Source organism: Numenius arquata, chromosome 12, assembly GCF_964106895.1.
Source record: "Numenius arquata chromosome 12, bNumArq3.hap1.1, whole genome shotgun sequence".
NCBI lineage: Eukaryota > Metazoa > Chordata > Aves > Charadriiformes > Scolopacidae > Numenius > Numenius arquata.
In genome coordinates this window covers 28,764,929-28,836,667 of record NC_133587.1, presented here as the reverse complement: position 1 = coordinate 28,836,667, position 71,739 = coordinate 28,764,929, and the positions used below count along the sequence as shown (strand labels likewise).

Genomic DNA, 71,739 nt, shown 5'->3' with positions numbered 1-71,739 from the left:
CTTTTTTTTTTTTTTTCCCCCCCCAAAGGAGGTCAATGCCATGTCCAACCGCTTAAACGCAAACATAATAACTATGCAGAGATTCCAACATATATCCTCTGTGAGGCTGTAGTACAGCTGGCATAATGCATTTAAGTTTAGTACAGTTTGGTTTACTTTTAATTTATTTTCTTACTGTTTTCAACAGGAGTGAGATATCACTTTGACAAGGGAAGATTTAGAGCAATTCTTGACACTCATAAAACACACTGATAGGAGAGATCTGCAGATATCCTGCAATTTTTTTTGTGCTGATGTTTTTTTGCTTTGTATCTGTAGATGGTCCCCCTGGCTGCAGTACCACAAGTCTAAGCAAATGTAGCCTTCCTTGAAGATAGCTTTCCCAAGGTTTCTGCTAGGATGCATAACTTCATCCATTCCCCAAGTTTTGGATCCGAGTTTGGGACTTCTGCCAGAAAATGTAGTGTATTTGCATTCAAGCTATCCGTTTTAGTGTGCATACAAGCTGTCCTCTGCTGTCAGGGACTTCAGCAAGAATCGTTGCTTAACAGTGTCTTTGGAAATATCAAGTCATACATAAGCTATGAAATAGATTGTTATTGTTATATGGATATTTTTAACACATTTGAGCATTGAGCAATTAATACAAGCACATTTTGATTCCTATTAGCTAAATCCCTTGGTTTCTAGTATGCTTCCTCTCTGGCTTTTGTACTCCAGCAGGAGATATTTGTACCAACCCACCCAGGGCAAGGCAGCAAGAAATAAGCGCTATGTTGTGTGTCTTTTTTTGCTGCCTCACACATTTATGGTGACCTTTCTCCCTGCTGTGAAACTTCATGTCCAAATTTCCTCCCTAATACCACAGGATGCTGCAAGTACTAACTAAAAGAAATGCAGGGAAAAAAAAAATGAAGAGAAAGAGAGCAGTTAAATGGCAATTAGCAAGGATAACAAGACAAATAGGAATAGCTGTTACAACAGTGGTTCTAACCCCAGCAAGACCACTATGAGAGAATATTAAATCCAGTAATGTTCCTTGTCAAACCTAATGGATTATAAGTACCTCGGCTGCTCCTTCCTTATATAGATACTTTAAATTCACTTTGTAAAACCACGAGACAGATACACTAAACACCTACCTCTGGCTCATCATCACTGCAGCTCGTGACTCGCCTTGTGTACAGCTGTGGTCCAATATGTCCGTGCTCAGCCCTTCCTTTCTGGTCAAGAACGTGGAGGCATGGAAACTCTCCTAACCATGGGGTATCTTCAGATATGGGGGTATTTCCTCTGGACCAGTGAAGGAACCTGTTGGTTTTGTTACTACAGGTGGCCAACACTTTTCCAGGCAGTCTGATTCCTCCAAGGAATATTGTATTTTTAATGCCACTCAGTTTTCACAGTGTTGGCTTTATATGGAACAAGTCAACTCCTAGAAACTACAAGAAACTGGAATCTTCAAAGTTTTGCCATTCCTAAAGTGCTGTTAGATTGATCCCTGTGCTTCTGTCCCCCTGGGTCCCCCCCAGCTCGATGAGCCCCTTGGGCTTTGGAGGCAGTGATGCCTGGGGCAGTGTGCCAGGCTTAGCCCAGCACGGGAGTTACACCCTGCAGTGGAACAGGCATGAGACATGTGAGCCACAGCACCTATCACTTACTACAGTAGTATACAGTTACTCAAATGCCTGGTTTTCAGTAAAACTAAGGATAAATTTTGGTTAGCTTTTTGTGTTTTTTTTTTTTCTCATGTAAAATATTCATTTTTAAATTATTATTTACTTCTCTCCCTGCTCACCGGATATCAGCATTTCAAATCTCACCACCACAGTAGCTGGAGAGCATTACCACTAGTACAAGAACACAACACCATGCTCAGAAAAACAATCTTTAAAGCAAGGGTTGCCCCACTGAATATTTTATGCTTTTTGTTTTGCTTTTTGCTTAGCAATTAGAAAGTGCCCTTTGTTTGTGCTGCAACAGAATTATTGTAGTAGCACACTCTACCAAAAAAGGCAAGAAAAGAGCTTTCATGCCAGTCAAGAGTTCTCTTTTTATTTTTCTAGCAATGACAGAGTCACAGAATAGGAATATTTCATATGTGGGCAATTTGGAGTTTGGTTAAACAGGAATGAAACAAAATCTACAAGTGAAAACTTGCTTTTGTAACAAAGATTACCTCAAACCCAGGAAATGTTACACAGAAAACCTCTCCTTGTTTGCATTTCAAAATAGTTGCTAAAATACCGCTTCTCGGTACTGGAAAATACCCCATGCGTGTATCCCTCTCGTGCCCTCCTCAGCAGGGCTTCAGGAGTGGATCTGCCCCGCGGACTTCTCAGCCCTGAGCTGCCATGCGAGTTTGTTGGTGGTTTCTCCTCCTTTTGGCGTGGGTCTGGAAAGAAAAGGTGGGGCAGTCGGGTGAAGGCAGCTCCATCCCACCCCCAGCCACAGCCAGCCTAGCCCTCGGCACAGGCTATTTTCTCATCCTCGCATGACTAATATAACCACAGGCACTTCAAGTGCATGGGAATTTTTCCAGCCAGTATTCAAAGGGCAGCATCAACCTTTCTGCTGAGGAGGGTCTTACGGCATATTTCCTATTTTTTTTCCTTTCAGTAGAGTTTTCTGGCACCATCGGTGCAGCAAGACAGACCCAAACCTGGCACTACTGGAAAATGACTCTTCTTGAATCCTTCATATACCTTGAATTTCACGCCACCCCAGGCCACACTGGTGACAGTGACAATCTGTGCGTTTTCTCAGGCATGTTCCCTAGTTAAGCTCTGCCAAAAATGGCTGAACTCATCATTTCATGGTTACTGCACAAGAGCTCACAAGACAGACAGTGGAGCCTTGCTAGGCTGTGGGACAAGTTCCACAGCAGCGTGTGGTAGCGGCTCAAAGGGTTGGTAAGACCCATTTTAACTCTTGCATGTGCTGACACCGCCTTTTCGGATTCTTCTCCGGTTCACCTGGAGCCTGCAAACCCCTGAGCAGTGTTAACTAGCTCCCTGCCAGGGCTCTCATTAGGAGCAGCCGAGGCATTGCTGTGTCTTCTGTGCCTCTTTTTACATCTGTTTCTATGTTTCTGAGAAGCCTTGCCAAGAATACCCCAATTTATTTAGCTCTCACATCTGATTTAATTTGAAGCTTCTCAGCCCCCTCACCCTTGGGTCTGGCCAAATCATTGGAGCAGAAGTCACAAGATTTCTTAAAAAGAAAACAACAATAAAAAAGCTGATTAGACAAAACTGTTGAAAATCTCCAAGCATTAATTTACAGACTAGATGTGGTAGCTTCACAGGATGGCATCTTTCCAACTGCAGCGTCCCTATCACTCCAGTCAATGATGGGACAGATTAGGCACTGGATTCCTGCCAGCTGATACACTGGAGCATTTTTATTTATGAGAAATGTTGCAATTTGGTAGGCTTTGACCACTACTTTGAACTTTGGATGTTCACATTGCCTGATTTTGCCGAGTTTGCACCTTGGTGAGTAGCTGTGTGCTGTTCAAAATCTACATGACCACAGCAGTGATACCTTTCATTTATAAATGTCACCCACACATACTTTGGCTACATGAGATTTGGTAAATGGAAAGTGCAATTACACTTCAGCATGAGAAGAAACACAGAGCTGGACTAGACCAGGAGGGTTAGAAGATGTTTTGCATGTTTCAATTACAATGCTGTCTGACTAAAAGCTTGATAAAAATCCTATCTCAACCACAAAAAGACTGAACAGCCAATTAATTACTAACATTGTCTCAAATGACTTTGAAAGGAGAATGTGGCTGTCTTCAAGGCTGACATTTTAGGTATGAAGCCCCAGAGATCCTCCACTCTGCTCTGCGATGAACCCTCGGCGGGGCCAGCCCGGCTGCTGGCACTCCGCCTTGCCAGCCCAGTGGGAATTCAGTTCTGCAAAAAACTCGGAATGATGCTACCAGCATCAGCCCACTGCTGATGCCTGCAAGCCAGGAGCATCACGAGTTAGTCCGTAAGAGAAACATGTCAGTGGGCCTTACAGAAACACGGAAAAGTCTTCACGGAAAAGAGAGCTGAAGCTGTGAATTCTCTATTGCAGTGACAGTGTGTGGCTAAAGTCCCAGCTACCAGTGGCTAAAAGGCACAGGCCAAAATCAGATCTTTGTACTTGTAAAATACGGGGGAATTCATATTTAAGTCTTCAGGCCTGAGTCCTGTAGACTGAAATTGCTAACTAGCTCCACAGTCTCTAGCCTACAATAAAGAAAAAAGTCTTTGCTGAACAAGGAGAAAATTTCCTGTGAGTGGCTCTCCAATTTTTGCAGAACAACTTCGGAAAATTACAGTCCTTTCCCTTGGTTTAGTTTATAACTGGATCCCTGGGATAAAAATATAGATTTGGGACCAAACTCTGCTTCTTGCAATAGAAGAGATTGTTTTGTTTGACTTGTTTCCTACAGAGGTCGAAGGAGGGCAGTTATTTTTTTCACAAATCCAAATGGGTATCGAGTGATGGTTAAAATAGGAAAATACCCCAGGAGCTATGGCCTCTCTGCTTAGGTGCAAATCTGTAATTCAGCTGAATTCATTCCAGAGCTACATTAACCTGAGTGCAGGTCATCAGCTGGCAGACAGGACACAAGGGCAGAGTGGGGCAGGAGAGGAGACTTGTTAAACCCTGAACCTGCAACCGGATCTCTGCCAGCGGCTGTTCAAAGCCTGCGGAGGCTGCAGGCAGGCTGGGGGCTGGCAGGGCTCCGCGCCGGCACAGGCGGCCGCTGAATCAGGGCCTTGTGTATTGATTTATTTCAGAAAGTCCGGGACGCAGTTACTGGACAGCCTAAATATAGCTCTATAAAAATGGAAAAACAATCTGGAATCAGCCGCGTACAATCAACAAACCTCCTCACACCTCAGGCGCCAGGACATGCCGTACAACCTGCAAAAGTCAGGTCTTTGTGGGGCAGAAGGGGAAGAAAAGTGTCAGGGGAGGGAGGATGGAGCCCGAGTGGGATCTGAGCCTCCCCTGCAGCAGGGGACATGCAAGGGGACTTCAGTCAGCGGAGCAAGCTGGCTTCTACCAGAGCAAGAAACAGCAATGCCCCAGCAGCAAAAAAAAAAAAAAAAAAAAAAAAAAAAAATCATATCTGTAGAGAAAGCAAATGGTAATTACATGTTGATAGAGCTCTGGTTCTCTAAAAACTTATCTGAAGCAAGATGTGGAGGAAATCTGGTTTTCACTTGTGCAAGCAGTCTTGGCCAAATGTCTTCTCTTCCCTCCCCCTTCACCACTTCGCTAGAAATCCCCTTCATTGCTCACACACAAACAAGGCTGTTGCCATAGAAGTCTTCTTGACTTGGTTAAAAAGTGATTCAAGAGGATCACCCGGTGGCTGAACCGGCTTATGCCGAGAGTAAGACAGCAGAAACCAGGCCCTCTCTGGTGGCTGGGGCTGCGGGGAGAGCCCCGACTCTCCTGTCAGAGCTTGCCAATCTTCATCTCTGGTTTTGCTCAGAAAGTGAAGCTGAACAGGAAATTATTGTGCTGCGTGACACAGAGCAGCGTATTATGCAGTATTAGGAGGATCATGTTTATGAAATGTTATTTTTCCACTTTAACAGTTAAACCTTTGTACTTGTTTTCTTAACATAATTTTCATTTTCTGCAGTTATTTATGTTTTAGTGCTCTCCTCCTCCAAAGGATAGGATCCCCTCCTCTTGCACTAATGCATAAACTCTGTGTCTCCACAGCAGCCCTGGGGCGAGGGAAGGGAAGGTGAGTCCTGACACATGCCAAGCGTCTGGTGGAAATCATCCCCATGTGCCTCTTTACTACCGACCGATGCCAGAACCACAAGCCAGGATGCTGGGGACACGTGTGGCTTTGGGGACAGTGAGAGGTGCAGGGGGGGGAGGCAAAAGGAAGGGGCTAAGTGAGCCCTTCCTCCAGTGGGTGGTGATGTGGTCTCACCTCCTTTATCTTTCATAAACGGTCCATAGCAAAGTGCTGGCATTGCAAGGGGCCCTGTAACCTGGAGAGTGCAGGATAAAATAATTCATCCATTTCCAAGAGTAAGGCTAAAACAAAATGTACACTGCTCAGCTCACTGTAAACATTAACAATGTTCCTTGTAGCCTTTCTGATGAGCATCCTCTAGCTCCTGCTATGTGCTGGAGCAGCAGTGTGCCATTGCCATTGCAGATATACACCCTCCCCAGAACATTCCCCAAGCTGAGGGTCCCTCTTGACTCAGAGAACTTGTACTTCTCACGTGCTTTGCTAGAGACAGAAGCTCCAGAGGCACCACAGCAGTGAGCCTGTCCCACTGCCCCAGACCTGTGCCACCGCAGTGGCCACGCTGCCACTGCAGTCACCGAGCACCACGGGCTGCCTCACGATCCCTCTGTGCCTGAGCACACGCTCCCTCCTGGGCTCCCAAATGTCCTTTGTCAACAGAGTGGCAAGATGTGGGACACGGCATCCTGCCTTTCATGGGAAGTGAAGGACGGAGAGAAACAATTAGGGTCTGCCCACAGGAAGGAGGGAAGGATGACACAAAAGAAGAAGCCAGGTTTTTTGGGGCACATGGAGGTACCTGGAGAAGGCAGGAGGACAGCCACATCCTTACCAGCTCCCTTCAGTGATGCCAACCTGCAGCTGAGCTCCAGCTGCAGGGTCTGCGAGCTGACCCTGCCCTAGGCTGGGCAGGCTGCAGTACCCAAGGCACTGGGTTACCCTCTGAGCAACAGGATGAAACCAATCTCTTGATTAGCTCTTGATTAATTAACAGTAGCCTGCTGTACCCTGGGTGAGACCAAGGTCCTAGGGGAGATGTAGCATCTGGCGGTGCAACCAGAGGCTCTGCTACTGTGCAGGACGTGAAACAAGGAGGCACAGGAGGGCAGTGGTCTCTCTTAGCTCAGAGGCTTTGTTTGGTAGCTTCAAGATTTAGTAGACATAGTTTTGTGTTATTTTATATTTCAAAATACACCCTGAAGTTCAACATAAACCACTGTCACAGGCCTGAAGTTGAAAAGCAAGACAGGGCTTATGGTGTATTGTGTGTGCATGTGGATCTAATTATCGGGGGAGCATTAACAAAATAATCTCTTTCTGCTGAGGCTTACTAGGGCTCACAAGACATCGTCTGAGAGAAGTACCTGACATCTTCAGAGCATTAAGGCTAAGGATTTTTCACATTTTTTTTAGAGCTAAACATGTGGGACGCATACAATATATTTTTACATTCTAATTAGCATTTTCATTGACTATACTGTGTCTGACCCTGATACTTCTAAGAGATGTACTGATTCCACACGCCACGAGGGCTGCCGAGGAAAACAGATACGCAAAACCAGTGTAATTATGCAGGATTTTAAGCAGCTTCCACTTAACCAGTGAGTGGTGTAATACAAGTCTAAAAGCTTCAGCTAGCCTTTGGTGTAAAATTTAACTACTGAAACAGAGAGACAGAGGAAGAGGTAGAAAGAGAAAAGAAAAAATCCCTGAACAGGCTTTGCAGTCTGGAGCTGCATAAAAACGGCTGATCAAATACTGTTTCATCAGCTGCCTGCCATGATTTGAACAGGGGAAGAGGAGAGCTGAAATCTCGGCTTGAAAGTTGTTTCCTTCCCAGATGCAAACTCAAAAGATCACCTAACCGCTTGGCATTTAATTTGCAATATTGATGTGCTAAGCTGCTCACACACACAGTAAATCAAGGAGCAAGGAGCAGAAGATAAGTGCCCATATGGACAGTGACTCGCTTCATTTATTACCCAGGGAAGTGTGTCCATTTTGCAAAGAGAAGTGGCATTTTCCTCGCTCGGCGGCACTAAGTGTCTTATTACAGCAGGACTGCCAGGGCAAGAGACTTATTGACAGCTCGGGTTAAAAGTGCCAAGTGTCCCGTGACTCTAGCTCAGCGAAAGCCAGCCTGATGCAGATGTGGCCACTCGTATCTCTTTAAAGGACACAAATACAATGCAGTAATGCCAGAAGTTCTCAGGAGTTTTTTACCTGGGAAATTATGCGCCTGAAAGGGAAAATAAAAGGATTTTGACAAGCTGCCCACGCCAAATGTGAAGTGCTTTTCTCTCTCCTGGAAGCAAGCAGGGTAAGCCTGAGGAGGTGCACCTTCCCAGGCCTGCTGAGAAGCAGCTGGGCTGTCAAACCCAGCCTTCACCTCTGTTAAAACATGCCAGAAGCTGAAGAGCTCAAGAGACGAAAAGCGAGAGATAACCTGTTCCATCACCCACAACCGTACTTCTCCACTAGCAGCTTTCAAACAGCTAATCAAAAAAGCAAGCACAGACTGGTCCAACGCTTGAAACACGCCGTTGCCTTTGCATGTCGCTGTCATCCATCCTCACGTGCTCCAAAGCCAGAGCTCTGGTTTTGAGGTGAGGCACTGAAAAACTATTGCCCGTGAGGCTGAGCAGAGCACGGGGCAGTGAAGTAGCCCTGCAGGAGAGCGCTGCCTCTCGCAGGAGCAGGCCAGAAGCTGTGCACTGAATTTGTAAGGCCTCAGAACTGAGGCTTTTGGGCTGTTCTTGGTCTGAACTTTTCCTGACCTGCTTCTAGCTTCGTTACACTTTCTTTTGCTTCGTTTGGCTGTGGCAGCAAGTTCTCTAAGTGACCATGTGTGCAAAGCTGATTTCTTTTATTTTTGCATATCTTTGCATGGTACAAGCATGCTTTTATAGAGATAGCAGTAATTCTCTGCAGAATGAGATATCTATGACTAATATAATCATGTAGTGTAGAGGAGGACAGCTCTGCTACAACAGCCATCAAGAAGTGGAGACACAGGATGAGGCGCAGAGGAGCACAGGCATGGGATGGTGGCACATGATGGGATGATACGGAGCACAGGCTGGCACTGGTGATCCCACAGCTATAAACAGCTCTCCCACAGTCACTGAAGTAAAAGTGGAGCTGGACAAAACTGCGTGTAGGGTAAAAAACAGAACAAAGAAATAGTACCCAATATATGTAAAAGGCACCACATAGAGCAAATTCCAATGAAATGTGGAGCTGCAGACCAGTGGAGAAAGAGAAAGGTGTAAAAGACCACATTAGCAAACTTAGGAAAATGATTCCAAGTGGATCCTAGATCGAGGAAAGAGACACCATCAACCTGAACATCATACTCCTCCCCGCAAAGCAGTCTGGATGCCCCCAGCTCACTGCAACGCCCCCAGCCCCACCAGAGTGAGACCATCCACCTCAGGGCTCGGAGGAGCAAGGCACAGGAAAAGGGGTAAAAATTAATTGTGTATGAAATGATTTTAAATGCATTGTTATTCTTTCTTTTTCTGTAACAATTAGGTCTAGACTAGCAGTGACTTGATTTACTGTTAAGGTTTCAGTTAGCATAAAGTGAGCTTCCTCTTCACCTGTAAGCAAGATTTTTAACATAAAAATTGCTGGAATTAATGAAATGTGGTGACATCAAATTGACGGAGAGGTCACGGATAGGAAAGTGTCTAGTGGTTCTTCTGTGGGTTTGCTCTGGCTGTCACAATTCCCATGACTGAGCCGTGGTATGGGGTGACTTCTGGAGGTCAGATGAGGCACGGCTGGGAGCTGCACAGCACAGCCTGTTCCTGGGCAAGGGACAGCTATTTCGGCAGAGAGCAGCCGCGGTGGCAAACTTTCCCCCACCACAAGGAAATTGCTGCTTCTCCCAGCAAAGGGAACACAGATGGATACCACCAAGGAAATGAGAATCCTGGGACAGATGAGCTGCAACACACATTATTTATGTTAAAATACTAAAGATCAGGCCAGAAAATGTTATAGCCAAATTGATTTGGAAAGGCCAAGCTGGATTCATGAGAAGGAGGCGAGCAGAGGACGGTATGTGTATAATCTGTAACTTAACCCAGGCTGCAGTGATATGGAGACACCAGCTGTCATACCCTTCCATGGACACATCGAAAACATTTAACATGATTTAATGGGACTATTTGGATCAAGTGATGTCGAAGTTTGTTTTTCACAAGACCTTTGCTGATAGTGTTTTCTTTATGGATATTCCCCTGCCAAACCGTGGCCAAAACTCAGCAGAATGCAATTTCTTCTCCATTTTCCCTGGGAAAAGAAAAGCACTGCAGTTCAGTGGGGCTAGACATACTAGCAGGTATTAAGTTTTCAAGAGTCTTTAATCAAGACTTTTTTTTTTTCTTCACAGATGGAGAAAGGAGTATTTGCAACTGTTATGTTAAAGCACCTGGGAAACACCAACCGCAAAAAACCCCAGAGGCTTGAGAGGCCTGGGAGGGCCAGTGTCCAACGTGCTATTGTGCAAACTGCACCACGTAGAGCACCGACTACTAGTTCTGTAATCGCAGCTTTAATGAACTCCAGGAGCTACAATGTGCTTTGAAAACCTAGTTTTTGGATGGACATATCTGGTGCCAGATCCAAGTCAGCCTAACCAGCTCAGTGGAATGAAACTTACGGATATCATCAAGCTTTGGATCAATAGAAGCTCAAGGCTCTGGCAGCTCTTCAGATGGGCCATCATTTTCAAGGGCATTGCCAATTTTGCAATACCAGATTTTTAGTCTAATTCTCAGACCTATGCCACCTGCTTTACAGATACACAGAAAAGCTGGTCTTTGCTCCAAAGACTTTACTTTCGAAACACATGGATCCCATACAGGCAAGGCTGCTAGAATTAATTGTCTACTAATCATGTTAGCTTTTACTTTTTAGCATATGCTGATGCCATATTTCTGCAGCCAAGTTATCTATAACGTGATGGATAGTTTTGTCTGCTTCTAATTTTCAAATAATAGTGGGAAAATTTTAGATTTAATCAGAAGAACCTGACATTATTCTATGGTTTTGTTCTTGGCGTTGCTTTTACAATTCAAAAACACTCCAGTGATGTGCTTTCAAACTCTTAACAGAGACGGGGGTGGGTATACCCAAAATTTCCTGTCTCCATCATTATGAGTGGGACTCACTCAAGAGGTGACGTGGTTTCCTGTTACTTGCTGCAAAGCCAGGACCACAGGCTCCAGCCCAGCAGCCATCCCATGCCTTGCCCAAGGGCCACAGGGCAGGAGAGAGGATGCTGCTGGGGAATATCCCTCCTTGAGCCTTTCTGGAAAGCAGTCAAACCACAGGACCGGCTGGTCTGCCCTACTGCCTTCCAAAGCAGCTGGTGGTGGGGAGGGCGGGCATGGTAGTTCTCCTGTACAAGCGGATGGAGGGGTCCAGAGGGTGTAGTACCCTGTGGCGCTGCCACATTCCTTGCCTGAGTTGGACCGTGGGCTGACAAAGGAAAGTGCTGGGGAATGTTTTGCTGTGGTGCGTTCCTTTTCCCATCCTGGCAAGATAGATCATAGAGCAGGGCGAGTTCATTATGTTCCATGTTTGTTGATCTAAGTGAGACAGAATGAACTAAGACTGATTTTATTTGGCTGGAAACGGCTGAACAGCAGCTAATATTAAACACCTCTCATGAAGCAGGGACATCGGTACTGAAAGAATTATAATGACTTAATGTGAACATTAATAAAGTGTTCATGAATAATACATTATAAATTATTACCTAGATATTGGCTGGCTGGAGCTCCAACCTTGGCCCATATTTCTCTGGCACTATTTAACCTCATCACTAATTTAGGGAATTAGAGGTCCTAGAAATCCTAGCTCTGGGGGAATATGGATAGACTTAATAGTATGATCCATGTCCCATTCATGTACTCCTTCTCTTTTGCTCCTATAAAAAAGGGGTAACAGATAAAATGAAGTCTATAAATGAAGTCCATAAAATGAAGTCTACGTTGAGTCTATGGCCTCTCCATACAATGAGATGGGGCTTCCACGAACCCAGGCTGTGCAGTGTCCGTAGGAGCTCATCAGAAGCGCGGGAGCTGTTTTCCTGTGAGGCAAGTATCTCTAGCAGGTCCCTGCTAGTTCCATGTGCTGTTAAGGTGGCCAATTACCGAGTTGTGTCTGATGGAGCAGACAGCAAATTCAGCCCATCTCCTTTTGATTGCGACAGTCAAGATTAGGATTCATTTGGAAAACATTCCACTAGCAAGAATTTCCCAAGCAATGGATGGAGGTGGCTTGTAAAGTGACACTTACACCGGACTTCTCTTTCCCTGTTGGTTGCTCAAGCAGCTGTATCCATTCCCAATACCCAGCACCGCACCATGTACCTCCTGCACGGCTGCTTCTCGCAGCCATGAAACCCCACCTCTAGCAAGTGTACTGGTAACACAGGGTACAGCTACTTAAATGGGTTACTCTGAATGAAGTGGAGGTGTGGATTTACAGCGTCAGTGTAGCAGCTAGTGGTAACTTCTCACAGGCAGCCTCTTGCCTCGGAGCAAATTTGCCTTTATGTTTAGGCAACTTTTCACTTACCACAGGCTGCGAATGGGACCTTGCTGTGGAAAACATGATGTGATGTAAACGCACATCCCCACAGTCACTTGTTTGCATAGCTGTACCTTTAGAAATAAGGGTTGCAACCAGAGTAGAGCTTGAAAAGAGCCCTGCTGCTGGCCAAACAATGCTTTCAAAGGACTTTCAAACACTGTTTCATGTGGGATTTGTAAATTGTTTTGCTGTACGAATCACTGCGGCACCCGAGCCCCAGCCTGGGTCTGAAGCATGGTTTATAGTTAAAAACACCATGCAGCTGTAACGCAATAACAAAGCAGTTCCTCTGACTAAAACTGGCTGCAGTCCTAGGGGCTTTTCTCTTGCTTTCTCAGTCACACCCTTCCCTTAAATCCCCTCCTGGGTCATGCAGCTGACCCCAAGTCCAGGGCCTTTAATGGTTAGTCTAAACGAGCAAAATGATTTTCCAGACCAGAACATTTAGGGTTTGATATATAGATAAAGGCTGAGCTTTAGTACTGTCTCATTTTTGACTCATGAGCAATGCCTGACCTTACTGATGTGCCCCCAGCTGGTTTTCAGAAACTGAGCTATCAGGGGAAATATTCATCCTCTAATTCCCAAGCATCATAGCTGTCATGTGGATGCCACCAGAAGGCCATGCTGAACGTACACCTACACGCCTCTCCTCTGCCAGGCCCCAAGCCCTTGTGGCCCTTGAGGAGCTTAAACATCTTCAGCCTTTCCACCACTCTTAGGTAGGTACGTAGGTGACAGCTCTTGGCTTTCCTCCAGTGGTGTGAGCACCTGGAGAAGGCAGCCAGCATGGACCTGTGCATGGCCAGGCACGGCCACCCCTCCAGCCAAGCAATGCTGTGTAGGACTATGCTTTAATTCGGGACTGAGGTAGGGCTAAGCAGTAGGGTCATTTTCTGCAGAACGTTCCTGTTTTCACCAGAATTTTTTTGAAGATTGAATTAAAGTGAGGGAATGCATAGAAATACATCTTTGTAGTAACCCAATTTGAAATTTTGAATTTTTGAATGTGGTCCTTAAAAAAAAACCCACAACCTTACAATGTTATTTGTTGTAGTAACAACCTCAAAAACCTCAAAATCTGCAGACAAATATTCCCGAAATTTCTCCAAATTTTCCTCAAAATGAATCTCCTGTCCAAGCCAGGCAGTTTCACAGGAACAAAAGCAGTAACAAGGCTGGATAATTAACATGTGTAGAAGCCCAGTTTCAGCTGATTTTGTTGGAAATGTTCATACTTTCAATACCTTTTACTCTTTACCAGTTCTAATAAACCACATAACTTAGGGAAAGGTGATACCACAACACACAAAAACCTTAGCAGTTCTCCTCAGTGCCCACCGACCTCTTTAGCAAGGTAGGTGTCTGGTTTTGACATCAATCCAGACATCACCCCACACTGCAGCCCACCTTGCAGCACACAAAAGTGCCTACGTGCTGCACAAGCTCTACTTAGACCAGCATCCACTTTCAGTGATGAAAGTCCACAGGACCAGGTGTCTCCAGGCCAAGTGTTCCAGTAAGGGAAATTTATTGTTTTAATATTCCTTTCTCCCATTTCTCCATCAAGGGAACTCCAATCACTAAATCAGCAGGACTCAGCCTACTGCTGGAAGAAAGAAAACAGGACAAGCGCAGGCTGCCTAAAAATAAAATGGAGCCAAAGAGGTCCTCTGCAGTACTGAGTTTTACCACAGCATCAAGATGACTCAAGAGAGCTGCTCTGTGAGGCCAACGGAAGAAGCAAGTAGCAACAAAAGCTTGTAATTGGTGTCAGTATGACAAGAATGGGTGAAAATCACCCTAGTCTCCACATTAAACATGGAAATCTGAGATCCTGAAGAGCAGAAGCAGGCGACCAAGTCCCTCCAGCCCAGTGCCTTTTCCATCACATTGGTCGCAGCAGAGGGCAGGAAGGTCTGAGGGTGAGCATTTGCTTTGTTGCTTTGCCCCTTTCTCTGTGCCCAAGGTCAGAAGAATAAAAGCATCTCCTATCTCAGTGCCCACTGGCAATTTCTCACTGCCAAAGAAGGGAAAATTGGGCTCCGCAACACCCTGTCTTATGGATGGCCCAAATGTACCACCCAAGGGAGAGGAGAAATAGCATCTTCAGCCTTCCCACATCAGCTGTCCAGGTGGGAGCCACCAGATATGTCCCTCCCCATAAGGGGCCCATCCAGTTCCTACAGCATACCTGGAAGTGCTCTATTTCTAATAATGCTGAAGGGGAGTAGTCTCTGATGGTACGTAGTGCACAAAACCAGGGTGAAAATATGATCCAGAGGGTTTACAATCTAATTAAAGAGTTTAATTCTTTATACACACTGTAAAACTGAAAATCCAGGGTAGGTCCTTTTGAAAACAAAGCAAACCAGATAAATGTGAGCTGTTTCACACTGGGCTATGGGTATATTTATGTGGAAGACTGAACAAATAAATTAGTGGGGTTTTTTTCCGATAATGTAAATACTCCCAAGAACACTGGAGATCCCAGCGAAGTCATCTGGACGGGGATATAATGCAGTGCAGATGTGAAAGTGCTTGAAGTGAAAGAGGGAGCGTCCAAGCCTTTCCCGAGACTCTCCTAACACCCTTCTGACAGTGATCTGCCCCAGTGTTGTTGTTGGCATGGCTCGCTCGGCAGCCGTCACAGCCCAGCTTCATAATTGAAGCTACAGGCCCAATTCATTAAAAGAAGATTTACTGGTGTTAAGAGGGTTTCGTTATAGATCTTGTTTTCATAAATGGGGCTCTATAGTGCATTATGCGTGTGATTTACAGAGGAAAGAAAAAACTTTGAATTACGGGGAGAAGTGCATGTGAGCAAGGTTCCTGGAGTGAGAATAGTTTAGTATAGAAATGAGAGACGGATCTCGGGGAGAAGGAATTCGGTCTCCTCCTATCTGCTGCTGTCCCAGGAGATGTCACAGCAAGATCCGATTGCACTGGGGCTGTTGCGGTGCTCTGTGCACCACTCTGCTCCTGCTCCCGTTCTGTATGCTCCAGAAGCTCCACGGGAGGTGGCAAAGGCATGCTAGACATCTGGGTACGGCATAATAAATAACATTTAGCAAATAGAGACCTAGTCAATATGAGCAGTGGAGTCTTGAGCATGTCACATCTCATCCTAAAACGGATGCCTAAAAAAACCATGCTCCCCAATTGCACCCCTCTATCCATCGACTACAAAGGGAACCAGGCCCCAGTCGAGGTGAAGTCCCTCCACGGGTCCTGATTTAAGCCTAATTGCAACATTCGTATCCCAGTTGCCCATGTGGCAGAATGCAAACAGCATGGCTACAGACAGTGCCATCTACAAGGCGGGAGCAACACAACGGCTGGTTCCAGATGGGGAAATCCTGAGGACAGACCAAAACTCTTCTAGTGTCCTTCCCCCTCCCCTTAAAACAGTTTATGCCTCTTAGTCTTTGTCTAGAGTGCAAAAAAATCGAGTAAAATATCCTGTTCCTTTACTGAACCCCTTAGATTTCTGTTACTAAAAGAGCAACTAAATTATTCTATCAAAAAACTGTGGCTTTTAATTTTTATGGGTTTTGTCTCTCAAAATCCATAAAAGGCAATCATGTAATCAAAAAACCTAATGAGTTATACACAGCTTAGTATCATCCCTGTAGGAGCTGCTCAAAATCCACAACACCCAGGAGTTAACAGACTTAATAGTAGTCAACAAGGGAAATTGCTGTGTGTTTTGATTTATGATATTATGTTATAGCTATTTTGCTCTTGCAATATCTGATGTGCTATAGTGACCTACAAGTGACACTCAGCTCTTCCACAGGGTGTCCTGTTCACAACCAAGCATTTCTCTGGCCAGACCTTGCACACACAAACTATTTTCTGGAAACATTCATTCACATCTTCACAAGTGATTCACGCACTATAGGGATATTATAAAGGCCAAAAAAAGTTTGTAGGCATTTTAATAAAAAGGAAGTGTGAGGTGAAGCATTTACTGCCTTTAATTTGTTCATGTTTCCCCAGCAATCAGGAGCTAGTTTCCAGAGGCCCTGCAGGTGTTCGAGTGCACATTGGATTTGACAGGGTCTATTGTTTGTGCCAAGCAGGAGTTTTTTAAGCAACATTTGGAAAAGTTCACAGAAAAAGGCAATTTTGGACTTGGACAATGGGAGTCATCATGAAAAAAACCTGAAGCTAAGTTTCACTTGCCCAATGGGAGAACAAGGAACAAAACCATCCTTGTGAGTCATGAATTCAGTCAACGCAGTAAGTGTCCAAATACTGCATGCTAGATATAGTCTGCTCCCAAATTGCTTTTGAGCAGGGAGTTATCCACTGAGTAATTCTGATTAGGAAGAAATGTTCTAAATGGTCATAACCTGCTCGTGGCCAATTCACAAAAGGAAAAAAAAAAAAAGGAGAAATCATCCAAATGCAATCTTTATTCCAAGAAGTTTATTCTGTTCTAATCACATGGCAACACTCAGGTATATGCATCCAGTAACACCCCACTGGCAAGCCATCAGCAACAGGACACCAGGAAAATCAGCCTTGATGCTTCAAACCTGGTTTTCATTTAGAAACCTCTAAAGAACCATGTAGTGGGAGAGGAAGATCCTGCATTTCAAATGCAAGCTGGCTGACAACAAGTGCTTAACTTGGACAATCCCCCCAGGGGTCCACAGATGACAGCTTAAAACCATAGTTTTAGACCAATCATATCTGACAACCTAATTTCAGGGCTGGGATTTTTCCATGTTGGAACTGTAAAGTTAGAAAGAGATTAAGAAGCCTGCCTAATAATTGGCATTCCAGCCTGTCAGAGTCATATTATCACAAATAAAACTTCTATTAGATGAACAATACAAAGGCTGCCAAGACAAGTATTCATAAGCTAGGCAATACCAGAAATAAGGTCATTACAATCTGTTTTAGCACTTTGAATGACAGCCATGTTATCCTTGTGTGGCAGTTATCACTGTAGTGTCTGTCCTCCACAGAAAATAATTATTATTTTCAAGACAGTCCGTGAGATTAGCATTTCTGTGAGTGAAGATCCCATTCCTACACCCCCCCATATAAATCCTGATAGCCAAAGTCTGCCAGAAAATTGATCGTTCTCTTTGAAGCGTCTCTCACTTGATTTTTCAGGAATTTTAAGCACGGCACCTCATCTGCCCAAAGCACAGCTCTCACTGGCCTTCAATGGCATTACCTGACTATTTGAATGGTGTGTCCTGTGTTGCCCGGGGGCAGAGGGACAGGTAGGATCCAGCTTTCTGTGGTGGTGCTGCCCTTCCTACCCTCGTGCTTCCTTGCTGCAACGTGCGCTCGCCTTCCGTCTGTGCTCAGAGAGGATGGACGGTGGGAGGTACTAAAACCAGTCTGTAAATATATCTTGAAGACTGCCCTAGTGCTTCAAAAGCTGTTCTTTTGGTCCATGCTCTGCACTATTGCCACTTCTTCAGCCCTTTCTGGAGAGCGAAATAACTGTCACCCGTCTCACCCTCACTCCTCACCCAAAAAAGGGCTCTTAAGAATTTCAGGCTATGTCAAAAAAAACATTTTTCATCCTTAACTTGGATCTTGGAAGTAGCTCAAGCTGCATATTTGGCACAGAAAATCTCCTGCCCAAACATTTTTAAGTTTGGCAAAATCACGAACAAGGCAGACTGGGGACTTATAGCAGGGAAAACTGTTCAACCCAAATAATAAGTAGAGGTTCTAGATGTCTCCAAAATAGCACTTGATATAAGAGTTTCTCCACATAGGGTTCAAAACTAATAAGCTGAGGACTGTGTTTTATAAAGACCTAGAAGGACTGCAGAAAATCCTCCTGTAGGCATTCCCTGAGATTAGACTGACACCAAGAGTTGTACTGAACTAAATCTGCAGCCAAAAAGTGATAGTGTCTCTTGGTTAATGTGAGCAGCCAATCTGCTCAGACTGAATCACTAGATTTCTAGCTTACACTAAAAATCTGTAGGACTAATTAATGGATTATAATTGATCACTTATTAAAACAAGGTGACAACAAATATTCACATAAACCAGCTTCTCTTCTCCTACAAAGGGCTTCTTCAAACACGTTATGGTTCATTTGCAGAAAGCCCTGTTCGGAAGAGAAAGGAAAAGCATTTGTTTGACGCCAGCTCTCCCTGTGTGAGCATTCATTGCCTCTCTTTACTTGCTTTTCTCTTTCTAAGGGCTAAAATGTGGGAACCAAAACATTGACTCAGAAGAGGTTCTGATTTAGAGACCTAACATGAGCTAGTTATGCTTGAATATTTATCATCCCAGGTGCTGTTTTGGGTTCTCTGCTTTATGCTCAGCTCTATTCTTTTGGATTCCGTTTTCACTGATACGTGTTTTCCCAAAAGCCTCTTGCACTGCAGGACAGAAGGGCTCCCTGAAGAGGTTTTGTGTTGATCTTTAAAATAATACCGGCTTACACATTAAAAGACAGACACAGCTGCAGTGAAGGGCACTAGGCTTTTGATCTTAAAAAAAGAAGAACCTGGGTTTAAAGAACATTCATTTTACATAAATAAATCTGTGCAGAAAAGCAGTGAAAGAGAAATGTGTGCCCTTTAGAGACCGGAGAAAGCAGCTGGCCTGGCTCAGGCAGGAGGGAGCCTGCAGGTGCTGGGATCTGGCCAGAGGGTGAGATTCTCAGCTGCCGGGCTCAAACCTGGCCTTTGCCGCAGCGGGAGCAGGAGGACATGCTTGAAGAAGCTGGGTTCTTGTGGTAGCTGTCCCCTGGAAAGATGTTCACCCCCTCCTGGCTCCAAGTGCTTGAAGGGAGTTGCTTGGCTCTTTGCATCTATCAAATGCAGGTGTCTATCAGGCTGGATGTTGTGTTTGTGTTTTCTTGTGAAATAAGATTCAATTTGAGAAATGTTCGTTCAGAGGTGGTGGCTGGCAGGCATTTCCCTGTAGGGCAGCCTGTGCTCTGACTTGGGTCGGCTCAGAAAAAAGTCAGATAAATGCTTCTAGAGAGCTGCAGAGGAGAGTCTGGTCTACTACTTACTTGAAAGAAGAAGATTTTCAAATTGCAGGACTTGAAATCTTTTCTGTTTATTTCTCATTATTTTGTCCTTCTGTCATGACTATGGGTTTTCTCCCTCTTCAGTGTCTTTGAGTGCACCCTCAGTAAGTATGCCCTATGTTCAGTTCTGGGCCCCTCACTACAGGAAGGATGTTGAGCTGTTGGAGCGTGTCCAGAGGAGAGCCACCAAGCTGGTGAGGGGTCTAGAGAATAAGTCATATGAGGAGAGGCTGAGGGAACTGGGTATGTTTAGTTTGGAGAAGAGGAGGCTGAGGGGGGACCTCATTGCCCTCTACAACTACCTGAAAGAGGTTGTAGAGAGGTGGGTGTTGGCCTCTTCTCCCAAGGGAATAATGACAGGACCAGAGGAAATGGTCTGAAGTTGTGGCAGGGGAGGATTAGATCAGATATTAGGAAGAATTACTTTACTGAGAGAGTGGTCAGGCACTGGAACAGCCTGCCCAGGGAGGTGGTGGCGTTGCCATCCCTGGAGGTATTTAAGAAACATGTAGACGTGGCACTTGAGGGCATGCTCTAGTGCCCGAGATTGTTGGTTTGTGTCTGTTTGTTTGGTGTGTGGGTTTTGGTTTTTTTTGTGGTTGGACTTGATGATCTCAAAGGTCCCTTCCAACCATGAAGATTCTGTGATTCTGTTTCATATGAGAATCCTGCCCTATCGTAGGCAGTATTAGAAGGTGATGGGAGAAAGGGAGACAAAAGGAGTGCAATTGCCATGTGTTTCTTCCCACACAGGCAGATCTGAAGTGCTTCACCTTCTCCCTCCTATAGTCTGTAACACCAAAGGGATCAGTATAGGTAAAAAATGTTATGCTGTGCTGTGTAACTTGCAAAGGGCTGGCAATTCCAAGGACTGTGTAATGAGCCGAGGTTGACACAGCACAGGGAATGTGATGGCACTGCCTGCCTTTTCTGTCACCTCAGAGGAGGACCAAGGCATTTGCCCATTTCCCAGCTAAGATGGGAAAAAGAAGATGTGTAGAGAGCTGGGAAAACAAACATTTTAAGAAAAAAAAAACAGAGGAGAAAGAATGGAAAACAAACTCATAAAGATGTAGAGCTAGCACAACCTTTTCCTACCTTTGGATCTCAAAATGCTTTACCATTTTGTAGGATGGAAAGCACACAAAGCCCAATTCAAGTTCACCAAACCTGTTTACATCAGAATCAAGGGTGAAAAATTAACTTCATGCTCCTGCACTCTTGAAATGTTCCTCTTTCTTTGTTCCAACTCACCCTGTGACATGGTTCAATATAAATGTCCCATTCCCCACAACAGAGGTTCACTGAGGTTGAAGGCTGGAGGAAATCTAAAGTAAACTTGGGACTGAGATGGATTTTGGGAAAAATGGGGTTTATTTGGCAGCACCTCTTTCAAACTTTGAGAAAAATGTATAAGGAATGTGTGAGGTTATAGAGCAGCTGAACAACTGATTGTTCAGTTCAGTGGGTGTTCCCAGTCATCCTGAGACCCCAGCTCCCCATGAAAGAAATGCCAAGACACAGCTTTCCTCCTCCAGCATCCAGCTGACATGCCTAATCCCTTCCCATCTTGGCACAATCAACAATGAAAAACAAAGCCAACCTCCACAGACTTTCATTTTACTCACTACCCTCAAGCTATTTTCCATACAAGTGTGAAATGTCAAATTTGCCTATGCTGGGTCTGAAACCACAGGGCTGGGATTGGACAATTCAACTGTGGTATCCAAGTCAGATGGTATTATGGATTACATATTTGGGACTGGAGTATAGGATGGCTGGCTTGAAAAGAGCTGTGGAGCTCTGGCTGCTCTGGGTTTGGCAAGTAGGAAGAAACTGTGGTTAATCCAATTTTGAAAACAGCCTCTTATTGCTTTTCCTCCATGAGAACCATCAGTGGAATAAACCCCAGGTCTTTTGAAATATTCAATAAAAATAAAAGATTATCCCTTGTCAGAAGAGTCCAGCAGCCTGGAGTATGTAAACCCAACCTCATAATTTGGGTGTGTATCAGGCAGAGCAGAGAGTCTGGCTGCTGTACGTTGGCTTTTATTCTTTTTTGACATTCTAGGTTACGTTTTTCCTTCTAAAAGTATCCTGGTTTGTATAAATAATTTGATATACAGTAAGAGTAGGAGAAATTGTGTCTGTATAGGCCATTAGTTGGAGTAAACTGATTACTAATTACTGGCATCCCAGTCTAGAAAGAGGAATTAAAAACAGATGGTTTTGGCCAGAGTGCAAGGTGTTAATAGGAACAAGCCAGACATGACACCAAGGGCAGAGAGGAAGGATGGCTACAGGAGGAAAGCAGGATACTCTGAAGGGCTTTACTGAAGAGTCAAATGTTGATGATGACGTTTTGGCTAAAGTGGAACTAGAGGTGGCGTGTTCAGAACCAAGAGCAGATGTCAGCGAAGTAGAGAAAGATGTTTTAAAAGGTCAGTGGTAATCAGTGAATGTGGTGACACTACTGAGTAATTTCACATATGTTTTGTTGATCACTTCCTAGTCCTGGGAAATCCTCTCATAGTGCAGTTGTGGGTCCCCACACCCTTGGGGAAGTTGCTAAAGCAGAACCCACGTGTCTCAGGGGTGCTAGAAGGGCAAACTTGTTGATGGTAGTAGATGGACTGACCACCTATGAAGAGCAATGCTGAGCCATGTGCTGTAACAGGTGCCTCTACAGACATGAAAGGAGCTGCTGAGGTTAGGCATGCTCCCAGGTCACAGTGAAAGTGGTTTCAGGACAGATGTACATTGATAAATGTCTCATAGGTAAATCCACGGAAATGTGAGCTCCAGTGGAAGGTTTTCTGAATTTTTTGCCTCTTTTCGGGTCTGCCGAACAATGCCTCTAACAGTGTGTCATAGCCCCAGCTAGAGCAGCAAGCCACCACACCTAATCTACCTGGCCTCCCCACCCTCATTCACCACTGGCTCTTTCTGCCCCTTGTCCAGGCTCCAGTTTAACAGGACTTGGAGCCCACCAGCTCCCACCTATCCCATCTGCCTCCTACCCAACCCCAACCTGTCCCTGAAAGCTCCCGCTAAATCCTATTGCCCTACCACAGCCTGTTTGCATTTCAGCTGTCTCACAAGCCCCTTTAAGGTGCCTGCCCAGCACACAACGCCCTCCCTGCTGCCGTCTTCCCCCACACTGCTCAATAACCCCAGGGCTGGGGTGAAGATGAGTGGGGTGGTGAATGGCCTCCCCCTTCCAGTCCGGCCTGAGATCACTTGGGCAGGCTGGTCATGATGGGGCTGGCAGCAGCTTTTCAAGGACCACCCTTTGCCACCAAAGGAGGGCCAAGGTCTCTCCTCCGCCTGGTACCAGGTCAGCTCCCAAGGGGCCCCCAGGACTACCAGCCTTCCTGTGCCCTCTCCCTCAGCTCACTGGTGTGCCTGGGGGGGGGGAATGATCCCCAGCACCACGGTGTCCTCGCCGTCCCCAAGACCCTCGCCTGGAGCCTGCTGGCACCTCGGTGGCTGGGCACTTCTCCTTGCCCTGCCCGGGCGCCCCGGCTCGCTGTGGCCCCGCAGCCCAGAGCCGCCCCGGCTCCCGGCCCGGCCCGGCAGGTGGCGGTGTTGCAATGTCTGCCGGCAGCCCGCCCGGAGAGCCGACGGGAGGGGGGCAGCGAGCTCGGTCGGCCCGCCGCCGGCCTGGGGACGACGGGGTTCAGCGGCTCTGCCCGGCTGGGCCGCGGCGCGGTGTTTCGCACGGGTGCGAGGAAGGCCTGAATTCGCCCGTGTAAATTCCCGCTCACTGATGAAGCCCCGTGGTCTGAGGGACGCAGGGGGATCCCTGAGAGGGCTGTGCAGGGTCGGGTGCCACAGGATGGGCAGTAACCTCAAAGACTGTACAAACTATGACCTCTTTTCGTCATGCTTTCCCTTACATAAAGAACATCAATAATACAAACAACCCCCCCAAAAAACAGAGTAATTTTTCACTGACGGACTTACTCTTGTGGAAAACAACCAACAACATGGCAGCAAGCCTGAGGGCGGCCATCTCCTCAAATGTGAGACCTGCAGCCGGTGGCCACAGCCTCAGCACAAAATGGCAGCTGCCCCAGCAGCAGCTCCGGGGGTGGGAAACCCTGGTGTTTCCCCACAGATTTTGGCTGAGGGTCAGGGCACGTCTCAGTAGGGATTGGGACAGTGTTGCAGCTCTGCGCAGGGCAGTCATGGCTGCCAGCTCTGCGGGTTGCGGTGGCATGGCGGCTGCGGCCCAGCAGCTGTGGCCCAGCAGCTGTGCCTCTGAGGGGATTTGTGAGGAAGGGGCCACAGTGTCTCCTGGTCTCCGCTTGGCTTCTCTGTGTGAGGGAGAAATGGAGAAGCGAGATCTGAGTCCTGCTGAAGGGGTGCTGCGAGCTGGCTGGACAGGTGGGAAAAGGATCAACTCCCTGAGGTCCCATTGAGGCCCATGAGCAGTTGTCATGCCCTTCTGTGTAAAAACAGGGTGCACATTAAAAGAGGGAACAAGTGCTTGACACATATGACCCAAAATTAAGGGAGAGACACATCACAGCCATATTTCTTGTCTCTGCTAGTGTCTTTACTCTCTTCACTCTCATGCATGAAGAGTCCTTCAGGAGGATGTTGGGGAAGGAGGTCTGCCACTGCTTTCCCAGGCGTTTCCACTGATGAGCACAGTCAAACCCTCGTCAGAGCAAGAACTGTGGTTACTAACTGCCTGTAAAGGAGACGTGCAAGCCAGCAACCACTCCAGTGAGGTTCGTGGGCTGACAGGAGATCAGAGGTCAGCTGTAGCAGTTTTAAACAAGTGGCTCTCCTGAAAGGAGCTTGGCTTTTTTACTGCCCTGCCTGCTTGTAATTGAGTTTTTTGTTTCCCTTCTCAGCTTGATTTCTTTGCTTCGCTGCTCCAGAGCTATTATGAACTCCTTCAACTATTTATGTGGTTCAGATGTACCGACACTGCCTAAAAAAATCCTTAAGGCCGAGTTTTAGGAAATTGGTCAGAAGTCTTAGAAACTGAGTCATTGGGGATGGGTTGAACTTTGTATTTTTCTTCCAGCTGCCTGCTGTGTGTTTGTCAGATAGGGATTGAACTGAGAAAGGGTTTTGGAGTTCAAACGCCTTCCCTGCTGCAGCAAGGTGGAGCATGGCACAGGATGCAGCTTATCACAGATAACAGCTGTGTGTATCAGGGGTCTCCGCTTCCCTCTCCCATGCTGCTTGCTCGGCTCCCTGCCTCTCCCGCGCACACTGCGTGGAGGGAGGCTGTGGTAGGATATGGTTTTCAGACCCATTCACAGCTCTTCAGCCAGCTAAAGTCTGTGTCACAGGGCATACCCTGCTGATTCAGCAGTAGAAGGCAGTTCCTATCTCAGGGGAAAGGAGAATATAAGAGATAAATAAATCTCTTTCGCCTTAGGAGGCATGAGTTACACCTTTCAACCCTGTCTAGGGAAATGTGGACCCATATCACGAAACTCTACTGCTTCACTCAAATAGTTAAAGCAGTATAATTTCTCAGCAGTCAAAAAAATTGTACTGACATAAATGTAGACATCAACATCTACTGTAACTTCAGCTGGAACAGATATTCTGCTCGATAGAGCTGTGTGCATACCAGGCTTTGGTGGTTGTGGTGTGAAAGGTTGGGGGTGGGGGAAACTTGGAGGTGTAAGCAGATAAAAAAAATAATACATTACTTCGGGGGGGGGGGGGAGGGGGGAAGGGGGTTTTCAAAGAGCATTTTAGAATGTTTGAAATGTATCCACAATTGTTTCATTATTCCCACTTCCCCCAAATCCTCTTTCTAAATCTATTATCAAAAACATTATCCAGGGGTTATTAAAACACCAACACTGTAGCCAATAATCATTTTATAATGAAAATGCAAAGTACACAGCAATAAAAAGCACAATGTTCTCCATGAACTTCCCCTTAATATGAGCTGACAAGTCCATGAATTTTGTTTTTCAGTTCTTCGGGGGAATAAAGGATGATTTTTACATCAGGAATGTTTCTGTTTAAGATCTGGCCCAGGAGCTTGGTGGCCTCTGTTTGACTGTCCTGACCCATCTCCCCGCAGTGACTGTGGTTCCTGGGGGCAGGAGAAAGGGCCCTGTATTTTTGGCACGGTGCTGATATCCTTCAGGGGACCTTTGGCTGGACTGGCCAATTTGTATGAGAGCTGCTTAGGGTAAGGAAGGTGTTGCAGGAACACGGAGGTGTGTCTGCACTGAGCAAGGGAAGGAGGTGAAAAGTAATGCAGAAGGAACAAAAAAAGTTTTGTGGATACTTTTGGCACTCAAGAAGAGGCTGAGAAGGGAAGGAAATAAGAAAAGCAGCATATCACAAAGTAAAGAGCAGTGACATTTTACAGCAGCTGAAGATCTCCTCCACAGTGTTTGTACTCCTTTCATGTGGTGTTATCAGGGTTCTTTGCGAGAGTTTATTATCGTGTTCTCCCAGACAGAAAGCAGACAGCCATCCTGTGACCCACATCCTGAGTTTTACAGCCCTCCCTGTCCTCTGCCATCTGGGGTATTAATAGTGTGACCCACCACTGGGAGAGCAGAGCACTTCCTTTATACTCTAAACATTAATAATAATGAGAAACTGGGACAAACGACAAGCCTTCCTGCCCACAGAATGTCATAACCCTGCTGCTTCAAATGACGCGAGCTGGCGGGGTCACCGTGCTGTTTGCTCAGCGGGTTTCGGGTTGCTGCTGTTGTTGGTACTCCACTGAAACGGAGGCTAGTGGCTGTACCTGGGGCAGTGCACAGAAAGTAGGTCTAAGTATTCTGCAGGCTAAATGGGGTAGGGAAGGGATAAAAGGAGAAGCTGAAGCTCCCTGCTTAGGGCAGCATCTTTCCAACCAGCACTTCCCAAGGACTGGCTGTTCATTCAAGGGCAAAGCAAGATACAGCTAGCCCTTGAAGCCCACTGCTGCAGAGCAGTAGAATAACCCCTCAAAGAGATTTAAGGGCTTTTTTCTTTTTTTTTTTTTTTTTTTTTTGCAAACATTTGCCTTCATCTTGCTTATCATTTCAACAGATTTTCTTATTTTAAGGGCTAAAAGGAGGGAGTTGGCTTCCTTTCTGCATCACCCCCTGAGGTGTGACATTTCTGCAGGATGATGTTAGCACCTCACTGCATAAATGGTGCAAAGAGGCTCCCAGGGGGCTGCTTTTCTTTCCCCCAAGAGAGGGAAAATTCAAAGCAGAACGGAGAGAGATAATATAGGTTTAATTGAACCTGGACATGCATACCATTGTTACCCCGGAAAGGTCAAACATGCTGTGGGGCTGTAAGAGGTCAGTGGGAGAGATAAAGGAGATGAGGTGTGTGTAGAGTAAGATAAGAACTAAAGATCTTATACAATTAGCCAAGGGTCAGGCGTGTGCGGGCTAGTGTAGCAAAGAGTGAGTGAGCTGGTGGCCCTCCCAACTCATGCTGGAGAGGAGGTGAAGGAAAGCCCTGCAGCTGGCAGGGTTTCTGGTTGGCTTTGCAAGAAACCTGCTGAGTGAGGGCTGAGCCGCATCCACTCATCCTTAGCTGCCCCCATTTTTCACACCGACTGGCTTCGCAGGCCAGGGTGAGCCTGAGCATCTACATATTTGTCTGGAAGGAGCATAGGCTACGCTCGCCAACCCCATCCTTGTGTGATGGCAGACAGCAGAACATCTGACTGCCTGAAGCAAGTCATGGGCATACTGGCCAGGTAACATCCAAGAGCAAAAGCGAGAGATGGCTCCCTGCTGGTGTCCGCCAGCATCAGCCTTGACACAACTGCCCACCTCTTTGCAGAGAGGGTGGGTGCAAGTGGGTGGGAACAAGCACAGAGTGGTCTCTGCCCTCATGCCTTCACCTTTCCTTCTTGGCTGTGTGTGTAGGCTCCCCAAGACATGTCCAGCCCCTCACTGTGAAGCATTAGGTCTTGGGGTAACAGGACAATTTGATCTCTAGGCACTCTGGGGACTTCCTCCTGGTGTAGTTGATAGCAAACATGCCAATTCCATAGCCATTTATATGGCTCCTTCTGAAAAAAAGTAATGAACAGTATGCATGCAATGACGTAGGAATCAAAACTAAGGTGAAGAGTAGGAATTAAAAAACCCCACCCATTAGCAACTGGGAAGAACTGAATGCCTGCCTTCTCCTTCCAAATAGGAAAATTTGTTTATACATTTAAATTGGGTGGAAAATGGGATTATGCTGGACTAGAGATTTTTGTACTTCAAGAAGGTGGGGAAGGAGAGTGAGTACTGAGATCAGATTGACTGGAAGATGGAAAGAAAAAGAGAGCAAAACTGTGATTTCCATGTGCAACCTCCCCAGATCTGTCTGGTCTCTTATTGCACGGTTTTGTTGGTGACAGGTAAGGAGTACCAGGATGAATCCATTGCTTCTCCATAGCAATGCATGTGAGCATGACAGTAAGGTCTAACCTGCTTGTGAGCCAGTGAAAAAAGACAGAGCTACACATTTTAGCCATGAGCAGCCTACGTTTTTGCCTGAAAAAAAAAAAAAAAAAAAGTGTGGGTTTTTTTTATATTAACTTGATAACTTAGCTCTCTTGAAGTTCTATCAGCACAGATACAGAACATGCCTTTCTTTACTGCAACGTAGCCAAAGTAAACTCTCCCAGTGCCATATCAACTTGTGCAAAGGGAGTGGAAAGTACTCACATAGAGTGGAAAATGCTCTGAGACCGTAGGTTTACCCAGTGCAGATGGCTGGTTGCCAGGCAGTAAAGGAGGAATCGACTCTCGCACAGAGGCAGAACCTACCCTAATGGTAGTTAGCAAACAGAACACAACTTGGAAATGAGTGACATGCAGCCTCTGCTGATCTGAGAAAGTGCGGATGGGGAAAGTAATTCTTTCAAGTAAACATGATTTCTGTACCTGATGGTGTAACAGACCAATCGCAACGTCAGGTTTTGAAGCAGCAGGAGAATACTGCAGCCTTTTAACACTTCACCAATACATTTATCTTTCTGGAAGGCAATGCAAACATCAAAGTACATGGTCCATTTCTCCCCACGATAACAACATCAACACCATCCCAGAGGAGCATATCCATGCAAAATCTTTATTTGGAGAACATCTTCTCTTGAATAACAGCACCCCTCCAGTTTACATGTAAGCCCAGAAACATAGTATTTGCATTGTGCAGAAAAAAAATACAAATAAAACTCTTAAAACACATTCATCTTCTGATATCATATAAATAGTATTGTAATCGCTTACCTTTATTTCCTCTCCTTGTATCCCCTAAATTTGCCTTTGGGCTAATTAGAGCAGAGAACCATGGCAATGACATAGTATTAGTTTTGGAGCTAGGCCACAGTATCTTGAAAGTCAGCGTGTAGAATTATCTGCATTGTATAAGGACAAAGACACAAGGATGATACTGATATACTGGCTAGCACATATATATCCTTGTTTTCCTTCCAGGTTAGGAAGGGCTTTTGGAATGGTTCTGATTATTTTCTCTGCTGGTCCAGAGCTCAGAAGAAGGCTGAGATTGCTGCTGTTGAGGGTGGAAAGTTCCTCCTTCATTTTATAATCTGTATGTTATTGTGGTTTTTCTTGGCTGGGAAATGTCATTTTTATTTCTAATCTCAGCCATGTGTCGGTCAATTCTGACTTAAGTTCCCTTCACCCTCTCCCTGCTGCACGGCTCTGCAAGCCCATATTGCAAACATATTTTTCAGCATGGGTGGGAGGTAGCATTGCAGCTTTGGGCTTTGCTATTGATATCAGGATTTCCCTTTTTCTTTGAAACATTTTTTTCCTTTAAAAATAGTGTTGATGGTAAACAGCTTTCATTTAGTCCCCAGGGGGAGGTGCAGTGAACATTTTCGTACAAGTTTTAATAAGAATTAAATCACAATTTCCCAACTTTCCTAATGAATTCAATGATACAGTCATCATCTCATGAAATCTTCAGCTTGATCCTTTGTTGAGATTATGCAGAAGAATAGAAGTTTAAAATTTGTAGACTCCACTTGTAATTAAATCTCACTCCAGTAAATTAGGACGGCAGCCTCGTGGCTTATTGCCAGTGAAGGGAAATTAGGGGATCGTTTGATCCTCAACCGAGAAAATACCAATGTCCTCCAAAAGGACAGTGTTACAGAAAGCATTCAAAAGGCTGACAAGCTGTCAATCCTTTCCATTCCTTTTAACACTATTTTGTCTCTCTCTTCTTTGAGCTGATGGCTCCTGCCCAGTGAAGATTCAATTCTCACATACACTTGCCTCTACCACATCTTGAACCTGAACAAAAGTGCCCACTTTGCAATTGCAAGAAATTCTGCCATTTAAAAGGCAAGAACATTTCACATCTACTTTTCTCCCAAACGCTCCACTAGTTTTTCCTTTGAAAAGGGACAGTGAAAAAAATATCAACATTTTAAACCAAAGAGAAGGTCGAGTACTATAAAACTAACGTTCAGCTGGCTGACCATGTGGCAAAGGCAACAGAATGTTGGTCCTAGATATTAATATTGATTTATGATATTAAACAAATGGAAATAATTTACTAATTTCCAGTATTTATATGTAAATAAGCTTGATGGGACTGGTTATTTTGGAAGGGTGACATTAATTCTGTTACTTGACCACTTTAAGCATACGCTGTCCTTAATTTTTTTCAAAAGTTAGTGGATGTTTCAGTATATAGACTATTTGCTCCCAACTTCAGGAGCGGAGTCAAAGAAACTTGATGGTTTTGATAAGGGATAATTTGCTGTAAAGAGTAACCTGCCATAAAACCTATGGTGTGAAATGCAACCTGGGGGAGGTTTCATGAGTTAGTAGCTGACAAGCGATGCTCCCTTAGGAATATCGCTGGGCATTTCAGTCACCAGCGATCCTGAGTCATTCAAAGGGATTCCCCTCCTTTGCCTCCCGCATCCCACCCCGTTCAGCTGTGATGGCAGTGGGATTTGAAGCACATACTTAACAGCTCTTCTGGGACCGCACTTCTAGTTCAACATGCCAGGCGGCTGGAGTGGCGTCAAGAAACAGCGGTTCTTGGTGGAAGCAGCCTCCCCGCCGGTGCTGCGGGGAGCCGCAGGAGGGAGCGCTTTCCCCTTGGAACACCGCATCTCCCCGAACGCCCCTCCCGCACCCGCCGCTGGGCGCCACGGGGACTCGCCCGTCTTTGCCCGCGTGGGCGCGTAAAGCGGGACTTCAGTAGCCCCGAAGCTCAGGGGTGACTCTTCTGTCTCAGGCAGAAGAGAAGAGCCTGAACCTTTGGGTTCGTTGTGTATCTTCCTGGCACCTTACCTCTGCCACCAAGTGCTGGTACAGTCCTTTGCCCCTTGGGCTCACTGTCCATTCTGGAGTTCAACAGAGTAAATGGAAGGAGATGGCAGGCCCTGTTTAGCTAACCATCTCCTGGGGAGTCTCTCCATTAAACATTTTTTAAATGTATAAACAAGGCATGGTGGTTTTACATGATTTTCTGGGAATGCTCGTGAAACCTGTATCTTCCCAACCCAGCACTTTGATAACCTGCCATCCAACCCCAGCTTCCCCAGTTAGAGCAGTACAGCCACAGCACAAGCTGGATCCACAACAGCTTGTGACAACGTGATTTCTAAGGTTCTAGCTCTGCTCTTCCACCTGAGAATAAAGATGAATGCACAGTTCTTCGCTGCCGCTCTGCAGTCACTCGCCTGCATTGCAGGAGGCGCTGGAATCAGACGGCCACATCCTCTTCCTTTGCATCTGCTCAATCCTGAGCTCCTGCTGCTGCCATTACCAGTCACAGCCATTGCCATGACAGTTTTATGCACCCATTGGGACAGGCACTGGAAGTCATCATTTACTGGTTTTTAACTACATCTGGTATAAAAGGAGCTTGCCTCTGGAATGGCTTCTGGAAAGGTGTTCAGCTATGGCACCATCCAGCCCATTCCGGGAGCTGACATTTTAATTATGGCTCAGGTACTGAACAAACACTGAGCCACAACCATCCATAAAACTGTACTCTGTGTATCTTAGCTGTGTGTATTATAGTATGGAATGAAACAGCCAGTGTTAGAGGAATACACCATTTTTAAAACAGTACTAACTCTAGTCTTTCATCCTCTGTTAAGTCACATACTACCACAAAACAAAGTTTACTAACTTTCTAGGTTTTAATTTCTGATTCTTAGCCAATAAAGCCCTCCCTGCAATACTGCTGCTTCCTATTACTTTTTTTTTTTTATTTTATTTTTAAGATCTGGGCTGTTTATGTGCACTGGAAAAGTACTTACTTGGCACGACTGATGAAAGGGGGCTCTTGCAGAATCAGCCCCCTCCCTGTCAGAAAATAAAACAATCAGAAAACTCCTGTTCCACAGAGATGTGAACTGAAGGTAGCAGGACTGGTTATATGGGAAAATTTACAGTTCTCCAGAAATCAAGGATAAATAATAACTTTCAAGTTTTTTTCCTAGGCATCTCAGCTTTACTAGTAAGTGGGATGATGAGAGCTGAAGCAGTTCTTTTTAAGAACTGTTTTTTTATGGGCAGAATTGGGGCAGGGAGGAGAGGAGGGAAAAATGCATTGTAGCTATTTACTAGCCCCAAGATGTCCTAGATGGTGATGAAGAAAGGTGGATATAGTAGGAGTGATGGGAACAGTTTGTCAACAAGTATTGCTACACAGCATGCGCAAGAGTTAATAAAATAATTATACACCACATTTTCTTTTCAAACAAGCTTTAAATAGTCCATATTTAACAGAATCATGTGTTACAGACAAGAAATTCTTGCTGCCAAAACACAGGATGAGTGTTTTTCCCCATCGTTCTTTCCAAATTACAGGCTTAGGAAAAAATATCTCAAGAAATTAGAAGATTTAAAAAATAAAATTATGCTAAAAACCAGAAAAGGCCAGTAGATTAGACCAGTGAAGTACACGAACAAGTCATCAGAAGAATGTTAGTACACAGGTACTTACAAAAAAACACACAGGAGTGGACATAAAGGCTTTAAAGACACAGATACTATGCAGGCTAATTCAGAATCAAAGAGCAGAATGCATAGGCTTTATTATAAACTCTGTAATTCATGCATTTGTGTGTGCAGATAAAATATACTTAAAGCCATGTATTTAAATGCCATGAAGAAGATGCCTGAACTCCCCAGCAACATCAGTTGACTTCAGGGAAAAACTAAACCCAGTTTTGTTTATTTTTATACACTGGCCTAATCCAAATCCATAACCTGTAAAAGGGAACAAAGTAAAAGAAAGAAAGCAGGTATTTTTTTTCTGAGCCGCTCACTGACACCAGGACAAAGATCCAAACCCACTTTTTGGTAATCACTGTCACTGGAATGTAATGGCAGCAAGACCAGCCCGGACAGTTCTCAGCTGTGTTTCAGAAAGCGGCTCCAAGAAGAAGGATCCAAGGGTTGAGTGGGGAAAAACAGAATTTAACCCTGTAGTACATACATACATACATACATACATAGATGGCTCTTTTCAGAACAAAATAAGGTAGCGCTACTGAGTATGTGGCAATATGGAGTGTGCATTAAGATACACAAGTGAAATCTGCTTGGGGCACCTTCACTCAGAGGGATAAGTCTTCTTAAAATATAATAATTATAATAATAATACTTCTTTATACTTGCCACTTGTTAGCAATTGTTTACATCGTAGAAAAATAGATAGTATTCTGTAACAAGAAATATAGTTACTTTGTTAAAATGGGCTATTTTAAACCAGCTACTATTCTTTCATATAAAGAATTTCTAAACAGCAAAACAAAAATAGGTAATACTGAGTGCAAAACAGCCAGTGGTATACTTTGCATTGGTTTGAAACACTAGTTGCCAGCTACTATAATTACACGTTCTGTACACTGTACTACAAAAGTCTTCCATTTCTTAGAAGCTTTGGGGTTTTTGCTTTTCTTCTCTCTAGGTGGCAAGTAAGTATTTAATCCGAGTAAATTCAAACTCTGGAAGTCAGAAATAATTTCACCATCAGTCTTTGCTACCATTCTCTCACATTCCTTCCCCCTGTGTAGCGCAGCAGCACTTTCTGCTTATGGCCAAAAATCCCTTAAGTTAAACGAAGTTTAGACTGTAGATACTTAGAGGTTTAGTTTATAAATTCACATTCTTTTAAAAATCATTTCACTAATCTCCCACGTTTACGTTTACACCAAAGAGAAAACTCAAAAGCCTCACTTCATGCATTTCATCGTCTCTGCTGAGGACTGAAAGAGAGTTCAGATAAAAACTCTTTGCCAACAGTAGGTATTAAGTCTTAATGCTACAAAGCCAGATGGTTCCAATGTAGAAGTCAGATTTTTCTGTAGTCTCCGCAACAGTTTCACATACGAATAGCTAATTCCTAGTGGCAGTGGTAAAGGCATTATCAGTACACTATGAACACCACAAATGGAGGCAATTTCCAAGCATCAAAGAACAACAAAAAAAAAACAACAACAAAAAAAAAAAACCAAAAAAAAAAAAAAAGCACCCAGAAAAAATAATCAGTGAAACATTCTTAGTAGAGCAGAAATCTCTATTCTCCTCTCCGTTCATCTCACACCTTTTCAACTTTGGTGGGGTCATATGTATCTGAAAAAAGACAAGAAAACACTATTAATAATGTATTGTGAAATCTATTCAGTGTTGCTAGCTGTGGAAATGAGACGTCCTTTCTCTAATTTTTATTCAAAAAAGAAGCTAATACTGGATGTAAAGCCTTAAAGTTACATACTACATTCTTGACCCAAATTCTGTATTTACACCAGTGTCATTTCAGAGCAACTTGAATCAAATGCATGGAGCTATAATTTGGGAAATCTTGAGCAGGTAGGAAAAGCACACTGACTGCTAAGTGATTACTTCTAGTTTTCAGATGCTTTGTCAGGCAGAGAAAGACGTAAGATTTGCTCCCCCTTGTACTGAACACTAAGGACAAGTAAACGCTTTAAGGATTGTAGCAGGGTGTTTAAGGCTGGCTGAAAAAATGACAATGCCGTCCAGTCATCAGGGCCTTTTCATTCGATTACAAATCCTTGGTTTCAGATGAATTCAACAGAATACGGGAGAGCACAGCTGCGTTGCATCACTGTGGTTAGACTGTCTCACTTCAGTCTGCAGAACTGCAGCTCACATTTTGAACATTATTCACTAAAGCACTGGACTGGCCTACTAACATTGGTCCTCGTTTTCAGCCTGCCTCTTGCCAGTTCACAGGACAGACCATCCCTTGTTTTTCTTTTCCTGAAGCCCCAAGAACACTCTTCTATCAGAATTTTTTATTGGATTTATCCCAACATTGGCCATGAAGTGAGCAGATACGAGCCTTTTCCTTCACTCTTGTGACTCTGGGATAGGATTGCAATGAAAGGGCTTTGCCTTGTGATATCTGCCTGCCCTGTGCCATCATGCACGTCCCACCTACCCTGGGTTCCTTGGGATGCACGGTCATGGCATGTAGGAACCAGGGCTACCTATGGAAGCATCTGTAGGCACAGAGGGGCCTGGACAAACCAGCACTGCAGCCCATGCTACCATGTGCTACTTGCTGCTCTTGTGCAACCTGGATATCTGTGGTAACCTTAAACATCCCTCCCGTAGGCTGCACTCCCACAGCACTCGCCTTTAAACAGCTGAGCATGAAAATAGTTGCACACATAAATATCACACTTTGGAGTAAAATGTTCACCCTCAAGACTTTTATGTTGGTGTGAATGAATGTCTTCATTAAAACAAGCATAAAAATCCTCACAGGGAAATTTTTACTCCTGTTCGCAAGTGTCCTTCTGCAGCATCCAGACTCGTATCAAGGGGGGACTGGCTAGGAAAGAATTTCTGGATTTGGCCCCAGTGGGTGGATTCCTGCTGCAGGATCCTTTATCAATTTTCTTGCCCACTCTCCTCAAATTGCTAGGCCAGCCAAGAAAGGGGTCTGTGCCAGCAACACCTCTGTTGTCAGAACTCCTTATCAGTATTCAGACTCTTCTGGTATTTCCAAACTTCAAGAACAGACACCACATGAATGCAAAAAAATCAAGAGGAAAAATTTGAGGACTAGTGCTGCATCTTTCTAAGCTTAATGCACTGATGGTGTGGGAAGATGCCTCTAAAGCAGTAACGTTTTTTCAACTGTAAATAATTTGCCATCTAAACTGCTAGAACGTACAGAAATTCTGAACTGTTCTGTGTGAGGTTTACCTAAGAATAAAACAGATTCACATTTCAGAAGCCTGGTTTTCCTGAGGCCAGACACATTCACACCAATAGAACTCTCCACAACACGGCAGGTGCTCACTGTTTTGGGGAGTGGCGTGGGGGCAGAAGATCAGGCCACAAGACATGGAGCCTCTGCGTGGCTCAGTTTATTCCTTGAAATCTTACCCACACCCTCAGCACCTAAACCACGGACACAAAAGGGCCAGGCTGCCAGGCTACATCCCAGTTCTGGGGGGGACAAACATTGGAGTTCTGGCACTGATACAGAAATGTTTATTAGACATTTGGGTAAGCTCCTTTGAAATGCTCTCTACATAAAGAAAGCCAGAGCAGCAGCCTCATGGAAGCAGTCTTCAGAAAGCAAAGGAGAAAAGACATCCCGTGCATTTGGGAACACTTGGAGGTATTCTTCTAATGGCAGTATTTGCATAGTGAGATCGGCTTCTTGCACTGAGTTTCGGCAGAGCTCTGACTCTGGGAGATGACTGTTCATCTGCCAAGCTGCATTATACATGTGAAAACCTGTTTCTGCTGAGGCCTCTAGCCTCTGCGACAGGCCCAGTCTGCAATTATAAGACTAACATCCCCCAACCCCATTCCAAATAGAATGGCCTTTAGCAATATTTACTCTTTAAAAGCAACAAATACAATGGTTTTCCAGGATTTTCATTTTGGCTTTCAATGGCACCAGTGAGCTAGTCTGGAAGCTGGAGTGAGAGTTAACAGAGGAAGACACGTGGGAAGAAGCCAGGGGAGGAGATGCCTTCCCTCCCCGTGTGGATACGTGTTACCCTGCGGTACGGGACGTCCGCGGCAGGAAGGGACACCCACGCTATCCAGACGTGGGGAGGGCTCTTACGTCTGCAAGGGAACTGCTGCAATGGGAACACGCTGCGGAATACAAGCCTGGCATTGTCAGCAAGAGGGATAAATTTAGACCTAATTTACTGCAGAATAACTCTCCAATAAAACACACACAATCTGTTTTGATACATCCCTGAAGTTATGTCACCACAACAGCTATTTTCTTCACTCCAGCAGAAACCCCAAGGGAGGAAAGCATACGAAATGCATGTGGGGCATACTAGACCTGATGGGTACAAGGGAGCTGAATTAGCCCGTTTGGAAAATCTGGTCTAGAGAAACACAGCTCAGAGCAGAAAAAGACAGAGAGCTGTGGGATACAGAAAAAAAGACATGAAGGGAAAGGCTGCAAGACTGCAGGAGTCGATACTTAGAACTCACACAAATATTTCTCTTCAAATGGAAATACATAAATCCACTTTAAACTACGCTCCATTTAATTTCAGTCCCTCTGTACTGGAAAACTGTGAACAGATTTATATCGATGAGGTTTAATGAATAACCTGTGCAGATTTCAAGGTAGAATGTCAGCTGTTACAGAGAGGATGGTAAAAGGAAGGAGGAGATTAATATTCATTTAACAACTTTCACACCATACATTTGCTCACTCCAATTAATTTAATGGAGTAGACAGGTGGCCTGGGCGATTTATCCCTTTACACAAATCTATGGCAACAACTGATTTTCAGTTGTTCAACACAATGCTGTATGAAAACTGTTTTGGAGAGAGAACAGCTCATGTTACTCTTTGGGGATGCATATGGACTACACAAGTTTATATGCTTTTGAGAGATGAGGAATATCAAAAATAAAAAAAAAAGGTGTTCACTGAAAAAGGCAACTTTCCATTTCACCTGGGGATAACAGTTATTCTCAACATCTGATCTGGAAAATATTCATGAGAGAGAGAGAATTTTCCAGGCCCCTTAATGCAGCCATTTCCCAGAGGCTTCCCAGAAGAACATCAGATTTTTATTTTTAGTTTCTTCTGAACTCTGATATAATATGTGTCTACTTAAGTATTAGAGAGGGAAAAAATGGGTATTCAAGGAGAGGCTCTGATTAAATCACCACATGTTCCCAAACACTGGCACTAGAGTGACTATCTCTGAATTCTGCTGTTTGAAGCTGGCTGTTCCCTGAAACAATTAGACAGAGATGAGACCTCAGGGAGCGCTCCAGTCTCTGTGAATGAGTTTCAGTATCACAAGTGAGTTTTACAGTGACTTCTCCTAAAATGGGATCAGAGAACACTTACGTTATCTCTTCCACAAGGAGAGCAAAGGGGGTGGCAACCAGACAGGGGTAGTACCACCTACAGCCTGTTACTATTTGAGCAGCATTATGTGGGCATGAGCAAACCGATCATGCCTGTTACATAAGGAAAGAGTACCCATTTGGATCTCCCATCAGAGGGCCTTACCTAAAGAAAAATCTCTGTCGATCTTCTTCTTGTCCATTCCACCTAAATATCCATTTTCACTGAGAGAGATAACACGCTTGGAAACAGCCCCTGAGCTTGCCAGTTTGCTTCCTCTCTCCTCTTGTACCCTTGACAGTTTCTCCTCATCCACCTCCTCTCCTGAGTCTGCACTCTTAATGCTCAGACGTCTCATCCGGGACACAGAGTCAACTTCTTTCATCCGCACTAAGCGATCCATGGCAGTCCGGCTCGGCGGAGAAGTGAGCTTGCCTTGGAGTGTCTCTATCACTTTCGAGGTGCTTCTCACTCTCTTTTCTGAATGCTGATATACAGCTGACTTGCAAACCAAGTTTTGGTCCTCACCTTGGCTCGGACTCGCCGGTTGTTCAAGAATTTGCTCAGTTACCGGTGTTTTAGCACTGGCTTCCTGGGGAGTGGTCTGGCATTCATCAGGGTATAAAGATCGGCCTCCTGCTCCAACAAAGAGAGCACTCTCTGTCCAGCCACACTTTCGTCTCCCTTCATATGAACCCTCTTTTTTTCCTTCTTTTTCACTTACTGTGCTCCCCACTGATGACTCAAAGTCCTGGGCACCATTTGCAGGGCTAGTGCCTGGCTGGGACCCAACATGGTCATCTGGAAGGAGAGACTCCACTGCTATATCTATACCTAAAATTCTTGCAGCTCTTGCCTGCAATGACTCATTCACAGGGATTTCCACTGCATTTGCATTTGAAGAGTGATCAGAATTGTTAGCACCAGGTCCTGGAGCTACATCAAGTCCCACTGACCTCAAATCTGGCTCAGAGCGCCCTTGGCTCCTCTTCGTTAGTGACAAGCGTACTACTGAGCCTCTCTCTAATACTGTATCATTTGTGGGAGTTGCACCTTTGCTCAGTTTAACAAAATCTAGGTAATTTTGGTCTTCACTCATCTCCTGCAAGACAGGGTTATTGAAAGGATTACTGTGACATGAACTCCTTGGGCTACTGGACAAAACTCTCTTGAGAGGGCCCACACGAACTTGCTGCTTGCTTGTTCCGCTCTTGGCTTCCCCCATCCTCATTTCTGTTATCAGACTTCCATCTGCTGGCCTGACTCCTTCACTGCTCCCTCCTGGCTGTGAGGAGCCTTGAGAGCCAACACAGCCCGGCTCGCCGCCATGCTCCGTCCCCACGCTCCAACTTTCAGACTTACTTTTAACTCTTCCTGGCTTAAATACAGGCACCTCTGGCACAACCATTTCTGATTTCCTACCGTGTTTTGGCTCCTGGTTCAACTTCTCGCTTCTGGATGCCCTCCTCTGGGTAAGGCCACCTGCCTGCGGAGAAGCCGCAACGCTTCCCATATCTTCTTCACTGCTTGTGCTCTCTTCCTGCTCTTGCAGCTCCTTGTTAAAACTTTCTAGCTCACTTATTGCATCCCAGGGACGGCGACTTACAGGCTTCAATAGGAACTGCCCAAACAGCTCTTTACTGTTGCAGGGAGCGCCTGCTTCACCCTTAACTACATCTCCCCTGGGAAAAAGGCCGGTTTCCCTCTCCTGGGCAGGCACGGGCTGGCTCTGGTTGGCTTTTGGGGAGGGGGCCTGAAGGACCGAGGTGGCAGTCCTGGAAAATGCACTGTTGCTAGACTGGCTGAGGTGCATCTGACCCTTCATGCCGTAAGAGGTCTGTCTGCAGTTTCTCTCATCAGAAGGCAACCCCACCTGTTTTGACCCTCTTGCGGATGTTGGACATCCTGGGGGCTTTGGAGACAGCGTTTTGTTACTAGTGGGTTGCTCAGGCTTTGTACCATGGAAAAATTGTGGGCTTGTAGGTTCTTCAGTGAAACTGGTCTGTGTCTGCTGGTCTTTGTACTGATCACCTGGCCAGGAGCCAGAGTATTTGAGCTCTCTGTGTTTTGCAGGCTGAATAAATCTGAGGTCATTCATTTGTTTGAACTCTTCTGGTCTCCACAACTCTTGTTTTTGTAACTCATTTTTATTGGTCATGCTTCCTGTAAGCGCTTGTAACTCCAAGTCTGTTGAAGACATACTTAAGAGACTTTGTTCTTGCAAAGCCCCATTGTTATCAAACCCATTCTTATCAGGGCTCTGGGTTATGTTGTTGTTCCTATCTGTATCTGGCAGATTGGATTCTGATTTAACTGGGATAGAGACCAAACAAAATATAGTTTCATTCATTTTTTTCTTTGAACTCTTTTTGCTCTGCATCCCCGTTCCAGGTTCAAACTTTTTCACTTTTGTAACAGTCTCACAGGTGCTGTCCATATGTGAATTTCTTACAGAAAGTTTGCCTTTTGCATACTCCGTGCTGGCTTCATTACGGGGGCTATGATTAGTTGTGCTACAACTATCTCTTTGGTCCAGCAAGGCACAATTTTCCTGATCTCGGATGGATGGTGCCAACCATCTGTTGCTATGCGTGGAGCTGTCGGAAGTTCTTTCTCCCTTTGCAGAATTGGACAAGTTTGATGCATCCAAGAAGGCACTGTTGTACTGTACTTCAAGATCTCTCTCTTGCAAAGCACCAGAATTGGGACTACATGCATTTTCAGTGTATTTAGCGTTGTCCTGCAGACCTTCCGGTGGTGTGATTTTAATATGTCGTATTCGAGGATCATCAAAGGGAATATACTGAACAGAACGCAGGTAGTCAGTGGGGCGCCGCGCATGGCTTTGCTTCCCGTGAGGAAGGTGGTTGTCTTTGCAAGGGTCACCCCCCGCTTCAAAAGTATTCGCAGCTGGTCGTTGGCAGGGGACAACCCGCTCCGCAGGACCCTGCTGATCACTGCTGGCATGCGCGTCGTTGCTAGGCACTTCATTGAGGGGACGTGGGGTCGCATTTTGGTGAGACGGGGATTTGTAAGATGGAGGAGGTACATACACTGGGGGCTCCAAAGCAGAGTCTTGGATGCAAGCATCTTGCCTTGGCTCATTAACTTTGGCTAAGTAGGGGATGGGTTCGTCTTTCTGGTAGTGGTCCTGGAAACCCATGGTTTCTGCAGGTGCCCTCGTCTGCCGCTGCAGTTCGTAGGACGGAGGCTTGAGAGGTCTCCCATACTTGGGTTTCACTAGGGGAAGGAAATGGCCTCCCGTTTCGTGGTGCTTGGCTGGTTCCACACTCAGTCTGTTTGGGGGATAGGAGGGGGTTTTAGTTACGCTGAGCGAGCTGTTACTGTTGTTCAGGGAGGGCATTTCCACGCACCTCATACTCTCTGGAGAAAGGACCCTCGGCAAGGACTGCGATTTCCCCTTGTTGTGGGTGCTCAGTACGTTATCTCCCAGCGTCAGCGAATACAACTCTTGAAGCAGCTTCTCCCTGTCGCCCTCGGACATTTGTCTCCCTACCTTTTTTGGCTGGTTCCAGCTTTCCATCCCCAGACTCTGCCATTTGCAGTCACCTGGCACTTCGCAGCTCTCCTGCAAAACGCTTCTCCTGAGGTACCCTGCGCCCGTCCCCACCTTCAGCTGACTCTCCTTGGGGTGCCGGGGTGCCCCCGGGGATGCAGCCAGGCCTTTCATTTCCACGCCACCTTTATGGGAATAGCCCAGCAGCACACTGAAGTCCTGTCCTCGTCTCCTCCAGTAGGCAAGGTCTTTATCAGTCTTGGGCTGGGAAGACCATGCTAATGAAGGCCTGTCATAAACCCTGAAAAAGAAATGCAGCGTCACCAGGCAGTTTGCACAGATGCCTGTTCTTTCCCTTATGGGTAAGGCCATTAGGAGGTCAAATGTTGAGTTATGCCAATGGGGTTTGTGCAATCTATTTGCTACCAGATGACTTTATGATTTTAATGAGAGGATTTAAAAGTCAGTAATTAATATGAGTAAAGGAAGGGACCGATGCTCTAGTGGCATGTTGTTAGCTATGCAAAGCTGTTAGAAAGAGAAACAAATCCACACAGTTACGTGCTGTGCAAACATGCACAGCCCTCCTTGATGGACACCAGAAAACCAGAAATGATTTGTGTTGAACTTATTTCTGCACTCTGCTACATCAAAATCTATAGACGTCAAGGGGACTACTGTGGTATGCAAGTTTAATAGGAATCAAAAGCTAAAAAGTAGAGGTAGGGAGAACAGGTAGGGGGCTATTTCATAAAATATATTCTGTAAGAAGCATGATTTGCATCCTAGTACAAGAGCTGAAATTAAATATGTCATTTTCACCGTTGATTTTTGTTCATCTTTCAAAGGGAATGAATTTCTTCGAAGTGCTTTGGGTGAAATGATACATGCCACAACAATGGTGATGTCTCAGCACAGTTCTGAATAAGATGAAACCAATATTTGAAATCTAAAATACCTCAAAAGAAGTATAACACTGTTAAATAAAAGATGGATTAACTCCAGCAATCTATTACTGAAATATGAAAGACATTAGACATTTTATTGGGGATTAGAAATTCAGAACACAGATTTACATGAACAGAATAGGTTCTTTGTGTGTTCTGAACAGACTGTAAACTATTTAATACATTACTGCTGAACAAAATTGGTACCTTTCTATATAAATAATTAATCTTCTACTTGAACCATGTTCTGCTGTTCTTGTACCTAAGGTGTCCAACAATATAACTGCCTTTACACTATGTAGCTGCCACCAGCATAAGACTGGAAAGAAAAATCAAAATTGACAGAAATAGGACAAGTATGTAGATAGAACCCAAGAATTTCTTTCTCTTCCCTCCACCCCAAGGTATATGAACAGTGTCATTTGGCTCTTTTTTACTGAAAAAAAAATTATCTATTCAAATAGTAGTTTGTGAAAACATAATACAATTCAAAATTCGGAATGAAAACTAAGCAATTCAGATTCACAGCAATTTTCTCACATGTATGTTAACTTCATCCTGTGACTATAAAAGTTTAAAAACTGAACTGGGATAAGGAGCATCTTGTTCATATTAATTCAAGTGGATTAAGACTTAACATCTGAATAAAATGTTCTGCCCCTGAAGCACAAAGTGCAGTTCGATCGCTGAACCCCAGGAAGTAACAGACATCTTCATTAATCAGTGAGATATAACAGGACACCTCCTATATTGGAAAGCTGATTGCTGTAACAATGAACATTTCCATACCTCCCTGCATATGGAAACATGCAGCTGAACAAATGCTGCCGCCTTCTGAAGATTATCAAATCTACCTTCTCATCTCATCCCCATGTTGCTATGGCACCATTTGTGTCTGCATTTATAAAACGAGGTGAGAAACAGGGTAGCAGGGAGGAGGGAATGGACAGATTGCTTTTTCTGTTTGGTCTTAACAATCATCGTAGAAGGGTCTAGAGAAATCGCAGGAAGTACAGAGTCATAGATTTCAAGATCAGCAGAGACTGTTATGATTATTTAGTTTGACATCTTGCTCAATGCAGGCCATCAGACTTCCCCAAAATGATTCCTGCTCCAGTGGTAGCATGTCTTTTAGAAAAACATTTAAAAATCTCGATATTCAAATTTCCAGAGATGTTGTTGCATTGCTTAATTCACCATTAAAAAAAACCAACCCCAAAGTACACCCAAATTCTTATCAACCCAAATAAAAAACCATTGTGGGAAGGAGGTATGGTAGACAATAATGCTGAGATTTGCAACAATTGCAACTAACAGCACAGGAATGGAATGGATGTTTAAAGGATGTAATAGGAAATCAGGAACATGGAAGGAAGCATTACTCGACTCTTTCCTAGGAAATGAGTAAAACAGAAGAGTTTTGGTTAGTTTGCTTTTTTAAAAACAAACCCCAAGCTCAGACACACATTAAAGTAAATTAGCCCTAAGTTAGGACAGCTTCAGTTACAGAAAGGATGTTCCTCCATTTATTAAAAGCTGTTTAAAAGATTAAATTTATTTTTAAATATTAAAAGTTTAATAACTAGGCTCCAGTAATAAATTTCTGAACATGATAGAAACCTCTGTGACCTGTACTGTGTCATCATTGCAATGAGAATGTAGTAAAGGCATTTAAAGGGAGGTTTTTACAGCATTTTAATCCTGATCTTTTCTATGATCTGCTCACAAGGTGGACAACACCAGTCTCTCCAGCTTCTGGCTCAGGCGCTAGAGGTGGTTACACAGGAAGTCTGGCCCTGCAAGCCTCTGGAGAGGATGGCACTGCACCGTGCAGTGGGAAGAGCGTGCTCCACAGTCTCCCCAAGGACCCTCCAGCTTAGCTCCAGCCTGAACACTTTTCTGCTCCGAGAGATGGAGAGTGGCTTGGGCACACGTGCAGGCAGCAGGCACTGCAGCAGGGCAGCAGAGCACAACCACACTGCCTGTGGCTGCAGCTGCGGCAGAGCGGCTCCTGCTGGGCTATATGACACTTTTGGGTCTTGCAGTCAAATGAAGTGGTGGGAAAGGGAAGCATCCAGGAGACGCTCCAAGTTCAAAATGCTCCACTACAGCCTCAGCAATGCTACCTCTCTGGATGGTGAATGCCAGTCATGCTGCGGTCTTTGCATCCTTGATTTATTATCAACGAAGAGCCTGCACGATCCCTCTTAGCAGCAGCTAGTCTCCAACCATGCCACTACACAATTCGGTCTCACTCCATGATGCGACAGTACTGATGCACGAAGAAATGCGCACCCGGATACAGCTGGGAGGGGTGCCAAGGATGGAGCAGTCCCATGGGACCAACCAGGAAGATTTAAGTGCCAGGGACAGAGTGGTCCCATGGGACCAAGGAGGTAGATTTTAAATTATGAACTCTTTTCTAACAGACCTTCTTCTAACAAATATCGCATTTGCTGTCATAAAGTGCTTTGAATTGATTCTATATAAAATTAATCCAATGAAAACCATTAAAAAAAATAATTTGCTATTGATAGCTTTCTATGAATTTTAGGCCTTTGGAAGAAACGAGACCGTCAGTCCGCCCTGCACCAGCTGCATGACTGCATTTCACTGAGCTGCCCCTCTCAGAGCAATGGGTTGAAGCCGCTCGGTTTCCCTGGGGCAATGCTGGACCAACAGGACCTTGTGCGACCCACAGAATGGGGCTAGAAGTGAAGGAGCATGGCACAGGCTGTGAATTCAAACCCCTGCAGAATGAGGCCACTGCAGGGCTATCTAGCAATACCATGGGACCTCCTGTCCCTGTTTTCTGGCTGCCATCATGCGAGCAGAAGGCGCCAGGCACCCAATAGCTCAGGGTGGGTGGGCCACAGGCACCGGGACAGACTTTGTGCCCAACGAGGAGGTGCCATTAAGAAATTTCCAGGATTTGGCAGCAAGGGGGAAAAATTTTCAGAGGGCTGCTCTGGACACTGGCAGCTTCTGTTCTATTTTGGGATCCTATCCTCACATACACTCTTCCACGCCTCAACGTTGGGAAACACCAGTACACTTTTCTAATTTTTCCAGCAGGTAATCTCATTAATGATGCTATCTATTTATCTCTAAATTTGCTAGCTACCAACATAGTTCCTCCCACACAAACAGCTAAAATTGCCTCTTCTCTTCACTCAGGAGAGAAGCAGGAGGGAGTTCTCCTTCTGTGAACCCTCTCATCTCTATCCATGGGGCCAGCTTTCCCATATTCTTCGCCTCATCTCCTCTTCGAAACCTTTACTGTGCAAACTCCTAACGCTCAGTTAAGCAAGGACAGCCAGGACAGCCCTCCCACCATCTGCTCCTACACTTCGCCTGAAGAACAATGTGATGGAGCAAAACATCAATTCCCTGCTCCGTTGGGGGGTCACTTTCCCCTTGCAAGCAGCAGCAGCGGGCGGTGTGATGTGCCCACCTGCAGTTGCTACGAAGCCTCTCTCTTCCTCCTCCTCAGCAAGGTTTGATCAGCAGAACAATCCCAATGAGTGGAGACAACAGTATCATCCCCCACCGTCATGAAACACCCTCAGCCCTGCAAACCTCTTTGTGAAGGCAGAAACAAGGTGGGCAACACCACTCACTTCTGTGGTGTTTGGAGGGCAGTTAGCTCTTCTGCATCAGTGATCTGAGCATGAGTGTGGTGTAGGTAATTCCCTAGCTGAGGAGCCTGAGTCATGGTCCAAACTGCCATGGAACTGGTCAAGGTTTGTGAAGGTAGTTGGGACACACACACTGTATCTTCTGGCCTTCTCCTGCCACTGTGCTACATTGGGAAGGCAGCGTCAGGAGATCGCTGCAGGAAGCCTGCGAAACCCAAAGAGCAGTGTCTTTGTGCTGGACCTTGCTGGGTGGTTGTCCCCTCCTCGGGCCCAAACAGTCCCCAAGTATCCACAATGTGCAGCTCTGTCCCAGCCTGAGAACTTGGAACCTATTTCCTGGGACAGTCCAGAAACCAGACAGCAAGATCCAAGTTCACTATGGCCTGCCCACAACAGGCCCAAACCCCCCAAAGTGGGCCACTACAAAACTCTTCTGTTTTAAAGCAGCTCATGTTGGCCTGGCAGCCCCACGCCTCAGATGCTTCCCCAGGGCAGGGGAGTGGGTCAGGAGGGGGATTGCCACCCTGGAGCTCAGCAACTGAAACACGGGTTCTCCAGCGCTGAAGCTGCAGAGCTTTCCTGGATCGGGCCCAGAGAGCTCGCTCCAGCAGGACAGCGGCAGTGTCGCGCGCGACACCAGAGGTCCTCTGCACACCCAGGGATGGCTGATACAAAGGTTTTACCTTGCTCGTACCTGCTAGTGCTTTGTAAGAGTTCCCAATAGGCTCACTGGGCTCTAACAATAATAGTAAGAAAATATTTCTATTTTTGTGAAAGTGTGACAAAGCCATTTCCGGGGCTGTGCTCCCTATTTTATGGGGAAAAACCACTTTTAAAAACCAAGATATAATTAACCACACTGCAGACTGACAGATCTCACCCCTTGCATTTTGAGATGTTAGAAAGAGACATTATTTTGAGTTTGGCCGACACCAGCAGTTACAGATACATCTGTCACGTCTGAGATGTGGGGCAGACATGTGAGTCCCCACAGAAGCCCCTGGTGAGGCGGAAGGCAGGGATGCAGCTTCCAGCTGTGGTCGCTTCCAGCCTTGCACAGCCATATCTTCTTCATACCAGTTTTTCTCCACGTTGTCAACTCATCTCCAAGGCCAAGTGCCACCTTCCTTGACACAGCCGCACACTCTCTTCCCCTGCTTTGAAGTCTTTCTCAGTACCTTTCCTCACTTTATTGCTATCCAGTTTACTTCACCCAAAACACACCATGAAGGATCCTCCTTATTACCTTTAAACCTGTGTCCTTCATTCTCTAGAAGGGAAGGTTCCACCTGGGGACCTTCATCATGGCTGGGACTTGCTGCCCTAGGACTGCTTTACAAGGCTGACGTGTCCTCCTGCCCGTTATCCCAGCTGGCAGCCAGCAGCCATTCCTGCTCCAGGCAAACAGGCGTGCAAGGGGAAGAGATATGAAGGGAAAGAGCAGCCAAGCCCAGCAGTCAGGGGACACGTGCCTTTGCCACATGTCACTGAAGGTCCTCGTAAGAGGACGAGCTGCCAAGGCGGCGGCGTTTTGCCCTGCTTTCAGTTTCAAGCCCGTTCGGCAGGAGGAAGGGGCTTTTCCTCCTACACCATGGTCACGCTTGGGCTGGCTTCCAGTCCTGCTCTAGCCCCTTTCCTTTGTTCCTCTGCAGCCCTCAAATAGCCGCAGAACAATGGCCGAGCGCGGTGTGTACACACAGCTCTTCCTGCCCGGCCTGCCCCAGCCCCGGCACGCACGTACCCCGCGCCCAGCCAGCCACGGCTGTACGAGCACGTTTTATGGAGTGACGATAAGAGCTTCCACTGGCTTTCAGCTGTTTTAAAAAGAAACACTCAGGCACCTTCTCATGTTTACTCCTCGAGAGCGGCCTTAGAAAAACAAGAGAGTCCTTGGTGCACATCGGAACACCCACCGAGAGATGCACACGGCTGAATCTCCAGCAAAGCCCAGGGTGTGTATAGGGCTGAAGCTGGGTTCAGTTTTTTAAAACTGAAGAAAATGAAGAGCTTTTGCCCCCTTTTTTACTGTACTTGAACTGAGCTTTTCTAAGCCCACCAGAAAGGCCTTTCTGATACAGACCATATTAGTAAATGACACTTTCCCACACTCGGCCACCTCCCATCGCCCCAATATTCCCAAGTGCCTCACTCTAGCAGAAGGCGAATGGATGCGCCGCTGTGGTGTGTGGACTTGGCAGTGCATGGAAATGGTCACTAGTATGGGAGCAGGAAAGGATCACAGGAAGATGGTGTCAAGGGTTAGGGTCATGCTTAGTTATCTGTCAGGAACAAAAGGAAGAGAAAGCAAAGCCATGGCATGATGCTGAAACTTACCCCCCTTCTGAAGTATGAAAAGTGGACAAACCCTGAAGGTCATGGTGGTAACCAGGACCTGCTTGCCTCCCTTGGCTCCCATGGCTGCTTTCAGTGCTGCTCGAGTTGGTTTTCACCAGAGGTTTCTTGCTGTATGCCCCGGCTCTCGATTCTGCCTCAAAACCATTCAGCGTTCTCTGAGCAGATCTGTTCCCCGCGATTTCATGCCGGTATCCATCGTATCTGTTCTCATATGAAACAGGGGGATTTTTTGACAATTTGTATCCATGAGAAATCAGGAGGTCCTCGACACTGAACATATTGTGCTGGTTTCCCTCACAGCTGTGCCATCAGAAAGCTCTTTCCAGCAGGATCCATCACTGGAAAACAAAACCAAAAACAAACAGAAGGCTGCTTGAAACGAGGAAAGATATCTTTGATCAGCCGGTAGGCTGCTGAAGCTCAGACCCTCATCCCCTGGCCTCAGTCTTCCACCCTTATAATAAAATAGATGAAGCAAAGTGCATACAGATGCTGATGAATCATGTGCTGACCTTCCCCAGACAATACACCTCCACGCACTCAGCCAAGCAGCAGATGCCGCGCTGCTGCTGACTCAGGCCGTTTCACTCAAGAATTCACTGGTGATTGCAGCTTTCAGATTTCACTGAGTGATCTCAAAAAAAAAAAATAAAAAATCTTAGCACCGGAGGTAAGCCCACAATCTGAGTCAGGCGTTTCCTTAAAATACAATTTTTCTCCAGTCATGGAGAGGTGTGCTCTGTACTACACTTTACGCTGCTGCGGGAGGAGGGGGCGGGTTGCAGGGCACTATGCAGAGCTGCAGGGAGAGGCATATGCCAATTAAGAAAAAATGTTCACATGAACAAGGACAAAATATGCATGAGAACAAAAGTAAATTATACAACCACATGAAAAACCCAGGTAATACCATGCAGTACCCCAGCTAACCAGCCTTTTTTACAGATTGCTTTCTTTCTTGCCTGCGTTGGCCTGCTGGAAAGCAGTAATCCTCAACTAGAATAATACAAAACCTAAGATTTCAAGTACGGGCTATTTTTACAGCACACTTCCACTGCTAAAATGACTGGAAACAACCTGAGATGCCCGTGTCTATTGTGTCTCAGTGATTTCCAAGACATGGGACAGTCAAGATTTTTCTTCCCAGTGACAGCCCTCAGTTCTGCACTGACTACAGCAAAGATCCAGCAAACTGAATTAGTTGGTTGGAAACAATCTCTATTGTCTATACCACTCTCATGGCTTATTACAGCAATTACAGGATACCCATTCTTCCAAGGCTTCAAAATGAGTGGATGGTAATGATCTGTTCTGCAGGTTGTGCACAACAGACCCAGCCTGATACGCTCCTCCATGCCTGAACTGTGTTACCAGAAGAAAGAAGTAAAAAAAAAGGTGGATAAAAAAGTGAAACACACAGAAATAGATTCATTATGTAAAATGTGAAACACTCGAGATGATTTTCCCCGCATGAAGAGTTCATTTAACATGCCTGGTGAGTAGTGTGTGTCCTTAGTAGCAGCAGGTCTACCTGAGGGACAGGAGCCCAGCACTGGCAGCTGCTCAAAAGGAGATCGTCTCTGCAAAGGTCATGAAAAGCAAGTGCATTTTCTACACCGGGCTCTAATGCTCTTCTTGCGCAAGAAGAAAGGGAAAACTTTGTTCACTGCTGTTTACAATAATTTACTTTAGAAGGAGCAACTACTGAGACGGCTGCTGCACATTTATTAGTACTAAATCTCTCAGGCTACGTACACACAGCAGTTGATGGGTTGGCTTAGAATATAAACCAATTTCTGTGGTGCAGCACTCCATATATTACGGCCACTTTGTGCCTATCCAGCGCCCCATCCATTTTCTGCTCCCGCCCTGTCTCCTGGATGCTCTGCAGCCTGCGGAGCCGGTCGGGCCGGCTGCTCTGGGCCAGCCTGGTGTGCGGCTCCCGGGCACGCAGGGACCCTCCGGCCGCCCCTGCCCTGCGCTGCCCACAGCTCGCCCCAGGACAGCCCGCAGTGTGGAAAAACAGGCACAATTTTCATGCAGAGCCACAATTTAACTGGTAAACTGGAAGGCTGCAGAAGTGGCTTTTCAGCCCGAGAGCCTGCTGAGCGCTTAAACCGGTTTGTCTCTAGAGCTTAATGAATCTCTTCCCTTTTCACACATGTAACGCTACACACCCTTTAAAAACAGAGAAATAAAGCTCTTTGCCGAAGATAATTTAGGAGTATTCCTTGCGAGAACAGGACTCCAAATTCCCAGTAAGCGCTCTGAGTAAGCGAGCCAGCAGTAAGTACAAGCAGGCAGAAAGCAGGGAGGAGCAGGACCCTTCCCTCTTGGAAGGAAGGGAAGGCTTCGTGGGTTATTTTTGAACACTGACCTAAAAGGCTGATTTTCCATCCACCCGCCACCCTGGACTGCGCAAGGGAGCCAGGTACGAGCAGAGCAAGGGGAACAGCTGGCTGCTAGAGCTGTTCAGCTTCTAACAAGAGAAAGATCCAATGTGACTACCATAAACAGCAGAAAGCCCATCAGAGTGCTTGCAGGTGCAAGGAAGAAATGTGCTTTTCCTGCTATTATTGTCAGGCTGGCTTGGAGCGCAGCTTAACCCTCTCTCTGCTGTGCACTGCAGCCATGGGGCCATCAGAGAGGCAGAGGCCAGTGGGCAAGAAACCTCCAGCCCATGGGGTTTACTCTGATCCTCCTTTTGGCACAGGTGGTGAGAGCAGCGGGGTGGAAATACACCGTGAGGAACTGGTGCAACCGTCTCCTCCTGCTCTGCAAACTTACCACATGTGGAAGGGAAAACCCCGGGGTGCTACGGGTGGTGAGAAAGCCTGGCTGGCAGCCGGGTGCTCTCGCTGTGCCCATTGCAGCTCCGCAATGGGAACAAATAAAGAGGAGAAGCCTGCAGCCCTCTACCTGCTGTGGTGCCCTCGGCACCAAACCCCCTGATGAGCTCTCCCCAGACCCACCACATGGCGAAAGGCTTTGTGCCCATGGCACAAGCTCTCAGGAGCAGGTAGCAGTGGTGGCAAGTGGCTGCTAGCCATGCTAGCAGGACATGTGCCTCGAAAGGCTGTGCAGAAGTCACGAGGAGGTACCGTCCCCCCACATGGGACCTGGCCAAGGGGCAGGGGAGCAAGAGACCCTGCCGAGCAAAGCCTGCAGGACATCAACCATGCCAGCGCCCAACGTCCGCGAGGATGCTGGCCAGCTTTCCAAACCTGGCTGCAGCGCTGGGACACTCTTCCCACCCTCCCTTAGATAAATAAATCTAAAAAAAATGAAATCAAAGGAATTGGATTGGCAGAAGTAACAAAACCGTTGCGGCAGCACTGTCTTGCAAATAATCTGTCAGACTGGGCCAAAGAGTAAAGGCTGTGCAGAGCTTCTAATTTGAGGGAAGATCAACAAGGCTGGAAAACAGTTTGTTTTTCCAGCGCTCATTTGTTTTGTTTGCCAATGACATCAGTGCTTTCTGATAGGGTTTGCTTCCTGAGGATGCCTGCTATCTTGCCAGCGTTTCCGACTTGTCCCCACCAGCCGGTGCAACTCCACATTACACTGGAAACGGGGGCCAAGCTTTTCTCTGGAAACTTCTCAGCAGTGCTCTCAGATGCAGAGAAACGAGCGCGGGCTGAGTGGCGGAAACCGGCGTCAGCCCCCCTGTAGGCGGACACAATGGGGACCCGCAGCCTCGGCGAGCGGGACACAATGGGACCACCAGATGGAAACGTCATCAGAGCACCTCGGCTCGGGGTGCTCTGCCCCAGAGCGGGGATCTCATTGCTGGCCCTGAGAAAAGCCCAAAGCACTCCTGAAAGATAGCCTGAAGAAATCTGACGCTAGAGTTCCCTCTGCGCTGCTTCTGGAGCCCATTCTCAGTGGGGGAAAAGCACTACTTTCTGTTGATGGTCTGCCTTTATCTGCAGGGTTTTTTCAGTAGCAGAGGTTCCCAAACCTTATTATTTTGGAGGGGTACCACCACCACCACCTGTAGGATGAGCAGTACCAGCAACCATGACTGCCAACACTTGCAGCAGCGGCAGAAGCAGCTCTTACCTCCACGCTCCGAAATGGCTTGCACGCTGCTGAACCCTCCTTGCATGGTGTTTCCAGCAGCCCAACGGCGTGCTCCTTCCTTCAGCCCTGGCTCCAGAGAGCATGCTGGCACAGCACCCACGTACTGGCAGAGAACTTAGCCCTGGCTGCCCTCTGTTACCTCTCTCCTGCCCTTCAAATACTTGCTACTTGAAGTGGAAGGTGGCAACCCTTAAGCTGTTTGGGTATGACCCCTGAAGTCCTTGCGCATGATTCGCCCTGCCCGCCTGGGCAGAAGTATTTGTAACATTTTTGTAAGCAGTTCTGAACAACTTTACAGAAAAGAAAACATCGAGGGAACATGATTCATAATTGCAAAACGAAGCGTACAAACATCATGAATTGCCAAAATCAAGGCACCCTGCGTGGACACACGAGTTGTTGCAGTCTGTAATTACATGACTTCAGGCTACTGAATTCTGCAGGACTCCTGCCTGGGTTGACGTGCAGGCTAGGTGATGCTAGTCTTTATCTACAGCAGCTATCCAAACACTGTTCGGAAGACAGAGTTACTAGCAGGCATCTGAATTACAAAGCATATTATCTAGATGGGTCACACATTAAGCTAGCTTATCTTCACTCACGTCTGGGTGACATTATTCCCATTTCATATCAGACGTGTGCCAGACAGAAGTATTTATGCAGACAGACTAAAGTGAAAACAACCCTCTCCATTCTAGGCGCCCGGTCTGAAGTGCCTACAGCCTGATTTTTTAAAGCACTTAGCCTTAAAAGTGAACTAGGTATGTTTAAAGCAACTGCTGCAAGAGCTTAGTGCCTCTGCACATCAACCCAAGTGTGGCAAGTCAGCTGTCCACACAATGAAGACATGGGATGAGCCAAAAAATGGGTTGCAGGGATTTGTCCACCGTGCTCTCCTCCATCCTTCTGCCCATCTAATCCAGCACCAAGACCAAGGCAGCCCCATACCCCTCCACCTCTGTTAACTCCTCACCACCATGCACCCTGCTGCCTTCATTTCCCACTTCCCACACCCACCTGTCCTTCTTGCCACCGCCCAGCACCGTTTCCCTGCCCTCCCACCTCACGGTGCCACCAGTCTGGCCACTCTTCCAGCACTCTGCCCACCGCCGTGCTAGCCAGCCCACCTCTGCCCTCCTGCACACCTTACACCTTCTCCTGACCAGTCCTCGGTTCACATCCACCACCCCAATTTCCTCCTTTCCCTCCTGATGACCAGCTTCTGCTCCGTCGACATCTCCAGCAGAGGCACCTCTGTGCCTGCTCTCTGCTCCCAGGTCTGAGACTCCATCTCACCTGGAACAAGCAGGAGCTGTCATTAGGGAGACAGCCCTTAGTTAGGAGCTTATTAGGGGGACAGCCCAGCTACGCAGGCAGGCTCTGCTCACACATTGGTTGGAGGGGTCAGGGCACGAGCACCATCCCCGCACGGGGCTGGGTCACGAGTGGGCTGCTAAGCACCAGAGGCTGGGGGGTGCTGGTGGAGGGGAGGGAAAAATCCCCCGAAAACAGAGCGGCTGGAGACAGAGACAAGTCTGTCCAGAACACGTGCGGACGTCTCCGAGCCTCGTCACCATAGATCCTGTTCCTGAATGTGATGGCACTGCAGCTCTCCATCAAACAGCTGGAGGATTTCTTTTCTTTCCCCTTTTTAATGTGGGCAAAACAACATTCCTTCTCTCCTCCCTCCTCCCCCCTAGTTTTTCTTGGAAATGGTTGAATTGGTTTAGCTGATGATATTAAAATAAATTTAGCCTGAGAGAGAGACACAACCTGAAAGGCTCAGATCAAGTGATAAAAGCCTGACAGACTACAGCAATGGAAAACAGGGTCTTGTAGGAGAAGTTTTAATATTAGATGGTACTACTCGCTCAGTAGGTTAAATATAACCCTGAGCTACGTCCCAGGAGAATATGTAAGTCTTTGGCCATTGTAATCACTCCTGTTTTCTCACTCTGGCTTTGCATGGGTACATATGACACAGCTTATCAAAAAGAAACACATTAAATGAGGCTTTTGCCTTGATCACTTCATCCTTTTTGGGACAATAAAGTCAGATGGGACTGTAAAAGACAGGCTGCTGTGCCATGCCCCTGCCCTCCACTGCGGAAACAACCACCGCCAGGCTCACTGGCTGGCAGACACACGCTCTACCGGGAAAGATAAAATCCACGTGCTTGAAAAGCCTTCAACAACAATGTCCACTATGATCAAATATGAGATATTTAATGCAAACATAGTCTAGAACACGGGAAAAAGAGATTAGAGAATATTAATGTAAGTTGGATGGATTCAACTTGGCAGGGCTTAATTAAGCATAGGCTAGGAGTAAGGAAGGAGTAGGGAACGAGCCAGGGCAGCTTCTGAGCCATGAGTAAAATACGTTCTAGAAATTCTCAAAGGATAGGCGAGGGGCAAACATATTATCTAACTTCAAACAAAGCGGGGAAGGAGACAGATCTGAGGTTCCATGGAACAAACAGCCTGGCTTTAATATCGACTCAGACAAATTATTATTCAACCCACTTGTAAATACTTATAACAGGTGTCGATTTATCGCAGAGCGGGAGGGAGGGAGTATGCGATCCAGGAGGAGCAGCGGCGTTTCCAGCTCCCTGCTTCCCGCCCCGCACTGCAGCTGCATCCACTCCCACATGATAAAGTCATGAGAAAACAGAAAACACAGACTTGTCAAGAACAAATTAAGTCTAATCAATTTAATTTTCTTCTTTGACGGTGTTGGGAGTGTAGTGACTAGGGAGGAAAAAACAGTAGAAGTCACACACTGGAACGAGGAAAGCTTTTGATGGATGCATGTGATATATGCAAACCAGGTGAATAGAATTTAGGTATAATTTACTCTAGGTGGGTATACAAGTGTTTCAAATCTGTACTCAAGGAATAGTTAGTAATTTCAATGTCAACCTGTAAAGGTCTGAGCCTGGGGTCTTGCTCTATTTGGTATTTCCATTAATGACTTGTAAATTAGAATAAAGATTACAATTACAAATCTGTAGGGAATGCCGCGAGCATTTTCAGGGATTACAATTAGAATAAAATCTTAATAAATTAGAGACCCAGTCTGAAATGAATGACTGAGATTCAATACAGGCAGGTGTAAAGCACTGTACTGAAGAAGAAGGCTGCAATGTAAAAGTGCAAACAGGAGCATTGTTGCAAAAGTGTCTCAGGGGCTAGAGCCGCAAAGAGAGAAGACACCAAGAGTAGCGCAGGGCCTGGTACACACAGGTGAATGAGCTTGGAGATACACTAAGAGGAGCATCACATCTCAGGCTCTTTGCTCCTCTCAGCCTTATATCCCATTTTGGGCCCTACCTCAAGCAAGGGGCTTCTCCCTGCCACTTGCTCACAAGAATCAAAAGTTTAGGAAGTGTGACCCCTTGAGAAGAGGGTACAAGAAGTGGGCTCGTTTAGTTGAAAGAAAAAGGAGGAGGAATGAGGGTGAGAGAATGAGAGATGATAACAAGTTTCAAATCTGTCAGGCTGCTAAAAGGCAGTGATAATCTTGTGCTGCTCCCGGCGGATGTGGAAAACTGAAGGGACTGGCTGAGCATGCAGAAAGGGAGATTTAGGTTAGATATTAGGGGGAACTGTCTAGCCATGATGATGCTTAAACACTGGTTACGCCGGGAGGCTGTGAATCTCCATCAACAGAGGTTTTCAAGAACAGGCTAAACAAAGATCTGTCAGGAATGGTGCAGATGAAGCAGATCCTGCCTCAGACTTGGGATGGAAACTAAACATTTCAACATTCTTCCTCTCCCTCCCCACAAAAAGGGCATTGTTTTGTTGGTGTGCCCCACACATTTCCAAGAAAAGCAGAACTCTTCTGTACAAGATTCCTAGTCTTATGAATAGCCACCTCACCTGAATTACAATGTGCCTCCCCGGCCCCCGCTACAACTGTCCGAAGTAGAACAACCCTTTATCACAAAATGCCACCAGTGACCTACCTGACACCCTTTGCACTGCGGGGAACAGTGAGGGGTGCCAAGGGCAGGCAGGCCTGGCAAAGGAAACTTTGCCTTTTCTCCAGGGATGGGAGGGATAGGGAGACTGAGACACAAGAGACACACTACACATTGATGGATCCCAAGCAGAGAAGAGGCAGTAGATGAGCTGAGCGGAGGTACAAGAACGGGGTCCTGACCAAAGGGCCCATATCAGATCACGGACGCGCACCAGGCAAAGCTTCAAGAAAGTTCCCATTACAGCCAACACCATACCGAGGGCTTCAAAGCTGCTAGTGCTAAATGCACAATCATCTCTGCTGACTGTATGGGAAGATGTGCCAAAGTCATTGCTGGAAGATAAGCCAACTCTACGTTGGCTCCATATGTCTTCCCAGGTCAGTCTCTCCCATTCATCTCACAGAAATTAAAAAGAAATCTGTGCATTTTTGTGTTTAACCCTCATTACCTGTGAGCAGGAGGGTTCAAATTTTTCTCTAACGCAGGGATTCACAGACAGTGAAAATTACAGCTCACATCCTCTTTGCATTCTCTGAGCAAAAAGTCCTCACTGAAATCACTGAGGAACTGTGCCAGGGAATAAATTAACGATATGACGTGTCTCCAATAAAATTAGGAAGTGGGGAGGAGAAGAGGAGTGAGTCTCGAAGAGTTTACTTAACTCTGAGAAGGTAGTTATTCCTGTCTTGTATCTCACAGAGGCAGATGCATCAGGAAACCCACTGTGGCATCAGAGAGAGCACAGAGCATCTCCTGGGGGAGACCTTAACGAGTGACAGCTGCTCTCCAGGGGTTGCCAGCCCCGTTTGTTAGGAGGTTTCAGATCATATTTCAAAGTTTGGCTTCTCAGATTTGCCAAGAAAAAGTGGTAGAGAGCTAGATTCTTTTTTTTTTTTTTTTTTAAGTAATATAGGTGTTTCAGTACTGGGTTCACACAATGACAAAATAAGTGTCTGACGGTGCATGGATGGGAGTTTGTATCTGAAATAAGGTTGATTTTTAAATTTGCCATGGACCAATCCAGCCCCGACTGAACACTGATTCGCCGAGGCTCATAAGCATCCAAATAGAAGTAAATGTGTAAAGGGAGAGAGGAAACGTCCACGCATGCACAGATACTGCTGCTCGTATTAGCTGGTTTTCAAAATGTCAACAGCTCGCTTCCACCGATGACAGAGCGGCACATTACTCCACTGAAATCGGTCCAGATTTTTTTCAGAGAAGGAGCAATTGTTAAAGAGCACTCACTGCTACTCTGTGCTCCAGATACAACCAGTCCTTCGACCAATTGGCAGCATATGGTGTATTTCCTCAAATGACAGCTTTTGTTTGTCGCAACAGGAGAACAAAATAGTACATTTATTAAACAAAGCGTAATTAGCCAACTCTTTCCCTCCCAAAAAGGAACTGCAGAAGAGGGTATTTTTTAGGACTTGGATGAATGTTTCCATGCTGTTTACGGCACTTCTGTACAGAGCAATCCACTCTGGTGGAACAAAGCACATGGAATCACATTTGTTGTTCACATCTTAAAATCAAGATGTTAAGGGTTAATCATCCCACCTAAAATACCTATGGCAAAGTGCTAATAAGCTACTCCCACACTAGGACTACATGGATCACTATTATTGTTTGCGTGTTTTTTACCAGAAAAGCTCTCCATCTGTACAAACCAAAAAAACCCCAAAACTCAATAATGACTGTATTAAATGTTTCGAAGTACAAATTTTTAATAAGGGATCCGTCACATAGTTGAACTTCTTTGAGGTGACAGTGACATGACTTATAGAGCCTAGGCTCTGTGATCAAAAGGATTACACACATTAGCATCCTACTAATCACAGCAGGACGGGCCAGCCCATCAGGCCATGGCTCACGGAGGAGAGATCCATAAACAAACACTTTCTCCCGCTCACAAACGTGGCTGGGAGCGGAGGCGCTCCAAGGTTGGTGTGGTCTTCTCCTCTTTCAAAGAGATAAGGATTGTGTCTGCTGGAGTAAATAAATTCTCAGCACAGTCTTATGCATCTGTTTGTTTACTCATTTTCAGACATTACCATCCTCTCCTGTGTTGTTATCCCTTTTATATTACCCTTGTATGTATAATCAAATGCCCTCTCTTCTGGATTGACCCTCTGCTTCTTCCTGTATTATAGATGCCTTTGATCTTTCTTTCTTGCGTCTGTGTGTCCTGCCTTGTAGTCTCAGCAGGATTTCCCCCCGACCCCTTGCACTACCAGAAAATAAATGCCAAAGTAGCATTTGTATGCATTAGCACTGAAAGAAAATAAGACACTGGAGAAGCCTACAGGCAAGAGCCGCTCTGCTGCCGAGGCACTGGGTGAGCCGGGCAGGGCTGCCTACCGATGAGGTGAGCCCAGGCTGGCAAAGGGTGGCCCAGCTCCTGAGCCCCCTGGACCATCAACACGAGCAGCTATAACCATGATGAGGGAAGAGGGACCATCTCAAAATTTCAGAAATGGCTGTTAATTTTTCCCCCTTTGTCACGCACTTGGTGACTTGCAGGGCACCCTCGCACTTTCAAAAAGCAAAACGCAGCCTTTAACTTTCATTGCTTTTTTCGACTAGCTCACATTTCAACCCCCCTTCCCTTGCCCCACCATTTGAGATGGTCCAAGCTAGGGCTGACAAATTCTATTAATATCCTAACTGTAATGCACTTGGGCGACGAAGAGGCTGCTGCTGATTTTTGTTCTCTGCAGGCACTGCCAGTACCAGCAGAGCTGAGGGTTATCTCTAGGTAGATGTGAAAAGATGCCATCAGTTCACACAGAGACCTTAACGATCGCATCAAGACTGCTGAAAGGCTGACCAACCCCTTCCTTCATAGCTGGAACTGGTGAGTAAGCTTCCCCAGCAAGCCCCAGTCCACTGGCTCTTCAAACAAAGCACAATAACAAGGTTGCAGAAAGTGAGATAACCCTTTCCACTCAAGAAGTGGAAAACAACATCTGTTAAAAACCAAATAAACCAGTGTAATGGCTTCAGCAAGAGACCCAGAGGATTTTAGGGATGCAGCTCGTGGCTTGGTCAACACATTGTGAACAGCAAATTACAAGAGAACAATTGTTTCATACCAAGCTCTCCCACCCCTGAACTCCCTCAAGGTTAATTAGGATGGCCTCCGGCCAAATTAATTAGAAGAGAAGATTTGGGCAGGACTTTGCTATGCACTCGTAACTAGTTCCAAGGTGACCAAGAAGTTCAGAAATGCCTCACCTTCCAAATAAAGCCTGCTTGGCAAAAACCAAGCTCACATGTGCCATGTCATTTCTCTGACAATTGGGAGAAACACTTAAAAAGTAACCTTTCCCTAACTAACGGCTAAGGCAGAAGAATTTTCTGCATCCTTCCCACCGAACAATATACCCTTGTTTATTTTCTGTGTGCTTTTTAGGTCATAAGAGGGCAGTGAAATTATGCATCTAAAGAACAATATACTACTGTAATATGCCACTTGATACACACAGCCCGGCAGACTCTGAAAGATCCGTCTTTTCCAAGAGCTGGCAAATACATGTTGCAGCATGAAGAAATCCTTAACGTCACCATAGGAAGGAAGGATGCAGAAGTGGGCCCGGCCTTCCAAACAACAGACTAAATTGGTATTTTAGTTGGTATTATAACATGCCCCGGTGGCACAGCTTAGGAGAGCATCCTGCCTTGAGGGTGACAGCCCTGCCCAGCTTCTCTGCCCCGCGGTGGCAACCTGCCTTGACCTCCTGCGGACTCCTGCTGCCCTCAACATCATCGGCAAAAGGAACAGCTGGCAGGATCACATTTTCTTCCTCCAAGTGGTACCACGGCGAGCAGTAGAACTGCAAGAGCGTAGTAGGGTAGGGCAGACCTAGCCTCTGTGATTACAAGCTAAGTGCTGGCACAAATTGAGGCTCTCGCAGAGGCTGCATCTCTGAACTGCAGAGCCCTTCTCTGTCGTTAATCTGATATTCTTTAGTTTGAAGCTGGAAGGTTGCTATTTTCCATGTGTCTGTTACCTCCAAACAGCAATGGCGTTTCTGGGCAGAATCAGAACTTTGAAAGTAATGAAGAGAAAACGCTTCAGCTCATGCAAAAAAGTGTAGCTGAATACTTTTCGGCAAGGACACAATTCTCATTGTCACTAGCCAAGATTTAATGTCTTGACTGTGTGGATCAGACTGACTGCTCAGAACAGTTACATTAAGTGAAAATACTTTTTCTTGTAAAGACATGGACTGGAATAACTTAACATGTAGGGTCCATGCCACAAAAAAAAGCCACTATTCTCAACTCTTGACAAAAAAGAAAGGAAAAAAAAAAAAAACCAAACCCTTAAGAGATGCAAGAGTCCTTTGGCGCAGATCCAGCAGCAGACTAAGGCCATAATTTGTAATTCTGAGGCAATTATGAAATGACATAACAGCACAGATCTCCTTCTGACATAACAGCTTTTTTTCATCTCCTTTGCAACAGCGCATGGTTTAAAACAAGCACCAGAAAGGAAATAACCCCAAAGATCTATTTGACTGCTGTGTAAATACTGGGAATAAGAATAAACACCAAGAGGGGCGGCAGCTGATGTTTCAGACATGCTGGTGGGTGTCAACGGGACCCAGCACCGAGTCGCAGCCGGTGCCCAGGTTGCGACGGGGTGGAGGGTTGGGGGGTGGAGGGGTGGGTGTTGAATAAAGGTGAGCGACACCGACTAACTTCCCCGGGACTCCTGCTCAAGGGGAGCTGAGCCCTAAAACGGGGGTGGATGGGGTGGGGGGGAAGAGAGGAACCAGCAGGTGCAAAGCGGCCGGAGGAGGGATGGGGATACCCTGGGGATGTCTCCCCGCGCCGGGTACCGCGCATCGCTGCCCGCCCTGGGACCACTCCGAGCATTACACACACACACACACCCCCCCCACAGACACATCCCGCCCTCCCCAGCTCCTCGCCAACCCCTTCCACGACCTACCGGGAAACTCACCTCTCCGGGCGACCACCGTAGGACCCTCCGGTGGCGGCTGGGGCCGCCGCGCTCAGCGGCCGCGGCAGCCGGGAGGCGCCGAGCCCGGGGCGGGGCGGGGGGGGGGGCGGGATGGGGCGGGACGGGGGGCGGGCGGGGACCCGCCCGCCCCCCGTCCCGCCCCATCCCGCCCCCCCCCGGAGGCTCCTGGACCATCCCAGTGTCGTTTAGCCCGGAGAAAAGGAGGCTAAAGGGAGACCTTATCGCTCCCTATAACTACCTGAAAGGAGGTTGTAGCGAGGTGGATGTCAGTCTCTTCTCCCAAGTAACAAGCGGCAGGACAAGAGGAAACGGCCCTCAAGTTGCGCCAGGGGAGGTTTAGGATGGATATTAGGAAAGATTTCTTCCCCAGAAGGGTCATCAAGCATTGGAACAGGCTGCCCCAGGGAAGTGGTGGAATCACCATCCCTGGAGGTATTCAAAAGACAGGTAGACGTAGCGCTGAGGGACATGGTTTAGTGGTGGTTTTGGTGGTGTTAGGTTGATGGTTGGACTTGATGATCTCAAAAGGTCCCTTCCAACCTAGACAATTCTATAGTTCTGTTGCTATAACAAGCAAGGTCAGCTAACTTTGTTATTTGCCCCATCAGAGGGTCAGAAGCGGAAAAGCGTAGAGGGGTCGCACCTGCAGGAACGAGCAGACAGGACAGGTGTCCCAAAACTGACCAACAGGGTTTTCCATCCCATCTGCATCGTGCTCAGTATAAAAGCTGAGGGACCAAAGGGTCAGCCCTATTTTGTTTTCTTCAATGACCAGCATCCAAGGAGGACTCTGTTTGTCTGCCTTTAATCCAGATCTGTGTGTTCCTGAATCCAGATACAGAATCCAGTTCCTATCCATCGCTGAGTCCAGTCTGGGACTTTCCCAGTGCCTGCTGGTGACATGGTCATCATCCTGGGAGCTCGATATGTTGTATATGTTTCATTATTTATTTTTATTTTATTATTAATATTTCATCAAAGTAATTTAGTTTCTTTTCTAAACTCATAAGTCTCTTTCTCTCCCTCCTCTCCTTGGAGAGAGAGGTGGGGGAGTGCATCTGGCCTAAATCATGACAGTCCACCAAAGAGATCTTGAGGGATCTTTTTTTTCTTGCTTTCTTTCCCAGCCCATGGCTCTGCTGGGAAAAAAGACATCAATTTTTTCAGCACAAGGAAAATCTGCAGGTGGGGTCCATTAAGGATAGACAGGGATCAGACAAGACCCTTTCAAAGCCTGCTGTGCTTGCCTGTAGCTGGCTGTGTGCCCGAAGGGCTTGTCCTCTGCATGGTTTTCACTGTGACATTGTCATGGTTTAACCACAGCCAACAACCAGGACCATGCAGCTGCTCGCTTGCTCCCCGCCGTTGCAATGGGGGAGAGAATCAGAAGAGTAAAGGTGAGGAAAAAAATCGTGGGTTGAGATAAGGACAGTTTAATAAGTAAAGCAAATGCTGTGCACACCAGCAAAGCAAAACAAGGGATTCATTCACTGCTTCCCGTCGGCAGGCAGGTGTTCAGCCGTCTCCAGGAAAGCAGGGCTCCAACATGTGCAATAGTTACTTGGGAAGACAAATGCTATAACTCCGAATGCCCCCTCCTCCGTGCTTCTTCTCCAGCTTTATACACTGAGCACGACACCACACGGTATGGAATAGCCCTTTGGTCCAGTTGGGGTCAGCTGTCCCGGCTGTGTCCCCTCCCAGCTTTTTGTGCCCTCCCAGTCTACTCGCTAGTGGGTAGTGTGAGGAGCAGAAAAGGCCTTGAGAGCTTAGGAACAACCAAAACCACCAGCGTGCTATCAACACCATTTCTCATCCCAAATCCAAAACATAGCACTACACCAGCTGCTAGAAAGAAAGTTAACTCCATCCCATCTGAAACCATGACAGACATCCTCAAGCATTTTTGAAGTGCTACTGGTTCCCTGCTTCCCCACCTCTCCCCTCATCATCATTTATTCAGCCTTTGGAAACAGGTAAATAATTTCCAAATATGTTTTGGTTTAATGACACTCTTGAAAAAGTATGTTTGTGAATCATTTACTTCAGCAATTGCTTGGGCCCATCAACTGCCTGCCATGTCTTAATTGACTTTTACCCTAGGCTATCAAAGTGCTTTACACATGTTCATAAATTGAGTCCTATTCAATATGTGCTCTAGTTAATAGCAGGAAAACAAGGGCAGTGGAGTTACGCGATGAATCCAAGGTCACGGGAGAAGTCTGCAGGAGAGCCCAAAACTGAGTACAGGTTTCCTGGTGCCCTGGTTTCATGGGGCACTGGGAGTAACTGTCATTGACCTGCTTTTCTACGGACATATCCTTTTGTCTTCCAGCAGTGAGGCTCTGAGCCTGCAACCGCTGACACATGGGGTATCCACCAAGGGCACTGCCACCGGCAGGAAGAGGATCTCCATCAGGACACCCAACACCCCGTCCCTGCAGGGTACCTGCCGAGTTCTCTGTGGCTTTGCTGGTTGGCAAACCCACATATTTTCCCACGGTAAGGCTGTGTAGCTGACACAGTCAAACAGCAGAAAGTTTAGGTTTTGTCACAGAGCAGCTTCTTGTGGGTGTGACAATAGCACAGGTTTCCATCAAGGAAGCCATGCTGGCACAAGTTACGGTTTATTATTTAAATATTTTGACTCTGACAGGCAAATTGGGAGTTGTGGTTTTTTTAAATACCTGTCTCTATTGTCTTGTATGAAAAAAATTCCAGGATGATTTTCTCATCTGCATGGCTGCAGCTCTTAGCTCTTTGCTCTACTTGTTTGTAGGAGACAGTCCTGTTCATATCCCTCCTTCCCAAGTCAGAAATCTTTTGCTCCCTGTTGGGTACTTTCAGTGAACTGTACAGAGCAGGTCCTCGCTCCTGGAGCTCTCAGCAGCAACTTTTCCTTTGGGAAAGAGTAAGTGTGCACAACTGATGGAGCATTGCTCCCCTGCAAAGCCAACGGTCCTGTGGCCACCTGGGGAGATCTCCCTCTCCTGGCTCTTTCCAGAGAAGGTGACCATAGCTGGACATTCTTCTGTTTAGAACTCTAGCCTCAAAAAGTCTGGAAGAACTGAATATGGTTGCAAGAGAAGTGTACAAATGGGGTTTTCAGAAGAGAAAAGAGCGCAAAAGCCTCTGCCCTGCCACAGTGAGCTCCTGAGATGGGCGAAAATCAGTGTGACGGGGCAAGGTGACATGATGGGGCAACAGGAGAGAACTTCTGTTGCCCCTCTGCTTTGCATGGCTTGCAGGAGGCAAGAAGAAGGGCAAAGAAACCATGAATTCAATGCCATCCATGGCTGTGTGCAGCAAAGATGGATATCTGGGCAGGAGCATGAAGGGGCTGAACGAGCCCAGCAAACGATAAGCCGTCCCCTGTGTCACAGAAATCAAGCTCAGATCAGCATCCCATGGGACAGTCAGGTCCACGTGCCTGGGCAAGCAGGGGACGCCAGGGCTCAGCTCCTCGGGAGACCAAGAGCAGCGCCTGCAAGTCTGAGTGAGTGGCCCTTACGGACAGAAATCGTGGAAAACAGAAACACACAAACACGAGAGAGACAGGCCAGATGGGGGAAATACAGATGAATTAATGCACAGGGAAAGGAAAAGGAAAAACACACAGGCATGCTGCACGCCAGCCAGCTCTTCAGCAAGAGCGCTGCTGCGTGCCATTGCTGTGATGAGTGAATGGGAAGTGCTGCTCTGCTTGGTGCAAGTTATTGCTGCTTTATGCCTTTATAATTCTCTCTGGCCTCAAAACCTCCCTGATCGGGAGTCCTCTGCTTATGTTTTATGTCCCATCATCAGCATTGCTGCTCGGGGCCAGAGCTTTCCTGCCATTCCTACAGAGCTTGTTGCAGGCTTGGAGCCTCACTTCTGGAGGTGATCCTGCATTAGTGGTTTTTACATTGAAATCAATCAGATTTCTTCATAATTTGCTGTTGTTTGAAGTGACTAGGTGCATTAATTATTCCCTGAAAGACTGTAACAGTTCTTTTCTTAGATCCAGTTGCTGGGAATGTATTTAAGAGCATACGCTGAAATCACCACATACCTGAAGTTTACTATAACTAACTAGCCACAGATGTGCTATTAAACCCATTCTTATTTTCTCCTCTTGTCCCTCCTATATGGCATGTTACAGCCATGATATATTAAACTTTCTTAGAACAGATGCTAGTCATAAACAAAACAGCTATTACCCTTTTGCAAGAAAACATGTCACATTACCCATCCCACCAGTAATCACCTGTTTATAGAACTGGCACCTCTTTTTAGTTTGGAACAGAGGAGCTTCAGATATTTTATTGCTACATCAAGGGAAACACTAAACATTATGGCGGAGAGAGGATGTTTTCATCTGACAGTTCTTTGGTGCTTCTTTAGCTGTATTTTGACCTGGTATTCAGGGATTCAATTCTTGAACTACTTTATTGCGTCCTAAGCATCCCAAAGAAGCAGATGGGATGGGTATGTATTGAATAGAGGGAAATAGTTCATGGTGCCGGGTGGTGACCATTCTGCAAGGACGATTTCATACACAGCAGTCAATGTCTGTGCAAGGTGTTGGGCCACAGGCTGCTGGGGAGGAGTAATAGTGCACTGATGGAGAATATTTTCCTTTAATGTAAGAACTCAGCTGTCATGTTTGTTAGATATACCTCAGAGTCCTAAAGTATGACACACGAATGTGTGCTGAAGGGAGGAAAAAGTGGGGAAAAAAAACCCTAAAAAAATAAAGCCTAGTTAACACAGAAGAAATGTACACCCGTGTATATACCATGTGTGTTCCTGAACATTGTGAAGGCTGCTGAAAAGGCTCAGAGGTGTGGCACACAGATTACCCTTCAGAATTTAGCTGGTTTACATTTGTGAAAATTAGGTAGTGCTTCCAAAACTTTTGAAGTGCTAAATATTTTTAAAATAATCCTTACAGCTCTTTCATTCAAGGACTTGGCTCAGGGTACTCAGCAAATATTAATGAGTTTCTCATCATAACACCCGGGAGAGATGGGAAGTTACCGCAGTAATTACCCCCGTCGCCCAGCTGAGGAACAGGACAGTTAGGCCTCATTTTTCAGGAGAGTTTCCTGACCAAAATATTTGTACAGTCATTCAGCTGGAAAGCTCTCGAGAAGGGTTAGGAGCTCCAGCTGGCCCTCCAGCAAGGTTTCGAGATTGGGGAGGGAGAGGGTCATCCCCAAAGGTGGGGGAAGATGAAAAGGGAATAGTTACACAGTAGGAAAGCATGTTGGATCTATCCTATTTTTCCTAGCTTAAAATTTGGACGCTTACTGCTCTAGAGAAGGCTGTCCCCTGCATTCGTGTAATAAAGTAATTCAGATTTGATGCGTTACGTAGAAGGGTACACAAACGGTACAATGCAGATGTTAGCGCGGCTCCATCGATCTCCACAAGGGTAGATATGGAGGCTGAGCTGTGATGGCCTCATCGTCATTCCTAATAGTGATATGAGCGTCACTTGTTAAGAAGTGAAGTCTCGGGGGCACTGGGAAGTGAGGTCATGGCTGAGAGGCGTGCAGCTGGGAACTGGTCTTTTTCCAAGCACAGGTGAGGTTTTAGCTTGATTTCTGTAATCAAAAAGAAGGGGTTAGCAAGAGCTGTGTATCCCATTAACGTCACTGTTTTCCACTAGTGGAAAACACTTTTCAAATAAGGTAAAAGAGTGGGCCCTGATTAGCTCTCATGTATTACCACAAGATGTTGATGTTCTCCAGGCAAATGCCCACTTCACCATTACTTGTGAGTGCTCAGCAGCTCCCAGCCAACACTCAGCAGCCCATCAGGTCATGCCTGATATCTGGTATAGGTCTAGTCAAGCAGTAGGATCCACCCTGTCCTCCCACCAGACTTCTAACTACCCCTTGGCACCGTCCAACTGTGGCTCCAGATTTACTATGGCAAGTTCAGATACTGACCTGTTGGAGTCACAGTGAAGGATGAGAGCAAACTCAGGTTGCCCACAGGCATTAGCTAAAAATTGCCTTTTTCATTAAACTAATTGCAAATCTACTTTGAAAAAAAAAAAAAGCAATTTCACCTTCAAAACAGCCACAAACATATTCTTAGCAATATAGATAATTTAACTTGCAAACACATAGTGTGTGCCAAGCAGCTCTTTATCTGAGAGAATAGAGAGTCAGGGCATCTGAGGGAGGAGATGCACAAGGGGCAGGGTGATAAAGGTATGTGAAGTAATGTAGAAGCAGGAGGGGTTGTTTGAGAATGTCCCCTCCTGTTCCTGAACATATATTTATAAACAATTAGCTGGAAGATGGCAAATACAGTGCTGATGAAAGGATTATTATTTATTTCCACTGACGTAGCTGTATAAATCACTGCTATGAGATACAACTGAAGCCTTGGTGTTTATAAGGAACAAATTAAAATATATACCAATGGCAAAAGAACCTATTGTTACAGTAGTAAATATCAAGAAATACAGCCTGTAGGGGTTACGCCCTTCAAAGCTTTGGGCAGACTTTAGTTATTGGGAAAATAAAGGAAACCTGCTCTGGAGAAAGTTACTCCCTTCCCCAGCCCCGGTCACTGCCATTTAGAGAGGCATGGAGGTGCAGGGGGACCTGTGCGCAGCCAGGCAGGGGCAGGCAGCGGGATGAGGAGTGGGACCAGCAGCTCTAGGCTGTGGACCAGCTGTTGGGATGATAGTCCTCCTGCTTGCCTTTAGAAGTCAGGAGGTAAGCACAGCTTCAAAACTGAGAGACCATCCTTCCTGCAGCACTTGCTGTGCTTTGAGCAGTGTGGCTTTGGGTACCAGGACTGAATCCTGAGACTCCGCAGCAAGCCCTTCCCTGGGAAGCACGGGTTCATGCTGCAGAGAAGGGAGCGTTGCTGAAATGGTGTGTTTTAATACAAAACCACAGCACACAAGAGCCTCCAGAAAGGCTCTTTTTATAAGTGCTCTGTGACATAGCTCCTATTAGTTCCATAATTGCTTGAATAATAGCTATTTAAGTTTAACTCACCAATTTCAGCTTTTAGCCGTGGTAACATTGATTTTTAAATCTTATGTTTCTAAAGGCAGCACTGTCCTTTCTGAAATACTGCCTCCCTCCTGTAGATCTACATGAGCTGTAGATCTACATTTTTATGAGATCAATGGGGGGAAAATATCTATAGGAGGTTGTTTGGGTTTTTTTGTAAGAGGAGTTGAGCACAGTAGCAAGGGCAGAGCATGACGAAAGGCTTGTCTGTAACAGGAGTACTTAAAAAGTTCAACAAGAGTTTGCAAGATCCCTTCATGCCACAAAAAGCCTCACCCAAAAAGCTGAAATTACAGTCCTTCTCTGTTAAAGAGAGAAAATGTGAGAATGGCTTGTAATTTTTGAACCAGAAAAGCTATGTTTATCTTCCAAAGAGCAGCCCCTTGAAGATGTGACTGTCATCCAGGGTTAAAGAGCAGGCAGAAAGCCCGCAGAGGAACGGGCCCTCAACAGCTCAACACCCAGCACCAGGCATCTGTCTCCTCGGGCAGGGGGATGCTCCTGTTATCTCGCTGATATATACCAGAGTGTTGCAGCTTTCCGTATCCAAACACATCTTGACACTGGAGATTACACAGATCCCGGAGCTCTGGAGTGAGGCCAGGGAGGTACACCCGCCCTGGAGCAGCTCACCGCCACAGGAGCAGGCAGAGGCAGCGGGGAGAATCACTATCAGAGAGCAACGACATGTCACGGCCGTCTCGAATGGGCCAGGGGGTCAAAGGATTATGGCTGAAATTCATTCTTCATAGCAAAAAGTCTTTTCCAAATGCCTGACTTAAAGCTATGAAGTCAGACAGGGAGTGTGTTATCTGTGGGGGTGGTACAGACCCACCTCTGCTTCAAGTGGGAGTCCAAAAAAAGAAAAAGCATAGCTGTGCAGAGCATCCCTGTCGCAGTCATGCTCGCCAAACTGCTTTCCTTCCCCCTCGCACCCGCTGGTGGACAGGTTCAGAGGAGTGAGTGGGGATGTGTCTTTAGACCCACAGTAATAAACTTGCCTTGTGCATGTATATTTTAGTCTTGAATGTAACTCTTATTTGCTCCCATATTATTTTGCAGCAGGGTATGCACTTCTGCAGATACTGCTGACATCCCCATTTCCTACCTGCTCTCCACTGGAATAGATTTTGGAGAGACCAGAGAGGAGACAATTGTTTGGAAAAATACTTTTGCCAAATACTTATCTGATCTGAGCAGCATTACGGAAACATGCTTTTGCTCGATAACCTTTAAAGTTTTAGCAACTGTGCAAAGGATTGCAGCACCAACTCCAGAATGTCAGCCTGTACCATAAAGGTTTGCAGGTCCGTAGGGATTGTATTTGGGTTTGAAAGTCATTGAAATCTATTAATTGTCTTGTAGAAGTTGATAGTGATATTACAAAGAAAACTTGGTTGGGAGCTAGAGAAATTGAAGCTTGCATACCCCAATGCTTTTCTTGTCAAGCTGAATTCTTCTATTTCCCTCCTTCTGTCCAGGACCAGAGGGAAAATGAACCAAGCACTGAAATAATAGAAGATTTTTATTAGGCAAAGCCTCATTCAGGTTAATCAGAAAGCATCCATGTGCATTTTACTAGGTCATTTTGGTCTGAGGCCACCTTCTGTACAATTTATGCAGCCCCTGATTCACCAGAGAGCTTTCAGACTCATCAGTGGAAATTACACCTCTGCCTCACCATATTTTCTGTGCTTCAGATCAGAAACAGCAACCACAGAAACCTTAATTTATCACATCTTTTCTTTCACTGGCTCAAGCTTTGGGCATATTGCAGCACTGTGATACAGAAATGTCCCACAGGCTGTTTAAAGGCTGGGGTGCTGCGGGACATTTATACTATACACACTCTTAAATCGCATCTCTGCCCTGCCCGAACCCAGTCATCCCCACTGGCAAGTCCCTACTCTTAGAGGGTCCCACATACCCCCTGCCAAGATTGGGGGGGACCTCTCAAGACCTCCCTTGACATCACAAAGACCTGAACCTTGAAGGAGATCCTTCGTTCAAGCTGGTTTGGAGCACCTTGCCTGTCCTCAGGAAGGCTCTGGGAGAAGAGCAGCCAGCCAGCCTCCAAATGAACTGCTGTTTGAGAGCAGATTAAACCCTGCCCTGCACATGCAACTTGTAGTCAGGCAGACAATGTCAGAGAAGCTGAGCTGCATCCACTCCAAGGAGAAAGTTAAAATAGAAATGAGTCTTCTTACTTCAACTGTGCCTTTTGTTGTGCCCTGCAGGCAGCGTGCACCTGCAACCGTGTATCCTCCAAAGTCAGAGTACACTTACCCAGAGTGAAAAACAGCACATGCAGTCTTACATTTAATTCCCATCATTTCTAGAAGAGCCTCTGTTCATCTTCTATTGAACACGAACTTAGTGGTCATGAGCAGCACCACAAACCGTGTAAGTACTTGACACGTCTCAGAAGAGAAGCTCAAGAGCGAGTTGGGAAGCTCAGAGTGTAGCTCAGGTCCTTACAAGTGGCCACTCCATATTTAAGGAAAGAAGCAAACAATCACCACAGAAATAAAAGTATTGCTGTAAGATGCTGTCCTCCTCTACCCCCTAGGAGGCATCTTCCTCTCTAACAAGGTCAGAGGCGCGGATGGTGGGAGATGCAAATCTATTTCTACACTGTCAGTGGTACTAACTTGACTAGTTTTCTGGAGAGCACTAGGCTGATGGTTTTGCAGTGAAGTCAGTGAGGAAAGCTCTGCTGAGGGGTGTTTCCTTGTAGAAATGATGAAGGAAACAGCTTGGGGCAATGACACCATAACCCAGTACAGCTGTTTCTGCAGTGATCATTTGTTCACATCCTAGGATGCATTAAAAGAGCAGCTTGGAGCATTTCTGTTGCTGCTTATCCTCTGACTGGGCTGTTGTTAATGCAACACTCACTCAATGAAGTGTTTGGGATGAGGTCCAAAAAAGCACTTAGGTGCCTAAATCCAAGACAGCAATTCACAGCTGCCTAAGGACTTAGGTTCTCCCTTTGTACACCCCTTCCCAGAACCTCTTAAAAAACTTGGACTCCTGCAATGGGGATGACTCTAGGTGCTGCCATCTTAGCTGGGCTTGGCCACCAGAGCCTGCCTCTTTCCGCGCTGCCATCCAGCCCTGCCATGTTCAGAGTGACTCAGATGCTCTGCAGCTGTGCCCTGGGCTCTGAATTTAGCAGCTGGAGCTGCTCTTGCTCAACCCATGGCTGGTGCTGCTCTTCCCCATTGGTATAGATGCCATGGGAGGGTGGTGCTGGCTGGCTCTTTGCAGCCAGAGAGTCATGACGAGCATGGTGACAAGGGTGACATGGGAGGAGGTTACTACTAGCCTGGCTTGGGTATGTTTTCTCCTATATAGCACTCCCCTTCTCCCACTCCCTAAGAGGCGTCCAGGATAGAAGTGACGAACATACCCACAGATATTCCCTCTTCCATTGCC

At 46.2% G+C, this 71,739-nt stretch overlaps 1 protein-coding gene across 1 annotated transcript; it reads right to left on the bottom strand.

Moving 5' to 3' along the window:
• Positions 1-32,123: 32,123 nt before the first annotated feature.
• Positions 32,124-61,321, bottom strand: JCAD (junctional cadherin 5 associated). The gene is made up of 4 exons (XM_074157058.1): positions 61,259-61,321; positions 48,188-48,546; positions 37,917-41,569; positions 32,124-34,006 (listed from the first exon to the last, which is right to left on the bottom strand). The coding sequence occupies exons 2-4, from the start codon at positions 48,484-48,486 to the stop codon at positions 33,972-33,974; spliced, it is 3,987 nt and encodes a 1,328-aa protein (XP_074013159.1). The 5' UTR covers positions 48,487-48,546; positions 61,259-61,321; the 3' UTR covers positions 32,124-33,971.
• Between the last annotated feature and the right edge of the window lie 10,418 nt (positions 61,322-71,739).

Coding starts and splice junctions, on each gene's coding strand:
- JCAD (XM_074157058.1), bottom strand. CDS start 48,486: ATGTTCAGTGTCGAGGACCTCCTGATTTCTCATGGATACAAATTGTCA. Junction 41,570..48,187: donor TTTCATACTTCAGAAGGGGG/GTAAGTTTCAGC, acceptor TTTCTTTTTCAG/GGTTTATGACAGGCCTTCAT. Junction 34,007..37,916: donor CGACAGAGATTTTTCTTTAG/GTAAGGCCCTCT, acceptor GTCTTTTTTCAG/ATACATATGACCCCACCAAA.